At 34.4% G+C, this 72,089-nt stretch overlaps 1 protein-coding gene across 1 annotated transcript; it reads right to left on the reverse strand.

The window, feature by feature from the left end:
- Window positions 1-24,044: 24,044 nt before the first annotated feature.
- LOC143236223 (nuclear receptor subfamily 2 group E member 1-like) lies at window positions 24,045-53,783 on the reverse strand. Its single transcript, XM_076474501.1, has 7 exons — window positions 53,747-53,783; window positions 53,268-53,408; window positions 47,188-47,283; window positions 39,968-40,318; window positions 32,643-32,866; window positions 27,739-27,853; window positions 24,045-26,112 (listed from the first exon to the last, which is right to left on the reverse strand). Exons 1-7 carry the CDS (start codon window positions 53,781-53,783, stop codon window positions 25,880-25,882), a joined length of 1,197 nt encoding a protein of 398 aa, XP_076330616.1. The 3' UTR covers window positions 24,045-25,879.
- Between the last annotated feature and the right edge of the window lie 18,306 nt (window positions 53,784-72,089).

Consider the following 72,089-nt stretch of genomic DNA (forward strand, 5'->3'; position numbering starts at 1 on the left):
AAAATGCCACCACATTCTTTTAAATCAAGATTTCAGGAAGGTAGGTTGTGTCTTTAGTATGCTCAGAGTTTCATATTTTTCTAAATCTAAATGCATCTTAGATACTAGGCATAAGAAATTATAATGGAAGTTTATGGTATAATTATTTATGATTTTTTTGGGTTATTCAGCTGTATATATAAAAACCTTAAACATTTTTGTTTGATATGCTCCATGTGCTAAATTCATTAAAAACAATGCATAGCAACCTATGTCCAGCAGCAACCAATGTCAAAAGTTGTAGTGAGAAGAGATAATTGTTTGCTTTACTTCTTGATTTGTTGTTTTATATTCTAAGAAAAATAAGTTAACTAATTTATTTCTAAATAGTAATAATCTACATACATATGTAATGTATAATAATTGAAATGTAGCTGTATATAAAAAAACACTAGTCCACTAAATCACAGCCATGATAGTGAAGATTAAAGTCAGTTTTATGTTATTGGATATGTAACATGAGTGGAGGTGCACCATCTCAATGCAAGTTAAGTAATGTTAGCTATGCATGGCTGGAAGATCAATAAAATAAAAAATAATAATGTATACATATACAGCATTATGAGACTGAAGCAACTTAGACAAAACATTTGCGTTTTCATGTTATAATATATAGTTATTCTAGTATGAAAAAGCATAATTTATATGTATTTTCTAATTTTTTATGATGGTTATGATTTTGATCAAGTGACAGACTTCTTTTAGTTATAGTATAGAAAATAACACAAAATATAAAGTGTTACTGAAAACAAATGTTTCAAATGTATTGAGGAGGTTTTAGTAATTAAGCAAATGATATTTGATAATTTGGGGACAGAGAATAGTTTTTTCATAACATGAAATCACTTTGCACTCAGACAGGTAATGAAATGGGCTCGATATTTGCACAAACAAATCTTTAGAAAACCAGTGGAGACCGAAGTTTCAACCTGATTAACAGAGAGTATTTGCAACTGACCGTTGCTGGACACTTGTCTCAGAAATGAGAGTATAAACAAATACAGCATTGTAGGGGGGCATTGAAATTGGATGTTAGGTTATTAATTAGTACAGGAATAAAGATATTCCTTCATATTGGTTTAATTATGGCTTTAATAGTTGTATAAGTAAGGCTTCTTTAATTTTGCATTTGTTTACATGTAAACAAAGAAGCTCTACTCCCTTCTAGTCCCTAAGAATCTTAAAAAGAATGCACCTGTCCTTGGAGAGAAAAAGATTTATATTGGTCAACTGTGTTTTTTATGATTAATGCCATACAAGTTGAGAATAAAATGGTATTAAATATTTAAGCATGAAAATAACCTGTAAATTTGCTGTACATTATTCAAAACCAAAGGTAGAAGCCAATATTAATAAAGGTGCTTACCTCTTCATGTATAGCTTTCATCTTGTTTTCTAAGAGCCTGTCTACTGTATCTTCCAACCAGCTTGCTCTGTTGCTAGAGTCACTAGGAGCATCCAGCTCTGTGGACTTTATGTAAATTCAAGTAAACACAATTTTTTTATTTTTTTAGTTCTTTTCCTATAAGCTGTATTTATGAAGTTTAATATATTCAGTAAGAAATATTTTATACTAAATTATGTTCTAGTGCATATTGAACATTATGTTGTCAACTACAGGAACTGTTTAATGAAAACCTTTTTTGTTCTTAATATCATTCAAAACTAATTCTCTTATTTGTTAGTTATTCATGTACTGCCATTTCTGAAAACATAATAGATATTCTGTGGTGTAATATAATTCTTTCCAAGGTCTACCAGTTATTCTCCAACCCAGTAGTTTCATATATACGTTTACAATAATTTTTCAAACAACTGATACAAATTGAAACAAGTGATGGTTCTTCTGTCTAAAATGGATGATTAAAATATTCTTCCATATCTGCTTGCCATTTTATTTAAGACTTGTATTTTTCGAAATTGTTTAAATTTACCTGCTCAAAGCTTAAGTTTCCTTCTGAGTCAGGAATTTTAACTTTCTCAGAGAAATGAACCTAAAATTCAAAACACATTAAACACCTTTATTGGAAAAACAGTGCATTCAAGCTCACTTCTAAGAGCGTGTCGACTGTATCTTCTGACATAAATCTAAAATTGTCTGGGGCATTGCAGTCTGATGTTACGTTATTAATTAGTATAGGTATAAAGGTATTCCTTTACATTGGTTTAATTTTGGCTTTAGTTGTTGTAAAAAAAAGACTTCTTTAATTTTGCATTTGTTTACACATAAACAAAAAAGCTCTACTTGTACAGGTTTATCTTCTCCCTTCTAGTCCCTAAGAATTTTAAAGAGGATGTGCTTGTCCCTGGAGAGTTAAAGATTTCTGTTGATCAACTGTGTTTTCTTTAATTAATGCCATACAAGTGGAGAATAAAATGGCATTAAATTTTTAAGCATGAAAACCTGTAAATTTGCTGTACATTACTCTAAACTTTCTTCTACCTAAAATGGATGATTAAAATATTCTTCCATATCTGCTTTCCATTTTAATTAAGACTTGTATTTTTCGAAATTGTTAAAATTTACCTGCTCAAAGCTTAAGAGAAATGAACCTAAAATTCAAAACACATTAAACACCTTTATTGGAAAACAATGCATTCAAGCTCACTTTTCAACAAGTATAACAGGTTGTGTAGCTGTCATAGTGTACCAGTTTCTCCAACAAGTTAAGCTAATATTTACAAATACAGTAGTTTAAGAAAAAAACAATCAAAATAAATAAAGATCTAACTTAACACTTCTGCTCCAACAAAATGTTCAGAGAAAATTATTTTCAAGTTATTTTAAAACCATTTTTACATTAAAATACTTTTCATACAAAATAAACCAATAAAAAAAGACATCTACCCATTCTTCCAAGATTAATAGTTCCACATATGGTTATTGTATTTAGAAATGTCTGTATACATTCTTAATTCATAGTAATTTGGTTAAACTTTCGTTTAAATTAGTGTAATTCAGCATAACTCATGATAATGCTTGAAATAAAAAAACAGGTAGGGATATAATTGGTCAATAAACTTGTGTGTGTGTGTGTGTGTGTGTATACATATATGAGATTTGCAACTCTCTTACTGTGCTGCCATCTATATATGAACTGTTTCTTTACTTATGCTACAAACCTTCAGCTCCTCCCTGCTGGAGTTACTATATTACAACATGTCTCTTAAATAATTCATCATTCACCATCTCTTAACTAATAGCGGCAATATTAACTTACAATATTAACCAGAATCCTACACTGAGAAAGAGAGTCTGGGGTAAGGGAACAAAAGAAGTAGCCCTGAAGGTGTCCAAAGGGATACCCTTGATAATGAGATATAGATCTGCACAACTTCTCTTCATACATATGTGTAATGTGTAAAACATAAGTGCAAAAACAGAGAGGGGTATATCAGAGTGGGAAAGAGCATGATAGGAAAGTGGTCCTAACCAGAGTAAGCAAAGGTAACTCAGTCCCAAAAGAGTAAAGTGGGTAAACAAGGATGTGCCCTTGAGTTTAGAGAAGATAAGGCAAGCCAGACCATACTTGGTAAGTAAATTACATCCAAAACCTTCTCATGGGGCACTGTCATTCTGTCTTCACTTCAAATCCAAGAATCCACCGATCTAGAAATTAACACCTAGTATTGAACAGACGTCTATCACATGGAATCAACTCCCCAAATGTGGCACTGACCAGCACCATCCAAAGGCAATAACAATCCCATAAGAAGAGAAGGAGGGATAGTCAAGGATGTAACTGTAACAATGGTACATACTACCACTATGACTCACAACACACACAGAGTAATCGGGAGAGAATGATAGACAACCCAAGCTTCCATGAGTACTTATGATGATTGGTTCGTTCTGGTTTCAAACCTTTTTGTGTGTACTGACATATATACTCTTCAAAAAAAGAAATGCAAAAGGGATATTTTTTTTTATTTTAAAGAGAAATATATGTAATAACATTACAAGCTCAGATTATGTGATGTTACACGTGTTAAAGCACTGATTGTCAGACCAAAATGTCAATAAAAGGTGTGCACTTTGAAAACGAAGGAAAACAACAGAGTTTTCGCCAAAACGCATTCGTGTCCAATAAATTTGTTTGAGAGATCTGCATGTTCTGCAAGTACAACATGTGCAAAATCCCTATAAAAGTGACGGGTTCTCGGTTTCCATAGCTCAGTGTTAAGCCACCGACATGCAATACAGTTACGCCAAGACTGACTGAAGCACAACGCAACAACGCCATTGGTCGTTTGGAAGCAGGCAAATCTCGATCAAATGTTGCCAGAGCTGTGAATGTCCACCCAAGCACCATCACAAGGCTATGGAATCGTCACCAACAACATGGATCAACTCGTGACCGTCCACGATCTGGCAGACCTCGTGTGACCACGCCCGCACAAGATCGCTACATCCGGTTACGTCATCTTCGGGATAGGACCACCACTGCGATGTCTACTGCCTCAACCATACCAGGGCTGCGTAGGATTTTCGATCAGACCGTACGCAACCGTCGACGAGATTCTTAGGCCCCATGTGCAACCCATCATGGTGAACGTCAACGACGTTTTTCAACATGACAACGCCTGTCCTCACACAGCCCGACTCACCACTGTCTTCTTGAGACACCACAACATCAACGTTCTTCCCTGGCCCTCCAGATCACCAGATTTAAACCCCATCGAACATCTTTGGGATGAGTTGGACCGACATATGTGACGGCCAGATCAGGAGGCCATTTTATATAGTAAGGTGATGGGTTCAACTCCAGTGGTCATGTAAAATGGTACCAAAATGCCACATCTCATCTACACGAGCAGAACACCGCTGATCTACTCAAGACTGAATGGTTGTAGCCATTTTTTTTATGGAACCTCTTCAGGTGAGTGCCCTTCAGAGTCAACCTTCCCCAGAAGCTTGACACTGGAAAGTGGTAAGAACTCCCATACTCTACTTGAGGAAAGGAGAGTGGCAATACAGTGAAGAGTCTGAAAAAATGATGACACCATTTAAGGCAGTTAAATGGGCGACTATGAAATCTTACCTTGAAAAGAAAACCGTATCAAATGGTTCACATGAGGCATGGCAGAGATGGGCAACAATTCCTTTCTGCCTTACCTACACAGTCCATGGATGGGACAGTCCAGAAAAGGCCTGTTTGTGAAGCAAAATATCACCATGTTATTTGCTGTCAAGCAATCTTGTGGAACAACCCATCGGAACTTCGACTGTGTGAAGCCATGGAAGATAAAATGGAGATTTACAGTTAAAGAATACTTTGTCAGATATCACTCACCCTTGATGAGATTCATGAGAAAGTGGTAAAAAATTTCCTGAATGAAAGAAAATATAATTAAAAACTTACTAGTTACAGTCACACCGAAGTCTGAAAAATGACCACAGGTGGTAAATGAAGTGTAAATCGTCATATGATGAAGATGGGAGTGGTCTACGTGCCAGACAGTAGAATCTTCTCCATTGGATGAAGAAGACAAGAAGCGAAAAAGGAAGGTGTTGAATGTGATGAAAGGAAGCCTGGAGGAAGAATGTAGGGAAGAATAGATCAATTGAACTAAAAGGCAGGTACAACTAGTGAGGGTAGAAGGTGAAAGAACATGATGGGAGGTGGACTGCCAGGGAATATAAAGTCAGGAACATGTATTCTGAAAGGTAGCAATACAAGCTATATAACAACGAAGAGCCTTGACTTGACACAGATCCAGCCTATCCACATCCAGTAGAGTATATTCTCTTCATCATGTATGTAAGTAATATGCCACTAAAAGACCCAAATCATGGATACGAGTCTCGGTTCGCTGATGATGTAGCAATTTGGAAAAGTGCCCCTACACCAGAAATAGCAGCCACTAACTTACAACCACAACTAAATAGATTATGTGAATATTGTGAAAAATATATAATCAAAATAAATACAGCGAAGACGCAACTAGTAATATTTTCAAAATCTACGAAATATCAAAAAGTTCAACCCCAAATCTACATGAATGGGGAACTCCTCCAGACTGCTACATCTGCAAAAGTTTTAGGATTAACATATGATTCGAAGCTTACATGGATAAAACATGTGAATAACATAAAAACTAATATTTGGCGAAGAATAAACCACGGAACAACACCAGAAAACATCATTAAAATATACAAGTCATACATTAGACCTGTAATAGACTATGCAGCTCCTGCATGGATCATTGTAAGTGTAAAACAAATTCAAACCAAACTTCAAACATTACAGAATACACCAATTACATCAGCATACAGAGTATCTACAGAATACACTAATTGCATCAGCATACAGAGTACCTAAAACCACTTCATCAAAGTTGATGCATAATTACTCAAACACACAAACAATACCAGATAGACTTCTACAGAGTACAATAAAATATTTTGATAAAAATTGGCGAAAAAGTTAGTTGCTATGCAAATTAGACAGGTATTGCATATATGATGAAGAGTGACCTAAACACCTTTCCCCGTTAAATCTATACATTAGATCATTAAGGCAAAATCATTTAAAATAATAATAATAGTATTAGAATATAGATAAAATAAAACAGGCCACCTACGTTCTTGTCTTATTAAATAATAATAATAAAAAAATCAAGAACAATATAAATGGACATTGCCCTGAAAAGGATTAGACTAAATTTATGATATCACTCCAGCCATTCTGTATTTAAATCGAAATATATATTAATCTGGCCACTCCAATAAAGTCATGGAAGGAGGAAGAGGTCGAGTGTACCTGACCCTCTTGGGTATACACATAAATACACCCAAACACCAGAGAGACTAAGACTTTATTTGGAGTTCAAGTACAAAGCTACACATTTGGCACATACAAGTAAAATACATAACTTAGAAATTAAAAACAATTATCAAGAGCTAGATATCCTAAAATATGATTGACCTGCAAGTTTATAGCCCACTCCCTAAGTGGGAAGCAGGTTGTTGTGGAAATAAATCATGAATAACAAGTTTTAGAATTCGTATACCGGACATGAGAACCCTTATCTCACGATCAGCCATTGATATTAACATATGAAGTATCAACCAAATATAGATGACCAGGGGCGTGTCTAGCACTATAAGACATATTCTCTTAGATAGGAGGAGATTAACCTGTGAAAATGATTTTCAAATTATACTTACCATAATTTTTGCTGGCGATATCTTAAATTTTAGTGTGATTTTTTTACTGACGATAATTGTTTAAGGTAAAAGGAAAATTACACATGAATAGTTGTAATTAAATAATTTTAATTTTTGTTTTACTGTAAAATCAAGTGACTTATAAAACTTTAAGCCAAATTACTTGTGTGGGTGTGTGTGGAAGGGACTGGATTTATGATCTGCTACAGCCAAATCCATTCTAGGGTCCTCATAGGAATCCAGTGGATGTAACTCGAGTGATAGACAAGAAATAAAGTAATGGGAGATAAATATGCAGAGGGAAGTGGGAAGAATAGTAACTATAATAACGAAAATCATAACGTACATAAAAAGAAGGATAATGGGCTGTAAAAGGCAGATGTGCACAATAAATAAGTAATGGTTTGTTAAATGGTTGAATAGGACAAAGGTGAATTGCAAAGTGGTAAAAGAAGATGAGACTATCTCTTTCTGGATAGTCTTACTGTTACAACTTGGTCCATATTTCTTTGGTTTCATATGGCGTTACATAAAAGAGATATTACTGTTTCAGGAATTTCAAATCTTCAATCTGAACACATCTTTATTAGCTGAGTGTTTAGATATTCTGTAGAAAGAGTTGCTTTATGCTCTTCATAAAAGCGATCAGTCTTCGATGGCATCACGTTACCTGTGTAACACTAGACAATATCAGAATGTAGTTCTGATACATCCCGTTGCTCCATGACTTTATATCGGTTATGTTTAGCGAGTAACATGCTGACTTGCATATTCAAAGTCGTTTTAATTTAATGCACTCAATCCTTTGTAATTGTTGAACTGTCTCATAAAAGTCATTATCACTTTAAAAATAGATAAAATCAATTTATACTAGCTATAAATCTGTTTTTATCAAAGATTTAGGTATAATTGCTTTCTTATAAACGAATTCTGTTACTTACCAATGAGATCCACATATGACAAGTGATAAAAAAAAATCCCGTTTTCCTAACTACAGGGTTAACTAAAAAATAACAAAAACACGTTAAGGTCTTGTTGAAAACGCTCTTATTAACTTCTGACATCAGCTTCTATTGTTCTAGATATTGACATAAAATAATAAACAGTTCAGTTATACTCGTAAAGACGGGAATTATTTCTGGTTTCCTATTGAGCCTATAAAAGCACTTTCTATTACAATCACGTATATGTTTATGATATTTTTTTTGTGAAAAATGTTGTGATTTAAATAATTTCCGTTCCAAAATTATTAACCGTTTTACAAAAGTGGTCTGTTTGAGTGTTTGAAATAAACCACAAAGTTACATAATCGGCTATCTGTGCTCTGCAACTAACGAATATCTAAACGCAGTTTTTATCGTTGTAAATCTGCAGACAAACCACTGTGCCACGATAAAGATATGAAAGATATTTTGAGTTCACCTGTGAATGCACTTCATAGCGTTTGCAAACGGAATAAAAATGTCAGTTTCTTACAGCTTCTCAAACATACAACTGAGACACACTTATTGACATTTACTGTTATTCTTTATCCAACATACGAATCTGCATAAACACTATAAGTCAAAATAATAATTTGTAAAATTAACTCCAAATCACTTACTTACTCTAACCATGGTATTTTATGAAGAATCTTTCTGTATGTTAATTTTATCAACACTTGTTTTCCTATAATTCTTTTTCTTGCGTTTTGTATGACTGAGTTTTGCATTTTTCACTTTAACCTGTTCAGTGCCATAGACAAGATAACTCGTCCAAGCCGATCGGTAACACAGTGCCACGGACGAGTTAATTCGTTCTCAATAATACCTAACTTCAACGCTAGACATCAGCACCATACATGCATTTGACCTACTTACACATTGTTTCACTTTCGATCCAAAATGGCGTCACGAAAAAGTTACAAAATGAAGAAGCATTAGAGTTGTATTTTGAAATTAGTTCGGAGTTTGAAGATAGCAGTGGCGATTCAGAAGATTCAGATTTTGAAGGTTCTTTGAAAAATACGGAAATACAAGGCTCAGATGTTAGTGAAGATGATGGGAAACAACCTGTCTCTCCTGGAGTTTGTACTCGGTGTCATCCGTACCCTGATTGAAGATTATCATACCCAGCGCCCAAAATCTGCCGGAGGCCGGCCTTCCTTGGAAAACCCCCTTCGCCTCACAGAACGTCACTTCCCAACACTTATTCCCCAAAAAGAAAAGAAAAAGTACCCCACTAGAAAGTGTAAAGTGTGCTCTGACAAATCCACGAGGAGAGACAGCAGATATGAATGTACTGATTGCAAAGTAACTCTTTGTGTTGACCCCTGCTTTAAAACATTTCACACGAAAGTGAATTATTAAATGTGTCATGTATTTCAATACCCAAAATGACATTTTGTGTATTATTGTTTTATGTTTTGTACATATTTCTTCATTTTGTGCACTACTGTAAGTTTGGCTTAGAGAACAAATGGTATTTGTTGCTTATTTTCTTTGTTTTAAAAATTACTCAGTTTTGCTGAAAAAAAACCGGCATAGGAGCTTCCGTAGCAGCTGAAATACTTGGCAGTCAACAGGTTAATACTGTTTAAATATGTACGTTTTTAAAATGTTTGTAAGTTCTAAACCAAGTAACAAAACTCATTAGTTAATATTTATGTTCGTCGTGAACTTAAACCTATTAAACCAACTCAGATGTTAATAAATCAAGACTTGTTATACCCTACTAGATCTATACGCTGCATGAAACAAATGTTTAAATTTAATATGATATTTATAAATGTTTACATCTTTCATTGGGTCCATTCTACAGAGACAGGTAATAAATCATTCTCTCAGTAAACACCCATACCAGTTAGTTTTCATTTCTTCTCTTTCTATAGTATATTAAATATAAATATGATTACAAACAAATTTGTTCTAAATCATTTGACGGAACTTTCAAATTAAATCCCTAGAAAATCTAGATTCACAATTCTGTGTAATGGTCTTATTATTTTCTAATGTCTCCCGTTGATACATCGGTAAGTCTACGGATTTACAACGCTAAAATCAGGGGTTCGATTCAGGGTCACAGCAGATAGACCGATGTGGCTTTGCTATAAGAAAACATACACATCATTTTTTCCATATGTTAATATGTGATATCCAACAAACAAGATATATATTCTCAATTCAGTGGAATACTGTGTTACACTGGTAACGGAAGGTGTAATTTAATCACCACTATTGTTGTGATGTTGTGTTACACAAATACTTGTATAACTATTTAATAAAACGTATTTTCCTGAACGCTTCAAGCATAGTCTTAATTTATTGGTGTTTAAAATCCATTTTATCCATACATTTATGGAAGATTCGGTTTAGTACATTATTACAGAAAAGCAACTCCTTATAGTGAATAGTTTTTAATCAAAATGGTCATACAGTTAATTATCTTTTACCTAATTCTTTACTTTTGTTTAACACAAAATCAACTTTTACTACAGGTAAAAGTTTAAAGTGTGGATAAATAATTTATCTTATAAAGATAATATCACAAACTAATTCATAAAAAATATCACTGTAAATCTGTTATCTATTATATATTTTTAATCATATGTTTGTTCATTTTTAAGTAAAGCTATTCTGGGAGCAATCTGCGGTAATCGCCCTAAATATGAAATAATAGACAAGAGTGAAAGAAACTAGTCAACACCTATTCTTGTCAGTCCAAATGGAGGGGGGAGAGATTTGATTATCATGCACCCACGGCCCCAATGTGAAGAATGCACTTTTCCTTTATTTTTTCGCGGTAAGGGGGCGAAATTCACATCTCTACAATTTGTCACACTAACATTTCATCGTGGTCGGACTTACATTTTTGATAAAATAGACGCTTCTTTAAGCGAAAATAAGTTTTGTTTCTAGTCAAATAAAAGCATTAACCAAGGGGTGTAGCTTACGATGTAAAAGCCTGAATCTTTAAATTGTCTAATTAATGAGCTAATTTATTATGGCGTTAAAGTTTGCTTATAATCTAATGCTAAGATGTGTTTATAAATACTATTGTATCGGTTTCAAAGTTGAAAATTCGAAACATTTAAGTAGTTTGTTTACGAATTTCGCCCACAGCTACACGAGGGCTATCTGTACTAGCCGTTCCTAATTTTGCAGTATAAGACTAGAGGGGAGGCAGCTAGTCATCATAATGCCCCCATGGCTGAAAGAACGGGTATGTTTGGTGTGACTGGGATTCAAACCCGTGACCCTCGGATTACGAGTCGAGTGCCTTAACCACCTGGCCATGTCGGGCCTTTAGGTAGTTTCAGTTTATGTTAACTACTACATTAAAAACTTTAACTGAGAAAAAAACAAGTGGTGAAGATTTACAAAACTGTCTAAGATTCGTTTATTTGTTTCCTTTAATCCATAAAATAACATGGAGAAATGAGAAAAGTGTCTTCGACAGCAACCACGGTAATACGATACCATTGTCTTCACGTTAAACTGTACGTGTTTACTTACTCCTCTGAAAAAAGCCCTAATGCCATGTAACCTTTCGATATCCAAATATAAAAACAGATCGAACAAAAGATATTGTCTCCTTTAACTAAAAAATTATAATAAATGGTTTAATGTGTAGTACTTGTGTTGAATTACCCCGGACAACCTTACTGCTGCACAACATTTCTGTCTGCATTAATAAAATCAGGTGAAAGTTTAAAAAAGATTAAATAAATGTTATCCTTTTTAGCTAAAGGATCGTGATAAATGTTTGAGTTCGTTTGTAGCTAAGAGTAAAACTACACAAGGTGTTATCTGTGCTCCGTGCCCCTGAGTATCAAACTAAGTTTCTAGCTGTATAAGTCCGCAGACATGCTGCTGTGTCAATAGGAGGTTAATTTTGCAAGTCAGTAGTACTTGGGTTAAATTATTATGAATCAAAACTTGCATTTATTGTTGGTATGAATTTTTTTATAAAGGGCATCAAGAATGATCGTTGCTTTTAATAGTCTCTTTACATGTGATTGTTTGTTGTCTCCGATTTTCTGTTCACTAACACTACAACGTCTGTTATATCACCTAACATATAAACAGTAATATTTATTGTTGTTGTTCAGTATGTAATCAGATAATCGTCTTTTCAACAGTTTTTCTTTATTTCTAAGTTTAAAATTTTAATTGCATTAAAGTGATGGATCATTGCAAACAATTTTAGCGAATACAGACTATACCTAACCTATTAATTTCAGTCAAAACATCTAAACTTGAGGTTATCTTTCCATTTGGAACAGTTTTTTTGCAGACTCGAAACGTGGCTGCCATGGTTTGATTGTAATGACGTTGCTTCTCCTGGAAGAAGACTTAGAACATTCAAGTATAGTCTCGTTAGACTTCAGTAAAGCTTTCTCATTGGTCAATTTAAAATGACAAATTTAAATCATACAAAAGACATCCGTGTTTATAAAGTTAATACAGGTTAATTAAATGGTACGATAATAAATACTGACACTTTTAAGCTATTAAATCTCGGAGACAACAACTTTTAACTATAGAGTCGAGATCCAATGGACGCTAGGAGCTGTACTTTAAAGTCTTGATTACTTGTGCACTAAACTAATGACACATTTTTTTCTAATCTGTTTTAAATCCCTTTAAACTCAGAAATAGTCCACGTGAAACTTGTAGTTACTTGAGAAAGGAGAACATTGCAATGTTCAAAACATAGTTGCTAAATATAAATAAGTAAACTGGAGTTTGCATAAGAACACGAGTTAACACAAATATATATATATATATTATTCCCTTTATTTTTCCTAATTACAATTGTGTAATCAGAGCAATTACTGTTAGAAGAAATGTTATACTAAGCTGATTAAAAATGTTATGATTAATTATTACAAATTTGTGAGACCATTCACTGTTGCAATATATGCTATTATAATCTTCCGTTTCATGTTGAACACAAAACTGTCGACAGAGCCTGACTCTACCATGATATTGCGGCCCCCGGCATGGACAGGTGGTTAGGGCGCTCGAATAGTTTACCACTATTCGTTGGTAAAAGAGTAGTCCAAGAATTGGCGGTGGGTGGTGATGACTAGTTGCCTTTCCTCTAGTTTTACACTGCTAAATTAGGAACGGCTAGCGCAGATAGTCCTCCTATATCTTTGCGTGAAATTCAAAACAAACAAACAAACTATTGCAGATTAGAACATACGTTCTTGAGACTTGCAATCTGCCAAGCGTTCTCGAAGTTGTATAAAATATGTATTGTATTACTTCTGGTTTATCCTTGCTCGATGAGTGTAGCTGAGAGGTTGCGAAATATTCATATGCACAAAAAAATTCCAAACTGTAGATTTTTGATGTTCCATATACATATTGTAAAGGCTTATAGCTTTAGTAGAGCTTCGTCTCTTATACGAAAAAAATTCTATCAGTGTAAATATGGTAACTGCGTATTTCTTTCCACTCGATTTTTACACTTACTCATACATGAACCTAGAGATTGTGTTTCGTGTTTAGAATTATGACACATATTCTTATAACATTTTGATCGCGTTACTAAATTAATTTCATAGCTGTGCTTTTGAAAACTGAATCTATATGCTTAGAAAGTCAGGTACATAAAACTATTCAGCTACGTGTATAGGAATAGCATGGTAATTTTCTGCTTTCTTCAGGAAGTCTTTCATTTTTATATTGTGATTTCACATATTTTAGCAAGAAGAAAAATGGTCATAGTTACCACAGTGTATGATAGATTGTTATGATATTTAATTGTCTTGAAGCAAAGAAGTTACTAAGTTTCAAGAGGTTTTGTTTATTGAAAACACGTTTCACCTATTAGGAAACCCAATATCTGTATATAATACTGGTATTTCTGATACAAACAGTACCTCATGCGACGCAGGGGCTAAGCAGCTAGATCATAGTCCTCCAAGATTCGGGCACAGCTAGCCTCAATTTAGAAATGTCCGCCAAAAGGAGGGAAACCAGTCAGCAGCATCCACCGCCTATGAATCTATTTTTAACTCGAACAACGAGACTCGCTATCACAGTAATAAATAGGCTGGGCGAGGCTTAGTGATTAACCTGCCAGACTACAAATCTGTGAGTTCATAATTCGAAACCTATTGTAACAAAATCACTCTTCGCACTATAAATCCCACCTCTTGGTTAGAATAGTCCAAGAACTGCCTGCGTGTCTTGTTGACTGTCTTTCATCTAGTTTATCAGTTAAACATAAGGAATGGGTAGCCCTTGTATTGTTTTTGCGCAAATATAAGAAATAAAAATCTCTCTTCATCAAGAGATATGTTTGGAACAAATAAAAGAATTTGTTGAATACCAAAAAAAGTATCCTAAAAACGCATCAATGTAGATAGATTTATGAAGTTGCTGAGAATTGAAATCATACTTTTAAATAGAGAATTGCATCATAAATACAAACTACTAACAATCCAAAGGCTTCTTACGATGTAATCTCTCAACACATACGTTATCCTCGTAATAACCAAATACTTCACAAATGCAAATACTGGTGGCAGCTATATCCGTAGCAGCCTTCATTCTCTCGAAATGACTCAACGTCCAGTTGTGGCTGGGAACATGATTCAATCTCGAAGCAGGTAAACAGCAATTATAAAGAGAAGAGGTAAACAGTTAGTGTTAACCTGCTTGAGTTGAAGATGATATTCTCTCGTCAAATTATTTAGAGGTGAGGATACATTTTTCTGACCACACTGTGAGGCACTTGAAGCCAAATAGCAACAGTATGCTGCCACAGGGCGACTTCCATTCGGATGGTGCTATACATGAGTGAAACATACGGATATCATTTTTGAAATTTACCAATGACGCATTAACAATGTGAAGTACTCTAAACTCTATGGTTCACGCTAAAGCGCCAAATGAAGTGTAAACTGACCGACGTATCACTTGCGTTTCATATCACATCACTAATGATCAGAAGCTTGATTTGTATATCTGAGATGTAAGTGACGTTAATTTACAACCATGGTTTTGTTTTTTCACAGCTACAAGACTGCACATTTTGACGTCATTTATAGTTTTGTACTGTATAGTAAAATACTTATAACTGTAATACAAATTTTTATTATAAATGCATACAACTGGATAACTCCGTAATAACAAATAAGATTGATATAATAATTTAATGAACTACAGCGAATAAAATAATATTATTATTGGCAGAAACCAGTTTAAATAATATTATCATAAAGATGTGTTTGAAGTTAAGTGTTGTTTATTTGTTTGTTTGTTTGTTTATGAATTTCGCGCAAGTTTACTCGAGGGCTATTTGCGCTGACCGTCCCTAATTTAGCAGTGTAAGACTAGAGGGAAGGCAGCTACTCATCACAACCCACCGCCAACTCTTGGGTTATTCTTTTACCAACGAATAGTGGGATTGATTGTCACATTATAACGCCCTCACGGCTGAAAGGGCGAGTATATTTGGTGTGATAGGGATTTGCACCTGCGAACCTCGGATTACGAGCCGAGCACCCCAACCACCTGGCCATGCCGGGCCTGTCGTAAGTAAATTAGCACTATAATTTATTTTGCTATTAAAGTAGAAAGTACTGACAAAAAGCATTAAACTTGCAAGTATTAAAACAGTTATAACATTTTAATTATGTGTATTGCAATGACAGAATGATATTAATAATTTTGTTGTTGGTATCTGGTTAGAAAAATAAACTTAATTAATCTGAGTCTTTTGTTTCTTTACAAATGGTCAGAAAAAAAAAGTGTACTTTCAAATAATAAGTACTCGATACATTATTGGAAAGCACATATCTATTTGCCTAGTAATCTTAGCAGTGTTGTAAAAGTTTAAAGCAACTATATTCAAGAAATATTTCATATTGTTAGTATTAAACTTGAAGTTTTGTATTTGATTAAACGATGCATAACAACTAAAACTGTCTTGCAATTCTATATCTACGTCTTGTTTAGTCTTCGACTGTTGTGTTTCTGTTGGTTAAAAGTTTGTTCGTATCTAAACACAATATTTGTATTGTTTCTCGTTACACTGTTTACATTTCTCATAAGCTTACACAGGGACCTTGGAAACACATACTTGGTTATGGAGAGATAGATTAAAAACTTGCGACGTCTAAAGACATGACAGTTATATCTTTGAAAAAAATATTTATGTTCTTATACATTTAGATACTTCTTCAAAATTTCTGTAGTTTAATATTTGTATTACAAATTTACGTTTTTAGTTGTTTTCATTTTAAATCTTAATTACAATTAATTCTCTACACACTTATTTTCGTTATTTTAGATATAGACCAATCATGTTTTACTGTATATCTGGTACATTAACTGTGATATTATTCTCTTATCTGTCATTCGATAAATCATTTACATTTGGTTTCAACTGAAAATGTCCTTCTTTTCCAGCTTTACTTGAAAAGAAAGAAAGAAGAAAAAAGAATATTCTGTGGCAGGTATCTAGTTTTTAAAGGAAGATAAACTATCCGACTGGGGTGTTCAGGGATATTTATATCCCTCTTCGCTCCGCTCGCGATCGAATTTTAATGCCATAAGAGATTGTATTTAGTTTCTCTTAATGTTGTAGTATTTCGGATTTTTATGAAGATGACATATTGAAAGTGGTTTCAGAGAAAAGCAATGAAAAGGCCGGTCGAATGAAGGCAGCAGAGCGGGAGCAATCTAGGCTGACTCGTAGAAGAACGAAAAGAAGCAGCAAACCAACAACACATCAAACGTCCCCTGTTCAGGGCCACAAGGTGGCTGGGATTTATAAATCCAAATGCCTCAGAATTTGCTGTGGGGGAAAACGGGAGTACCCCGTGAAAACCCACTTTCACAAGAGAGGCGCCCAATAATCTACCTGTCTTATGCCTCGTGCTGGAATTAACAAGAAGACATCAAATTATAATTAGAAAATCAATTTAAATATTGTATTCAGCGTAACTGTTTGAGGTCTTGAAGGCTAATCTTCCTGTCTTGTGACCAGAGCTGAAATAAAGAAGAAGAAAAAAATCGAGTTATGATTCGTCAATCAATTTAAATATTGTGATAAGTTTTACTTTTTTGGGGTCTTGGAAGCTAGATATGCGTTATATAGGGATATTATTTTGTGTGGGGCGCATGTCATGGTATGTAATTTGGCAGTTAGGGAATTAGCTTTACTCATTGCACTGTGTTAGTTTGATGCACAATTATATTGGTCTGAAATACAATTCTTTTTTTTTTTGGCTATCGTTTTTTATTGAGGCTGCTTCGTACTAATTAGTATCTATTACAGCAGGTCATTGAAGTATCTCTACTGGAGTGTCGTGTATCAAGTACAGAAAGAGTTTAGGCTTTCTACCTTAACCGCTTCCATTTATCTTAAATGGCAGCTTGCAGCTATAAAACGCATCACGAGATGACAGCACTTTCTAAAAGTCAACTGTTTTTCGCCTCAGTCAAAATGGGTTGAGTAATTCAACTTTAATAAAAGGGTTAAGTCGCACTCTATCATGTAAATATATATAAATATTTATCACAGCAAAACACTTAATAACAACAAGAGAAGAAATATCATCAGAATATGTCAGCAGGAAGAGAAAGGAGAAGAAATTATCAGTACAAAGTGCATAAAAAGGCAAAAGCATACGCTTACATGATGATATAGTTTAAACGCTCATCCGTTAGTTACACACTCGCTGGCGGTTAGAGAAAGTGGTAGGACTAGAACACGTGCATCAGAAATTCCAGAGGCACTCAAAATATATATGTGAGTGACCCTAAAATACACAAGATAAAAAAGAATAAAAAGCAATCAAAGAGCTATATCGTCATGAACCATCGTGTGGTAACAATTTGTACTCATACAACAGACGGGATGAAATTCCACAATGTTAACATTATATATATATATATACGGTTTGTTCTGTGTATCCATGAACATTACCAACGTAGCAATATTATATGGATTCGTACACATATTACAAAGATTAGCATGGCTATTCAAATGTTTGTTTTAGAAATGTATCTCAGAACGGCTAGTATGGTTATTAACACTTTTGTTGATAAGCAGAGAACAACGTATCGACCTTCCTAGGTCATCTTCGGCTTAAAAAAATGTTGCTCTCTGCTTATCAATAATTGTGTAAATAATCATACCAGCCGTTCTGAGATGCATTTTTATTTCAAGTGGGTTTCTCATCATCGAGAAATGTTTGTTTTGTTAATTTATTTCGTGTTATACCTCTGTGTAAAGTGTTTTTTTATTATTTACACATTTCATTTTTATTCACTATCTTCTCCAATTATATACGGAAACACCATTAGTTCACACAGCACACATTTTTTCCATTATAATTTAATACGTGTATATTAGAGGAAACAAAGTTTGATTCAATTCGATCAGAAAGAAACAGGGATTGGACACCTACTGCAATTTGAAAAAAAAACTATTAACACAAAACCAGAGAATGGTGTTCGATTTGAGTCTAAGGTGTTATTATATCCTGCACAGTCAACTAAGTTTGCTTCATTTCGACTTTACGTTTACTTTACTTTGCAATATTTAACCTGTTGACTGCCAAGTATTTCAGCTGCTAAAATACAACTTTAATGCTTCTTCATTTTGTAACTTTTTTCGTGACGCCATTTTGGATCGAAAGTGAAACAATTTGTAAGTAGGTCAAATGCATGTATGGTGCTGATATCTAGCGTTGAAGTTAGGTATTATTGAGAACGAATTAACTCGTCCGTGGCACTGTGTTACAGATCGGCTTGGACGAGTTATCTCGTCTACGGCACTGAACAGGTTAACTATGGTTCGTTTCATAGACTGGTGTAAATCACTTTTAGAAACCCTTTTTATTTAGTACAGGTGTTATTCTCTATTGATGTGACTTTTTATTTCAATTATTGAAACTGTGTCGTATACTGAAGCCTCATAATTTCTTCATACGATGTACACTATTATAAATACCATTACATTAATCTATTGTTTACGTTACATGTAATTGTACTAAATACTTACATACGCGTAGCCTTATTAAATATAATTACGTTTACCCGAATTTGTTTGTCTGATCGCATAATGTTGTTGTTGTTTTTCAAATAGAGCAGGATTTTTCAATCTAATGCACAATGCTTGCAAAAGTTCGAAGTTAAATAGCATCCGTGAAAATGATAGAATAAGGAATATTCAAGAGAAGGTAATTAAAACAACCGTAAATGTTTTGGGCGTTGCGACTTGTCTAACTATAATACATTTTACGTTATTTGATAGTTTAAGGTTGGACAAAGTCGCAGGAAGATAAGAAACTTTCTAAAACTCACACTGCTTTACTGTTTATTTAACAATAGTATTGAAATTGGAAAATATTATTTGTTAATATTTATACTATTTCTGAAAACAACATTCAACAGAAGAATAATTTTACACCTAACATTTTAAATATTAATGGAGATTTTAATCAATGTATCCCAACGTTCACGACAAAACAACAACAACAAACAACCCAGTAAGAGTTTGAATGCCTGTGTAAATGCAGTACGCCTTAGTGCTATACATTTCAATATAAGCTTCATAAATATTTTCGATACAATTCCTTTATGTTTTAAAAAGTTATATTTTGAAAATCATTTGAATAGATTGTCAGTTCAAAGAATGTTTGAAATGTGTATTCTTTATTGTGTGGTACATTAATAGTAATGTTTTTAATTAATTAAATAACCAAGAGTGAATGACCTGTCGGTATTGGAAATTATTGAAGTAAAAAGTTAAATAATGAGCTTTAGATTGTTTGTTTTCCGCATAAAGCTACATGAAGGCTATCTGCGCTAGCCGTTCCTCATTTAGAAGTGTAAGACAAAAAGAAAGGCAGCTAGTCATCACCACTAACCACCAACTCTTGAGCTACTTTTTACCAACGAATAGTGGGATTGACCGTCACATTATAACGCCCCCACGGCTGAAAGGGCGAGCATCTTTGGTGCAATGGGGATTCGAACCCGCGACCCTCGGATTACGACTCGAGCACCTTAATCACCTGACCATGCTGGACCGATAAGCTTTAGAAATAAATAAATAAATCTAGTTTTATGGGTCAAGTTAATTTTATCTCAATTTGCTACATCCAAGGCCACCTTCCTAGAATTATCGGTATTAATTTATATAACAGTTAAGTATTATTTCTACACAGAAAAGACACACCGATTTTAAAGATTATCTTTACAATTTCCTAGAAAACTGATACCTTAATGCTAATGTTCCTTATATTACAAACTAATTGGGGTTGCGCAAATTCATGACTAATGAAAGGTTATCTTAGGATATGGAAAGTTGTTTCCCTTACATATACTTACAATGCTAAAATCAAGGGTTCGATTCCTCTTGGTGGACTCAGCAGATAGTCCGATGTGGCTTTGCATAAGAAAATATACACACAAACCTTATATATTATTAAAGAAAAAAAACACGCAAAATGCCCATAAAAATTCGTTAAACAGAAAAAAAGTGAAACCACGAAGTTTTATGTACCTCTGCACGGACCAAGCAAACTATCATGCCAAATTTGATGAAGATCCATCAGCAGAAGACGAAAACGCCCATAAAATCCACAAAACACAAAACTGAAAATTTGTACATACTCCCGCATGGACCCATTGAACCTCCACATTAAATCTGGTGACGATCCATCTACATCCTGTAAAGTAGTTACATGGACATACAATAGACAGTACTATTATATCTATATAGATACAGATACGTTAGTGTACTGAGTTGTGTACTCGAGTGTCCATGTATCACTCCTCATTACCGAAAACATAAATGCACTCTGCATTTTAGTGCTGTGTATGTGTTATAATAGTAATGATCAAATTTTACTTTTTAATTACTGTGGCGCAAAGGTTAAAGGTAGGTGCTATTAACTAGCAGCCTTCATTCTGGTCTAACAACTTAAAAATTAGGTATGACTAGAGCATAAAGATAAATCAAGAGGTCTAAATAGCACTTTGTCCTGCTATACCGTGCACAACACTACCGAACTCCGATTCAGAAAGACCACCTTTACCCAGAAACATTTCAAATGTTATTAGTGAAATCATTTGGGTCTGAGAAGTTGTTTATTTCATTTTTTATTATAAATTGTTTGAAACAAAAACAAACCCATTCATGTATACTGTTCTAATCAGGTTCGACTATGAATAAATATAAACTCTTTAAAAACTTATTTATTGTCGGATATACAGCGTACAATATCTGTGGTTACAGCATATTTCTAGGTTAACTTGACGTCACCTGATGAAACGTCGTAATCAAAGATATTATGCTTTGTATATCCGACAATAAACAAGTTTAAAATTTTAAGTAATAAAATACTTGCTTTAACTATTTAAATGTAACTCATACTTAACACGTTATTTACTTTTGTTACCGACTAATGTAGAATACTGATGGTATAGCATATTATTAATAACTACCCTAAATGTAATGCTCCTGTGATTTAATTAAACTTAGATGATAATTACTGTGTAGTATTCTTAAGTAAGACTGAAACCGACAAGCAAATATTAAGACTGCAAAACAAAAATTTAGAGAAAACAAAGTTTCGTTCAATGAAATTCGATCAAAAAGCGTGTGTTTTCTTATAGCAAAACCATACCGGGCTATCTGCTGCGCCCACCGACAGGAATCGAACCGGTTATTTTAGCATTGTAAATCTGAAGACATACCGCTGTGCTAGCGAGGGGGCGCGATCAAAAAGAGCTAGGGACTGTACACAGTTACTGCACTTTGAAACAAAACAATTATTAACACAAAAACAGAGAATGACGTTTGATTTCAATCTAACGTGAGCTAGGACAGGTTTTAATTTCTCGCCGAAACTGACTGTTTATGTCCTGGATAACAGTAAACCTGAAAATGACTTCACTTCACAAGTACTGAGACAGTTCATAATGCGTTATCAGCTTTAATTGGAATTTTGAAATTATGGTAATACTTCCCAGAAGACATTGCGACACACATTTCAGGAGACTAATTTGGTTACCAAGTGGAGCATTAGAAATAACCTCTCCAGAATATTTTGTTCTGCACTTGTCCAGCACATTGTGATAGAATAATTAACTACTTATGCAATGGTCACACCCAGAAACAAACAAAAACAACTGCATTTAAGTTACACAAGTAAGATCTATATAAAGCAGTAGGTACATACACAGAAAATCGACTAGTACCTAAACATTTACTCAATTGTCCAACGAAAGATGCATTCATTATGCAAATTAATTATGAAAGGCTAATAATATTGACATCAGTATATTACAACTGTACATCTCCATCTGTGTTATAATGATGATGTTTAAGTTGTTTCATCAAATACTGCAATGCTTACTATTAAGAAGAAGTAAATTTCATATATTCAGTTTGAATAACTGAGAATAAACCTTGGAAAGAAGTAAGAGAGTCACAAATAAGTTCAGAATGTTCTAAGTGTTTTTATTTTTGAAACATTTGTAGCTTCGTGTTCGACCCTTAAAACCAAAATTATTGTGTTTGATAAATCATTTCAGCAAGAATTAATTTAGAACTATAAAAGTAATAAGAAGAACTTTAACAAATGTTCATAAATATTCAATAACTCATAATTTCATATAGTAATGCATATTAGATTTATAGGTGCGCTAAGGTATTTGTAAAAGAACTTACAAAATATAAACAGTTAAATTATCTATTATAATAAAAATGTTGTCAAACACAGAATTTAAACTTTACTGAAATGAGGTCAACTTTAGGTCAACTTAAAAATTACTAACAGACTTGAGCTATAAACAAATCACGAAAATAATTGTTCACAATGAACGTAAAAAAATATTCCAAAATAAACACAAATTGTTCATGAAGAGACGCATTCTTTCTAAGCCTTGTTAGATATACAATTCTGAGTCTGTTACAGAACACATATCCAGTGTTACTAAAGAATACGAGTATACGTAATACATATTACGAGTCTTTCATGTATCATATGTATAACGCTAAGAATTATTTCATTTATCATGTTATCAAACCTAAGTGTAGTACAGTTAAAATCATAACTAGAAATCTATCTTGTAAAAGACGTACACACCGTAACAATTCTTGTATCAGACGGCTTAAGTAAATAGTGTTCCGATTATAACTGTATTTGTTGTATCCCCGCCAACCTGAAGACCTCTACATTGAGCGAAAAACGTCGTTGGTAATGTTGTTGGGTTTCAGTTACTAAATTAAAACGTAGTGTTTAAAAATGTAATAAGCCTAACATTGATATCCTATGACAAGGTAATTTTAAAAATTTATCTTGGCAAAGATATCTAGCTATTAGTTTTTGTGCTCGTCAATTATGTAAATGTTAGCTGTAAAACTTCTTAGGTCTAACAACAATTTCAGGATTTAAATTGTCTTATTGTATCTAGTATCATATTAAAACTTTCCCTGTTCTTTTTTTTTTTTCTGTTTACCAGAAACGCAGTGTTAGAAGTATTAAACATTGTTTATTGTATTTTCATAACAAATCAAGTTTAATCAAAGATAAAGCAACAATAAAAGATTTGTTATGAAAATACAATACAACAATATAACAAATCAAGTTTAATCAAAGATAAAGCAACAATAAAAGATTTTGATAATTTCTGTTTATTGAAGAGTTTGAGTTAACAATAATGTACACAACCAACTAAACCTAAGATTTTATAGCTATTTAAACAATGCATGCTATACGGAAACACCAATCATTCATAAAATACTCATTTTTTCCATTATAATTTACTATCTAAATTGAAATCAATAAAATTAGCATTGCACTAGAATAGTACGGTGTGACAGAAAAAACACAGCTCTGCACTTGTTACTTGATATACAGCTCCTTATATGATCTAACACTAATTAATCTAACATTAAAAGTGTTAATTGTCTACAAATGTTCTGATAAACAATTAAGCAGAAATGTATCTAAAATATTTGCATTGTAAGCTTACAGAAATCGATTAATCTAATATTAAAAGTGTTAACTGTCTACAAATATTCTGATAAACAATTAAACAGAATGCATCTAAAATATTTGCATTGTAAGCTTACGGAAATCAGCTAATCTAACATTAACAGTATTAACTGTCTACAAATGTTCTGATAAACAGTTAAACAGAAATGTCTGTGAAATATTTGCATTGTAAGCTTACGGGAATCAATTTAATAGATAAACATAATTGAGTTTTATTATTGAAAAGTGCTTATATTAAAAAAATCAATTTAAAAAAAACCGGTTTGTAACAACGATATATTAAAAAAGCAAACTCATCTATCACAAAGTAAAGCATAATTATTTATAATTAAACAGCAAATATTTCCCTTCTTTTGCCAAACTAATACCCCTTGCTCCCCCCTTCCAATAGCATATCTGCGAACTTACAATGCTAGAACTGGATTTTGATAATCGTGGTGGGAAGAGTACAGGGAGCTGTACAGTTTTATGTTAACTACAAACAAACCAACAAATAAATACTCCTCGATATTTCAGCAGTACATCTTTAGGATTTAATACACTAGAAATCATGTTTTAGTACTTACGAGCAAAGCTTATGAACAAACAAACAAAACCATACTTGCAATTTGTTTCACTGCGTATTGACGTAGTATATTTTTTAAAGAAATCCTTCAACCTCCATGAAATGTGAATGTCTGTACTATTTTACTGACTTTTTAATTTATCTTAACATAAAATAAATATATGCGATTCATTATAAATAATTTTTACACCTGTTGTTCAACATTATTCTGCTGCTGACACTCTTTATTGGTAAAGAAGAAGATTGTTCGTTTTTTTTTAATTTTGCACAAGCTACTCGAGGGCTATCTGTGCTAGCCATCCCTAATTCAGCAGTGTAAGACTAGAGGGAAGGCTGCTAGTCATCAGCACCCACCGCCAACTCTTGGGCTACTCTTTTACCAACGAATAGTGGGATTGACCGTCACATTGTAACGCCCCCACGGCTGAAAGGGCGAGCATGTTTGGCGCGACGGGGATGCGAACCCGCGACCCTCATATTACGAGTCGCACGCCTTAACACGCTTGGCCATGCCGGGCCTGAGAAAAAGAAAGGTGAAGTTAAGAAGTTATTTTAGGTTACTTTGTTACATTGTTTTTTAATAATTACACGCCGTCCTTATAAAATGCACTTGGTTTGTTTAATCGGTTAAATATCTTGAAGTGAAAGTTTTGGATTGGACAAAGATTATAAGAACATACAAAATAAAATACAACTTACAACTTAATGGAATAAAAATAAAGTTTACCGAAAGTGAGAGGCGTAAATATCAAAGATATACTAATATGATAAATGCAAGTTTCACACGTTATAAGAAACAACAAAAACATTAAATGAACTATAACTATAAAATGATTAATTGAATTCTTAGGGCAAATATCAATAACGTAATTTGCATTAAATATTTTTAAGAATTTGGGATGTACTTTTTTAAGTAATAATAAAATTAATATTTACAATTCAGTGTGTCTTGAGAAGTTAGGATTAACAAAAACACGAATTTTACTTAAATAAGTTAATGGCATGTTTTAATCGTTTTAAAGTCGCATGTTTAGATTTTTAGCAAAGAAGTCTCGACTTCCTAGCAAGAGTGATGAAACGAGAAACATCACAGGCTGTTCAGGAGCTGAGCCACGGACACGTTTCCCAAAGTACTTCTGAAAAATGCTTCCTCCACAGCAGAAGCCGGAACACTACGGAGGATGGGCAGAACCAGCAGAGACTTCCCGAACTTCCCCTGGTTCTGGGGGTAAGAATGCATCATGTAACGTCCAAGTGCTGCCTGTGTTTGTTCTAACATACTCTCAACTTGGGGAGCTGCAACCAAGTCACGTGTACAGTCTGAAATTGGACAGGAGAGAAGGCTGATATAATCGATAGATACGACTCAAACATTATAGCGCAAGTTATCTATATATGCTTTTCTACATATACTGTCTGCCGCTAAGAAAAGTAAAATTTAAGCACAAAGAAGAAATAAAAAAAGCCTATATAGAATCGACAGACATGAATTAAACATTGTTACACAAACTCTCCATATACTTTTGTATATGTACTTTGCTGTGGCAAAAAAAAAAATTAAATTTAAACAGAGAGAAGAAAAAACATTGCGGCAAAAATTGTCTGTATATAGTTCTGTACATATGCTTTGTTCTCACTTAAAAAAAAAAAAAGAGTTAAATTTAAACACCGATGCAATTTAATAATAAACTTAAAATTACGACATTTGAAAGAATTGGAAATGTCTCATTGGCTCCGTATTACAATTAGAATATTTTGCATCCAACTAAGTATTGTGTATTTTATGAAGTTTACGAGTGCAACTGCATTTGTGGCCAGTTTGAGTTTGAAAGCAATGTTACTAACTTTAGTTTATATTGAAATTATTTAAAACAAATATGTGGTCGTGCATATTTGTTCAAACTGAATTGCCTTTAGCTTGTTTCTTGTGATTCTTTAAATCTTCTTTTTACATGTTGTCATATTTTTTCCTTTGAGGACAGAAACTGCAAATGTGGAAGTCAGGACTGCATAAGTGCAATTTATATAGGCAGTCTACTGTTTTTATGTTTGTTTTAAAGCAAAACCACATTGGGCTACCTGCTGTATCTACTAAGGAATATCGAATTATAGCCTTGTAACGCTGTCCTTCTGGGAGACACCATCAGCAGGGGCGTAGATTTTTTATACCCGATGGGGAGTGGGATGATTTTTGCAACCACTTAAGTGGACTGTTCAATTTGCAAATTGGTAATCTCTGATTACGTGAACCTGAAAGCTGTAAACATGCAGTCACAGAGTAATCTTGTTGCCACCATACTTGCATGTATACTTAGGCCTACTGACTGATACTTACGAACTATCGCTTAGATCGAAAAGCTTAGAAGCACGCCTATATTAAAGATGTACATTTCGGCTACTGAAAAAGCCTACGTCTAGGCCTAATTATGTAATTCGATTGGTAAGAACACGATAACCACAAGAACAAACACACAATTTATAGGCCTGTGATGCAATATAACAATTAAACAGACCAAACTGTAGGGGGGATGATTGTATGCACCATAACCCCCACCTAAAATGAAGGGGGGATGTATACCCTCATCCCACCCCTGACCATCAGGTAATTGCATGTTTAATAATAACATACACTAATGTTACCGTTGAGTTTCAGCTTCGAAACCAGAAGTATCTTAACAGAACTGAGCGTTTGTATCACAGTATTTAAATCCAGAATGTAGTAGAGCTTTGATGCAGTCCCATTACGAACTGCTTTAATAATTTACGTTTAAAATTTGATATTCCTCATAATATAAAAGTGCATTATAAGACTGGTTCGGAAACTTTATAAAATTATATTATACCTAGTACACTTGCGTCAGTATAATTCTATTAAACTTTTATTTGTAATTGCTCGGTACAAGACAATTTTGAAAAAAGAAAATATAAATAAATACTTCTTCACACCTTTTCGACAAAGAATAATGGTTTCTAATAGCGCCCTCTCTATATGATCCAGTTGCAGATTTTGACACTGTGTCACTGCAACTTTGATTCTTCGAAGCAGCACCTGCTGGTCGACCTAAATAAAACAAATTTTAATTTTTTATTGTATTTTACTAAACTAAAACATCGACATAGCATTTGTTCAGCGTATGATTGTTTATCACTTTTTTCTTTATTGGAATTTACGATTTATGGTAGTGCACCCTGGAAAGCTGCATTTCCTGTTAAAAATATAAATAAAATATGATCTAGTAATTTAGGAAACATAAATGGTTTTATTTAAGCCAACATTTCTTCAATACAGCTTTATCGGAGTAAAGAAGATATTTGCTTATAGGTTTTGGCTTATACAAAAGATTTTAAAATGATTAGAAGCTTTATAATAATGTGAACTTCACGCTAAAATATACCATGAAACAAAATGGCGGACAAAAATTCGTCTGTTTAAAACCACCTTTAAAATATCTGAATACTGGCAATGACTATTTCACAATATTGGTTGAGTAAAACTAAAGATTATTGTGTTGCCTAAATCGTTATGTACATGTTTATGGAATCAAAATTTCATTATTTCAACTTAAGTGTGTAAGTGGCTTTTCCAGACAAGCGTACAGAAAAAAATGACGAACATTATTTTCAGAGAATTTTTCCGTTTGGGGTTCCGATAGTTTCTTTCTTGTACCGAAAGGAAAGTAGAATATTTCTATAAAACGAGCGATTCGCTGCTTTGGACATATAATTAGGTTTGAGGGTAGGTCGTTAGAGGTCCTAATGAGTAATAAAATCGAATCTGGTATACGCGCTCCCCACAATAATATTGTTGGCGCGCTAAAATATCGATATATATGTAATCCACGTATCTACAGTAATTATTGAAACAAGTAAACTGAAACTACAAAAAACTTAGTTACCTAAAATTAATATATATACATATGTATATTCCTACTTTGGTTCAGACTAACATAATTACAGTGATTTTCTAAAATAAGGATACATTTCATGTAGCATGTTCCACCATCAATAAAACTTATGCTTATAAATTATTGCTTGCCTATCTATTAGTATTATTATATTAACATAATACAATACGTTTCCTTACTCACGTATAAAGGCCCGGCATGGCCAAGCGTGTTAAGGCGTGCGACTCGTAATCTGAGGGTCGCGGGTTCGCATCCGCGTCGCGCCAAACATGCTCGCCCTCCCAGCCGTGGGGGCGTTATAATGTGACGGTCAATCCCACTATTCGTTGGTAAAAGAGTAGCCCAAGAGTTGGCGGTGGGTGGTGATGACTAGCTGCCTTCCCTCTAGTCTTACACTGCTAAATTAGGGATGGCTAGCACAGATAGCTCTCGAGTAGCTTTGTGCGAAATTCCAAAACAAACAAACATACTCAAGTATAAACAGTAATACTTAAACTGTAACTTATTCTTTGAAATTAACAGAGCCTCTTTTCATTTTCTGTTAATAAAACTGTGGCGGTAAGTGAGGTTGTTTGCCACTCGTAATCTGAGAGTTGTGGGTTCGAATCCCTGTCGCACCAAACATGCTCACCCTTTCAGCCGTGGGGGCTTTATAATGTGACGGTTAATCCCACTATTCGTTGGTAAAAAGAGTAGCCGAAGAGTTGGTGGTAGGTGGTGATGACTAGCTGTTTTCCCTCTAGTCTTACACTGCTAAAGTAGGGACAGCTAGCGCAGATAGCTTTCGTGCACGAAATTTAAAACAAACCAAATCAGTTTGCGAAAGAGCAGGAGAAAGTCGGCGTATACGAGCAAGGTTATATTCAGTTTTCAAATGAGCGTGATATTATATGGCTTGGCTACTGAGAAAGTCATTATCGAAGATCGTTTGTTTTGTTTTTTTCAACACTGAGAGACATCTATAAAGAGAATATATTAATAGCGGTAATCGAAAGGAAATTTCTGTGCCATGAGTCACTAACGTAGTTACTCATCGCTCGCGGAAAACTAAACTGTAAAATATACGATTGATCAAGTTTATATACACGTCCAGCTTTATCTTAATAATACCAACATTTCTCTATCTTGTACCTTACTATGCAAAAGTATTTTACAAAAGATTGTCAAATGACAATCAGTAGTTTATCTAAAATGTATTTACCTGGGACGCGATTAAGAAAGAAAAGAGCAAATTGCGGATAGTGATTGACTCAAGCTATATCTGATGAGACTAACTAAAACTATATCTGATAAGACTGACTGAGACCATATCTAATGAGACTGACTGAGACTATCTCTGATGAGACTGACTAAAACCATATCTGATGAGACTGACTGAAACTATATCTGATGAGACTAACTGAGACAATATCTGGTGAGACTGACTAAAACCATATCTGATGAAAGTGACTAAAACTATATCTGATGAGACTGACTGAGACCATATCTGATGAGACTGACTAAAACCATATCTGATGAGACTGACTGAAACCATATCTGATGACACTGACTAAAACCATAACTGATGAGACTGACAGAAACCATATCTGATGAGACTGACTAAAACCATATCTGATGAGATTGACTGAAAGCGTGTCCGATGAGCTACGTTTCATTATTTTCTGTTTTCTGTACCAACAAATAACATAAAATATAGCACTGGAAATTAGTTTGGAAATCTGAACAGCATTTCGTGCACATATGAACGAAATGGCAAGGTCAAAGACCCCATAGGTTTCAATTCTTGACAACCAACCGACAGTACTAGCCATCATACAGATTGTCTCTTTGAGCATATTAGAATATTTGCTATCACTTTTAGTACGAGTCCAAAATTAAATATGCGAAGAGTGTTCCAAAACCACACAAGACACTTGACTCATTTTATGTTATTTTCACAAAGCAATTTGCTAGAAGTAGTACAGTAGTATGGAAAACGTTTTGAATCATATGTGTAAGGGTAAGACTATGTGTAAGAAAGATGCCGCCAACCATTGCCCCTCTCCCTTACACACACACATACAACCCTAAATATCAGCTCCGATCAAAGAAGGTTCTTCCAAGAAGATAATAATATCCATACTATTAGGTAATAACTTGTCTGCGAGCTCCTCCCACACTTCTGGAGCTAGTAGGACCAATTTTTTCAACTGACATTAACAAAACAATAAAGGATGACATACCAAAGATCAATGATGTAGAAATATGGATTTAAATTAAACTCATCTGATAGTCGTAGAAGCGTTCTTCTCTCTCCGTTGTTTATTTATCAAAATGACCTCCAGTGGCACAGCGGTATGTCTGTGGACTCACAACACTAGAATCCGGGTTTTGATACCTATGATGGGCATTAAGCACAGCTTTGTGCTTAATTACAGGCAAACAAACAAATTTATTAAAATTCAACGAATCAGAGAAGGCAGTTCCAGGAGTTGGCCAATGATCAAAATGTTCAGAAAAGTGGCTGCGCAACTATGAAATTTAAGTTTTTGTTAAGCCTTGTTCTAAAGTCAAAATGATGGTAATAAAATCATCCAACATGTTTGGACAAACAGGTCAGGACTTGTTCTAGTGACAGAACCTAAGTACCTGATGAAATTTTAACATTTTATATGATTATTAATACGAAGAATTAATAAACATAATACTAATTATGAATGCGGAATATACATGGCATCATCAAAGATGGCTGCGCCCAGTGAAGGCCGCCATTTTCCACATCCGAAATATTATCCTCCAGCGGTGAGCAGAGGTGAGGACCTTTAACTCAATCTAGACATATTTTCCCAGATTTAGTACTGTTACACATTGTAATTCTTATCACATCTTTGAGTGTTTTTCAAATAACGATTAAAATGTTAGTATACATATAATCTTACACACGTTAGCAAAACTCTAGTAAGTCTGTTAGTTTCAGCAAATATAAGAACTTTAATGAAAATATTTTTCAATCACGGTAAAACAAAACAACAACAAAAGAAATATATATTATTAAAATGAAACAGGATAAAATAGAATACTAATTTTTAGCATAAATTACAACCATTATATTTATTTATTTCGCCAACACCTTTGGCATAGCTTAATAAATTTAAATTATTCAAATGCAAGTGGTATAAAGTTATTCACTTTTGACTTGGTTTGTATGAAATTGAACATGAAGTAGCTTTTTGTATATAATATTAGACTTACAATTTTGCTGAGTTTTACTTATAACTATAATGTTGACAAAACTGGCTAATTCATTGTTAATAAAAGCGTCATTCTACATCACTCAGACAAGAAATTAATTGAATCTGAGAAATTTCATCCAATTATAAAAAGCAATCCATATATTATACTGAATCTGACAAGACATTGTATAATTACAAAACATATATATGCTATGGAATCTGATAACATTGTCGAAACTCATAACTTAAGATAGGGGAGAAAAATCAAAATAAAATAATTTTTTAATATTACCACAGAATTTGACAACAAAAGCAAAAATACTTCGGATTTCAGTCAATATCTGTGTAAGTAAAATTATTACATAAAACTTAAAACTTATAAATGTGCACAATTTGAAATGTGAGTTGTAATCGCCTATATATAGCAATACTAGCTTATTTTATAGACCTAAGAAAATGAAATAATGAAGTTTTTCAGAGAACACTATAAGGAAATTGTCTTACTTCATTTCTATATATATATTTTTAACCAGCATCATCATCTGACAATAACATCTGACAATTATCGTATTATAGATTTCTCTATATCTCTTACGAATCTACGTAGTCAGTTACACGAATATATATTTTTTTCCTTTTATGGAAAAAGATAATTCTACAAGAACGTTAAGGTTTGAAAACTTAAGTATGAAATAAACTTAGACTAAAATTTATATTTAAAGAAGACGTCCACCTTAAAATCGTGACCCAAGTGCTTAACCACTGCAATAATATCCACTGGCCAATAAGCAGCTTGCAGTAGAAATAGCTCCGCCCATACTTCCTCTAAGATGGCTGAACGATCCTGCGCCGGTAAAAGGCGAAATAGTTCGTTGGCACGTGCACGTCGCATCGTGACAAAGAGGACACGAGCCGCAGTTTCGTGAAATAAATCTCCACCATTAAAAAATGATTCGCCTGAAAAAGGAAAAAAAAGTTTCTAATTTTTGTGGTAATTACGATTGACTGAATATATATTTTATATAAATCATTGTCATAGGAATAATAAAACTTTAACAGTGTTAAAAGTCTCTTCCAACTTTATTGTTGGTACAACCTACTAGAAACTTTTAACGACAGCCTCATTCCTATTAGCATATTAAATAATCTTAAAAGTTATACAAAAAATGCAAGAAACATACAAGAATGTCACTCAATTTGGCTTTGAAAGGTTGGCTATTACCACAATGACCAACGTACCAGAATTTAACCAGCAGATAAGGATAAGGTAAAGTGAAATGAAATACTATGATAAAAATGATGACGTGTAACGTGTTAAAATAAAATGAAAAAAAAGACACTCGAAATTTCCGTGTTTATGGAAACTACTTAAACAATACATTATTCTATATACAAATGTATTCATTTAAAAGGATCTGTTTGTACTTTTAGGATGTTCTCGCAAAGCAAAACTGTTGTCTGTAATTCCGAGTTTATAGCCAACGGGTAAATTAACAGAATCTAGGTCTTAAAGTAATGAAATCGAATAGTGGGAATTGACCGTCACTCTTATTACACACACCCAGTTCCAAAGTGCGTAATGTGTTTCTTAACAACAGGACAAGGACATAAACCATGGATCCTTGGTTTCACAGTCACGTATGCTAGCAGTAGGCCATACTTACTCATCGGCTATGTCTTTCGTTCAACACACTAACATAAACAAACAGATTAAAGCTGTCAGAAACATGTAACAACGATATTTCAAGATACTAGTTTGAAACGGTCAATAATGAGGTAGCTAAAGTCTAGGATTATGTCCAAATTTATTACAGTAGAATTAAAGTTATAGACGGGAAGGTTCTGGTGTTACCGTTATTTCCGCTTCATCTTGTATGGAGCGACTGTAAAATTAAAATCAATTACCAAATTACAATTTTCGTTTATCCAACATGAACGACTGAATCAGAACCTTAAGCTGCATAAAACGTGGTAACATACAACTCGCGACTGTTGCTCAATGTACACAAAAATCGCAAAATAGAAAAACAAAACTATTTGCACTGCCACAACACTATAATGAGTAATGAAACAAATCCTAATAACATAGAATCTCAGCCAGTAATTTGCAGTAGGAAAAAAGATAAAATATGAACTACCAATACTGTTTTATTGCTATAAACTCAGTCCAATGGTCGTATTACTAGTGATTCCTATAATCCAACTGCAGAACTCCATCTATATCGCGAATTTTGGCCACGGAAACTTTTACGGAGCTGAGCATTAACGTTACTTTTAACGACACTAATTAATTATTGTTTATTAATCGCATAAATGGGATTCAATACAATGATATGTATATCTCAAATTTCTAAACTTCCAACAAACTGTGTGCACAAATGAAATCCCTGTAGAGTGAGTTCCTGAAAATCCATTGTCATAATACTGTTCTCTGATAAAATGAGCAACAAGTGCTACCTACCCCAGTCTTCCTTCTGATGCTCAAGTCATACAACAGAACAATGATATCAGTGCTGTTCTCTGACAAAATGAGCAACAAATGCTACCTAACCTCAGTCTTCCTTCTGATACTCACATCATACAACTAAATTCCTCAACTTCATGAACAACTTACTGAAATAACTAGTAATATTAATAAAGTAACGTACGGTTGTGTCAATTTGAGCTTGTCTTCTGACATCCACAATCATTTTCGATATATTAGGCCTAACTAGAGGTAAAAGAAGCGTTGTTACTCAATTATTATAATCCACAGTCACATTGGACAAAACAAAGGATTAAATTAAAAGTGGTGCAAAGTTCCAGCCAATTGTGTTCACTCGTCTTATTATTGAATGTAAAAACCTTGTGTCAGAGAATCGTAGAAATGTTTGCTTTTGAATTTCGCCCAAAGCTACTCAAGAGCTGCCTGCACTAGCCGTCCCTAATTTAGCAGTGTAAGACTAGAAGGAGGGCAATTAGTCATCCCCACCCACCGCCAACTCTTTGGCTATTCCTTTACAAACGAATAGTGGAATTGACCGTCACATTGTAACGCCTCCACGGCTGAAAGGGCGAGTATATTTGGTGTGACAGGGATTTGCACCTGCGAACCTCGGATTACGAGTCGAGCACCCCAACCACCTGGCCATGCCGAGCCTGTCGTAAGTAAATTAGCACTATCACTTATTTTGCTATTAAAGTATAAAGGCAAAAGCCAACGCATCACTGAGTTAAAATTAAACAAATATATAACACGTCTATAGTGAAGTATAATTAATTAAAAAGAACGGTTGTATATGTATTTAAAACCAACGAGCCAACACATGATTAGGTTAAGAATAAACAAATAGGTGTCACGTGTGTCTCACACAGTCGGGTGACACTGCAGAGGGATTTTAAGGATATCATACAGATTCTAATACCGTTGTTGTAGCATGTTGCCTCCCGAGGTTCTAGTATAACCTGGTGCCTAAATTGTTGTGCGCATCGTGAAAAGCCTTGACAGTTTCATATCCCAAGGATTCGATTGTCTGGGGGTGGTCAGCACGCGAGATGATATAATGAGTTACTGTGATTGATCAGGCATCAGGTCATATTGGAACTTCTGGTGGAAAAGTGCGACAACTGCGGTATTAGAATCTGTATGAAAGTAACATAAAATAATTTTTGTGTTGAAAGTGTTCCAACGAGATGTGTTCTACATGGTTAGCAATATGTAAAAAGAAACCATTCTGAGTATAAACAGCAGGACCTTATCACCACAGTAAAATTATGTTACTACAGAAGAGGAATTACATAGTACCGTGCAACATTTACTGTGCTGGGCAATGGGCTTATAATTCTTGGAAAAAAGCGAAGTCATTGGTGAACTCACATCATTAAGGTGTGTATGAACTGTTAAAATGTAAATTAGTTTCTGACGAGATAATGCATTTGCTTGTGTTGACACTGCAGAAAGAATCAAGCGTGTTTTATCAATCCTTAATGCATTGGGCATCGATTTTTAGTCCTGCCAAAATATGCAATACAAAATCAACATATCGAATCAAATCCATCTTCTTTAGTGTTTGAACATGATGCAGCTTGTAAGGAAACATCGCAATGTTGAGCAGTATGCTGGCTTATTTTGTTTGGGTGTGGCTGACCTTAGTAATCGTTTCAGTGGTCTGTATGGACGTGGCTTTCTTCTCTTTATCATATTCTTTATCATACTGCAACAATAAAACAAGACCCTCTGTGGATTTTATGCACTTTACAGAATACTCTTGGAGTTGCCTCAATATTGCATCTTTGATGTAATAGCATTACACGGTTTCACCTATCAACACATTTGCTGGTTTCATGGTTGTTGAATATGCTGCATTGCAATCGACAGGACCATTTATACCCGAAAAAATATGCGAAATAAACTATACTAGCGCTCCTGGTGGCAACATGTGAAATTTATGGCAGTTGCATCTACATGATACCATCAATATCCTGTTTCTATGAGATATGACTTGCTGAACTGCAGAACTCCTGTATAATAACCCTGTACCTGAAGAAAAGTTCAACACATGGTTAAGTTCAGATTAGATAACTATCATGCCTATAGTGGAATGTAATTAATTATAAATACAGTTGCATATACACATAGAAAAACACTATATGAAATATAACTAATTTAAGACCATAAAAAAGAAATAACAATTCCACACATCTCTTATAATTACAATCTATTTTCTATAAACTTCCACTAACGGCAAAGCTAGTCGAAACCAATGAAAAAACGCCTTATAGCTCTTCTCTTATGAGAAACATAATGTTTCTGAATCAAAAATCCAACTCTATCTAACTTGTAAATAGTTGTAACCAAACATGTAGAAATAGAGGTATATATATATATATGTGTGTGTGTGTGTGTGTGTGTATGTGTGTGTATACCTAAAGTCACCTGTTTACAATCAAAAATAATAATAATAATTGGAAAGTACTAGAATTTCAAAACCTGTGAGAATAATAGTCGACACTAAAGAAACAACAACATCACATCATAATGAAATTTTAATAACAAAACTGTGAACTAAAATGCCTAAAAATTCTATAAAGTACTTTTAAAATTTTCAGTTAAGGAAATTATCAGAAAAATCCAGCCGAGAAATTGAGATATCCAAACAATAGGTATTATGCTTTCTATGTTCAACCTCTGACCTCCTTTCAAACTTTGGATGACATAGAAGTCTTAACCAGCTATCCGTTCCATTTTAGTTGCACTAGTGACTTATTATTCTACTCCAAATTATTGCAGTTTAGTTCTTCTGCCTGGGTATAGAGTTCATCCTCTTCTGGCTGCTTATGAGTAGCCGAAGAGCCATATTCTCAATATGAGGCTTCTGACCAGCAAGTCCATCCAAGATATAAGTCCACATCAGTATAAAGCCTCAGCTTGTTCAAATGTTTGACATTTATACTTTAATCACACATGAACCAAATGGTCGACAACAAACAACTTGGTTATATCACAGCTAGACAAATTCTCTTCTATTGATCCAAACAAGCTTCCATTTCAGTATGGTTATGTTCATTTTTATGTAGTTTAGCAGGCTCTCTTTGCTGGCAATGTTGGAACGCGTTTTCCCACAATGGTTGTCACAACCTTTCCACATATTTTTGTAAACACTACTCGTAGTGTTAAGTTTTAACAAAGATCTTCACGTTTAAGTTCAACAAAGAACTTGTAGACTGTTATTTATTAATTCAATTAACAAAAATCATCCAGATTAGTCCAATGAAAAATTTGATAAGCACGAGCTAAACATATTTCATTTGCCTTTTTTTTAGCAAGGCCACAAAACTAGGAATGGCATGATGAAGTTACATATCCATCATTCATTTTTAATGTTGAACTGCCGATGACATGGGAGATAAATGGCCGGCAGCACCCACCGCCAACTTTTGGGCTACTCTTTTACCAATAAATACTGAGATTGACTGTCATATTATATCGTTCCCACGGCTGAGAGGGCGATCAATTTAGACGCAGGATTTCGATCTCTCGGCTGGCAGGTTGAAAGTCGATCACTTTCAATATGTTCCGATATTGAACAAAGAACACTATGGGACTTTGTATGAAACCAAACGATAGATTTCGAATGCTATTTTTTTCTCACCACCAAGCCATGCAATATTTCGAAATTATTTCAATGCATTGTCTTGAGACTGCCATACACTACTCCGATACTTTTACACTGGACTGTTGTACTTTCGTCTACAGAACATTTCTTATTGGTGGCTGAACGAAGTGTCACTTTTCAAGGCTGTAAAACAATGAAATTCTTCTAGTGTTTCCAGAGCAGCACTATGGATGTGAATCCATGCAGTAAACTTGGAGCTGAACAAATAATTGTATAGAAATATTAAAACAAACGTAAAGCTAATCACACACAAAAAAGTTAATTGGAGGAATCTAATATAAGCTTAAGAGCCAGCAACAAAAAAAACAAACAAACAAACCTAGAAGTGCATAAAGTTCAGACATTCAGTGAACTACATAGAAATGTTCAGCTGCAGACCCAAACATTTTTCCAAACACATGCAACATCATTAATACGGATCAAGCTCATCTTGTTGTAATCTACATCTGGCTTGGTTCGTGCGCCTTTTGAGAGAGCTATCACATTATAGAGCTTGAATTGTATTACTTGGAATTTATATATATATATATACAATGACAAGCTGATAACATAGTTTCTGGTTGTCTACGCTTGTCGAGTTTAAGCTGCCAGTAGCTTGGAGACTTGGTTGTTTGTAATTCAGCACAAGGCTGCACAATGGGCTACCTGTGCTGTGGTACAAGGTTTTAGTATTATATGCCTTCTGATTTACCTCTGTGCCATTAATAATCTAATGTGGGGTGGTCCTTCTAATAATATAATTGACCTCTGTAACAATAATAATCTAATGTGGGGCGGTCCTTCTAATAATATAATTGATCACAGTACCAAGCAGGAATCTAATATGTGACGGTTCTTGTGATAATATAATTGATCACAGTACCAAACAGGAATCTAATATATGATGGTCCTTGTAATAATATAATTGATCACAGTGCAGTTCAAAACCTCCTTGTCTCTTTTCTTACCTCAGTCATCGTATACCTGAAGCCAGTGTGATTCTCATGCTTTAGGCATTGAAATCCGTATTAAACATAACACTTTAACTACATATATAAATATACACAGGACGTACTTTTTATTTCATCATTCCAGCTGATATGTTCCGATATTGAACAAAGAACACTATGGGACTTTGTGTGAAACCAAACGATAGATTTCGAATGCTATTTTTTTCACACCTCTGAACCGAAATCCGTTAGATAACAACTTAAAAGAAGTGCGAAATAAAACTTTTGTTTATTAGTGTTAGATCTTATAGAGACCGTTCGTTCAAATCTCATAGAAGAATGCAAAATTGTAAATCTTGTGTATCTGGTGAAAACTACGGTTTCATTAATCCTTGTTACACTCATCAAATAGCCAGTCCAGTCTGGAACTGGTCCAGTTCGAGTGTATAAAATTTATTACTAACACTGCAGGTAGAAGTGTATTAACACTGTTGGTAGAAGTGTATTAACACTGTAGGTAGAAGTGTATTAACACTGTTGGTAGAAGTGTATTGACACTGTTGGTAGAAGTGTATTAACACCGTTGGTAGAAGTGTATTAACACTGTTGGTAGAAGTGTATTAACACTGTAGGTAGAAGTGTATTAACACTGTAGGTAGATGCTAATATTTATTCACATTAATCCCAACACTATATCTCCTTAGAAGGATTGATTATACTGCTCTGTATGTTGGAAGACTCGTATCTCAGGTTTAAGGGTCACTACCAAATTAAACAGTTGCTTGACGAGATTAACTACAGTAAACAAGGGCAATTATTTTCTAATAATTAAAATTAAGTAAAACTGTAGTGAAAATGAGTAACTGAAACAAAAGGTAATGCTTGAAAGATTACACATTTTCTGTGGGTTTTATGATATAGGTAACTGTTATTATTAAAATACTGAGAGACACCTATACTCTGTTCAGACGTACGAGATGATGTTGGTTCCTGGGTAGGTTGAGCGGTAGCCAACGCTGTGTGTCTACGAGAAGTATCGATAGCCCTGAGAGGAATAACAGTTCTGAAAGCACTGCTGCTAGCTTCATAAAAGGATGCCAAAGGCAGCAAACAGGGAGTGAACGGTAAGGGCAGACTTGAGTGATGAGGAAAACTATACGGAGTATTGATGACGCTACTGCCACAAGGTGTCGCGCAAGAAAGGAAAGGAGGTTCTGGACGTGCTGGTGACCTTATCCGGATCTTGGATCTGGAACCTGTCTTGTTGCTGCATGAACTGGTTCTCGCATTTTTAGTCTTCCTTGGTCCTCTTTCTTCCTGCACAGCTGTGACAAAAATATTGTCATTTTTAAACATTTTATTTTGCACAAAAGCTGCAAAGATATATATATATGTCATATTAATCAGTTATTTAAACTGAAAAATAAGAAATAAAAATGTGAAATTCCTCGACATCTTCCAGGGCAGTACTATGAATTTGACTTTATTCAGTAAATTCAAAAACAAAAATATTTTCATTGACACAGCACAATAATACGGTACGAAATACAGTCATGTGAAAAAGTTAGAACACACTATGAAAGCCTGTGTATTTTGTAACATTTTTGGATAAATAGATATTTAATCTCAATTTTAACAATACTGAGAGATTATAGAAATATAACCAACAATTAAAACTGAAGAAAGGACTTTTCAAGACCTTCTGTAAATGTAATTCTTCAAAAATGCATATTTTAACAGAGGAAAATGGTAGGACACCCCCACATTTATTCACACTTAAAATGACTCAACTCACACACAGGTGTATCACACTAGGTGCACATGATTAGAAGATCGTTACTCAGCATTTTGAATGAGGCTTGCCCTATTTAAACCTCAGACATTTAGTTTGGTGTGATCCTGACTCTTTAAGTGAGAGTGAGCACCATGGTGAGAGCAAATGAGCTGTCTGAGGCCTTCAGAAAGAAAATTGTAGCAGCTTATGAGTCTGATAAGGGATATAAAAAAGTTCCCAAAAGATTTTGAAATTAGCCATTCCACTGTCCGGAAAATAATCAACAAGTGGAGGGCTTTCAAAACAACTGCCAACATGCCCAGGTCTGGTCGTCCAAGCAAGTTCACCGCGAGAGCAGACCGCAAGTTGCTAAAAGAGGTCACAAAACACCCTAACATGTCATCACGAGACCTACAGCAGGCTCTGGCTACTATTGATGTGAAAGTGCATGCCTCTACAATCAGAAAGAGACTGCACAAGTTTAACTTACATGGGAGGTGTGCAAGGAGGAAACCTTTGCTCTCTAAGAGAAACATCAAGGCCAGACTGAAGTTTGCCAGAGAGAATGTAGACAAAGACCAGGACTTCTGGAATAATGTTTTTGGACAAATGAGTCCAAAATTGAATTATTTGGACACCAGAACAGAGGACATGTTTGGCGTAAACCAAATACAGCATTCCAGGAAAAGAACCTCATACCAACTGAGATGCTGTGGGATGACTTGAAACGGGCTGTACATGCAAGAAACCCCTCAAACATCTCACGGCTGAAAGAATTCTGCACTGAGGATTAGGGCAAACTTTCTTCAGACCGATGCCAGAGTTTGGTAGATGGCTACAAGAAGCGTCTCACTGCAGTTATTTCAGCCAAAGGGGTAACACTAGCTATTAGGGGGTAGGGAGTCTTGACTTTTTCCTCAGTTAGAATATGCATTTTTTGTAGAATTACATTTAGAGAAGATCTTGAAAAGTCTTTTCTTCAGTTTTAATTGTTTAGTTATATTCCTATAATCTCTCAGTATTGTTAAAGTTGAAATTAAATATCTATATATCCAAAAATGTTACACAAATACACAGGCTTTCATAGGGTATCCTAACTTTTTCACATGACTGTACGTCATGAGTGTAACTGACTGTTACACTATAAAGCCCCTACGTCTGCAAGGGCGAGCATGTTTGGTGCGAAGGGAATTCGAACTCGCGACCCTCAGATTACGAGTCGAAAGTCCTAACCGACCTGGCCATGCCGGGCCCGAAATACGTCAAAACGGGGGATTTGTAGTTTGAGTAAATAGTGCCTACAGTATCTTCAACTTTGATTCCTCACTATTTTCACTATCCTTACTTGCAGATTTTTAAATCTTCAATCTTTTATTTATTTTATTTGCTAGATTTTTTATGCTAGACTATGAGCAAAGGATTACTTAATGAATTAGCTACCTTTATACCTTGTAATGAGAATAGTGATAGCTAGCTGATACGGTTAATCATGATGTACTATAACTATTGACTATTTTATCGCATTAGTTGAGAGATGTAAAATGTTAAGCTACATATGGATATTGTCATGATTTTTTTTTCTCGAATATCGTGAGCATTTATTGTTTCTGCCTAACTAGATTATCTGTATACAATGCATAAACAAATGTATGCCTAGACGGATACTAGCTGTCTTCTCTCTGGTCTTACACTGCTAAATTAGGGACGCTTAGCGCAGATAGTCTTCGAGTAGCTTTGCGCGAAATTCAAAAATATAAAAAAACAATTTGTGAAAAAAAAGCTAGCTTCAAAGGGTAACTAGAATTATAATGTTTTAACTTATAAATAACATAGAAGGAACAAATCGACTTTGTAATTCCCTTACAATCTTCTCAGTACCTTATTTAGTGTCTTACAAAATGTTTGGATGCAATGTACCAAACTGTTTTTAATAATTACAAAATGACCGATTTCAGCGGATTTTCTTTTTCTTGTAAGTCTAACACGTCTTTTTTGTGTATTTTTATGTGTGTACAGTCTTAGCAGTCAATAGCAAAAGCTTTAAAGTGTTGTTTTAACTGAATCCTTACTGTTTACGGTGCTTTTGCCCAATGTTCTATCAGGGTTTTGTACAATTCCTTACGATCGCTATTATGAACTACCTTTACATATATCTTTGCAGGAGTTACCCTTAATCACATCTTTATATGGCTAACTTCTTTATTCTAAGTTGTCTGTTTTTGTACACATTACATGTTTTGATCAGATAGTGTAGTTAATCAAGATATATCTGGTCAGATATGTTTGTAGGTTGTCACAGTTCAATTCAACCAAGACTTACAAAGCGAGATTTGAATAATCGAAACTTAAGTAAGTTTTCCTAGAGATCCCTAATTCTGATCCGGTAGGCTGGAGGGAAAGCAGCTAATCAACAGTACCCACCTTCACCTCTTGGACAATTCTAATCGAAAAAAAGGATTTGTTCTAACGTTCTCATGGCACTACAGTGCATAACTCCGTTCTGAGGCAACAGGACACAAATCATGGACCTTTGGATTCACAAGTGTTATATTCGGCACAATAACTACTTGGCTACGCCCAGCCCTTATTCCAATGAAATGTTGTTAACCTGCGTATACTCTTGCAGTTATGTCTTCTGACTGAGAGTTCATACAGACGTTATACAATGCAGGTAGAACTGGGCTAGTGGTGTAAATGGAAAACCCACGGTTCGAGCCATGATATGACGCTGAATACAACCTACACATTCGTACCTGTGACAGTCTATCTTGGTAATCAGTTAAGAGTTGCCGCGTAGGCGGTGGGTGCTACTGACTGATTTCTCCCTTTCTAGTCAATACTTCTAACAAAGGGAGGGCTATGCCTGAACATCAAGGGACTCTGACCTGTCCATGTGTCACATAAGGTGCTAGTTAGGTTTAAGATATTGAAATACTAAATCCTAAGTTCATTTCTACGGTGCTGGTGGGTGCTACTAACTGATTTCTCTCTTTCTAGTCAATACTTCTTGCAAAGGAAGGGCTATGACGGATTATTAACGGACTCTAACTTGTCCATTTGATCCATGTGTCACATAAGGTGATAGTCAGGTTTAAGATACCAAAGTACTAAATTCTGGGTCAGTTAAATATTTTGTCATTTCTATCGTCATTCTATAAAAGCGTATGATGAATAAGCAATATATTTCAGCGTATTAACATTCTCAACAATAAATTTAGACGTATTACCTGAACTAAATACTCTTCAAATATTAAATCTTTAATGGGAAGATCGGAGATAGATTTCTTTCAACGATTAATACTAAACAGTATTATAAGTGTTCTTGTGCATTCAGAACTTGGGTTAATTCTTTACGCTATATACGTGATATCGAAGTGTTAACTATATGTAGCTTACAGGATTTTCTAAGCTTTGTATATAGGCATAGTTTTCGTGTGGGTTTTTTTTTCTAAACTTTCTTTCGTGGTTTCGATAGTATTAAGAGGTACATTACGTATATTACCGACACAGTTTTTACAATAAATAACACACCTGTTTGTATGTATAGATGTAATATACATGTTAACTAAGTTGTAAGAGTTTTCTCTGTCTAGTTGAAAAGTTCGTAATAAAACATATAATAAAAGTGACTGTTATCGACTGGCACTAAAATTTGGGCTATTCTTCTAGTCTCTCTGTTACCAATTATTTGTATTGGTCTGTTGGCGTGATGTTTGGATTAATCTAAATATTTTGTATTACTCTAAAGCTCGCGCATTGCCTTTAGTTGAGAAGCACGCTCCGCCTTCTGCGCGTGCTTGAGAACTTTACCTGCCAATCATCTCTCTTAAAACACGTGCAGTACCAACCTTCGGTGTGTGCGCCTGTTATTGTTAGCGCCGGTGGCGGAAAATGATCAAATAATGGTTATTGACGTTTTCTTATTCACGTGCAGGTGGAAGGCTCGCCACATGAGGTAGCAGTCTTTAAGGCTGAGATTTGGAGGGCCGATAACTGCGCGTTTAGAGGTGGCAAGGAATCGGGAAAATGTCGAAAAGGACAAAAGAAGACATCATCAACTATTCCCAGTACTAGAGCCGTGAAAACAGTGCAAGTACAGTTTCGATGAGACACCTACTGACAGATTGTCACGTATTTAAAAAGCTTGGCAAGTAACACACAACTAAAACTCTTATTTGTAGCTCAATTGAGTCACATAATGTGATGAAAACACACGGGAAAAGCTTTTTTTTTTCCTTAACGTCATCGCTCTGAACAATCGACTTACTTATCATATTTTACCACACAACAATGCGTTTAGAAGATATTTATGTGTATATATATATATATATATATATATATATATATACATATAATAAGCAAATGCATTAACAGGCAAATCTAAGCATTGCCGATGACAAGCCATTACCTTAATAATTAGAGGTTCTTTTGCTTTATTCGACACAATCAGCCTACATTAAAAATGATTTATTACTTTATTTTGTACGAAAACAAAACCCACACAGGTGTGCTTCTACAATTTAGTTCTATGTGTTAATATCGCATCCTTTATGAGCACTCTTGTAAGTTTTCTGATATATTAACAATTAATTCACGGTACTCTCATTCAAGAGAGCACACCGTAAAACGCGGTTTGACAGATTAATAAGAAACTAAGGCAACTAATATAGCACACACACACACACCTATCTGCTGCTTTTCCCCCTTAAATTTTGATTTAAGAAGTTTTCAGAATGTTTTGTTTCAAACTATAGCACATCAGTAACTTCAATGAATTATATTATGTTTTAGAATAAACAAGGGTTTGAATTTCTGTTCAAGATTACCATAACAACCGAATGTTTCTTGAAAACGGAGGTTATCAAATATGTGACAAAAATATCCATAAAACTAAACTATTAAGAAATGAAACTGTCGGTCAAATTTCATACTTTTGGAAAGCTATTAAAATTATTTGATGATAATTGTATTCAAACATTTCCTAAACAGGGTAAGCCTTCTTTCTTATGATTGACGTAGATATAGTATTATTAATCGGTGTCTCTGAGTCAATCACAAGAAAGAAGGCTTACCCGCTTTAGGAAATGTTTGAATACAGTTATTATCAAATAATTTTAATAGGTTTCCAAAAGTATGAAACGACTTAATTCAACACAGAATACTGAAGAACAACAAATTTTCAAACTCTTCCACACCTTTTTTTATTTCGCACAAAATAATGTTGATTTTATTTGTTACGAATCTTATGAGTTAATAGCATACGTGAACCATATATATAGATAAATATAATTATCATTGGTTTCTGATCAAACCAAGCTACTTACGTATGATGAATACAGCTATTTCAATACACCGTTATTAGCTGTAGTTAAAGCGTATTGATCCTTTAGTGAGATATGTCTCTGTTAAGAAATATTTTCAGTCGTAATCCCAATAAAATCTCACGGGATCCGGTCAGCTTTGAATATTTAGCTTAGTTCTAAATCCATGTACTAGGCTAACAATTAAAAATAATCCTCGTAATAAATATCTAATAAACAGCAAAAATCAGTAAAAAGAATGTATCTGTTTTGTATATTTAACCGGTTTGATATTGATGAAGAATAGAATATTAGTTATTTTGTTTGTAGTTAAGCCTTGGGCTCTCTGTGCTTCGCCCACCAATGTATTGAAAAACAGCTTCTTTGTTTGTTTGTTTTTTTTTTTTTTTTAATTTCGCGCAAAGCTACTCGGGGCTACCTGCGCTAGCCGTCCCTAATTTAACAGTGTAAGACTAGAGGGAAGGCAGCTAGCCATCACCACCCACCGCCAACTCTTGGGCTACTCTTTTACCAACGAATAGTGGGATTGATCGTCACATTATAACGCCCCCACGGTTGAAAAGGCGAGCATGTTTGGTGCGACGGGGATTCGAACCCGCGACCCTCAGATTACGAGTCGAAGGCCTTAACCTACCTGGCCATGCTGGGCCTAAACCAGTTTCTAGCGTTGTGAGTTGCAGGCATCCCATTGTGCTACTGAAGGGGAGATATTAGTTATTTAGAAAAACATAAGCACTATCATCGTGATACGAGTATGTACAACACAGTACACCTTTGGAGTACTTAACATGGGAGATAAACACATGTTACAGTTAAGCTCTAGAGATAAGTAGAGAATGGTACAACAAAACTAATGTTAATGAAGGTTAAAAAATACACACTAAATGAATATCAAAATATCTCAATATATAGTAACATGTAACAGAGTAATTAAAATAATCAATTTAAATGTAATAATATATATTTATAATTGTTTAACTGTAGGTGAGCAGTGCAGTTCAAGGAATCGACTTACACCAGTAACAATGTTATCTTATCAACTGTAATGTGTAACGAAGTTACGAAGCTATGACGTTTTCATATCTGTAGTGTTACTTACCGTCTTTGTTCATATTTACAGCAAAACATCTCTGCAGTCTGCAGTGTGGGCACCAGTTTCTCCTGGCTTTATCAACAACGCAGTTTCCCGTTCCGGCTGGAAGAGGAAGATAAAAAATAACAAATTTAAAACACTGCACGAGTTATATGCTTTTATATCAAATTTGTTGTATTCAGTGTAAGTGAAAACAACTATTATAATTAAGGGTTGTTAATAAAATAATAATAATATCCAAACCAAATATAAAGATAATATTTATTTATCAAATAAATTCAGAAACGCCATGAATTAAACTGTAGAAAGTCACAAGATACAGACAATATAGGTCGCGATGAAACGGTCTATGTGAAAACTGCATCTTAAAATTGTCGTTTTGTAGGTAACGTGTTACCACTGTATATTAATTGCTTTTGGGAGGTTATGTAACAACCCTTTTCGATGGAAAATATTTATACGTTCAGATAATAAAGATGTATTTAAACTGGGAATTCGGAATTTCCAAAACAAAAATATACATTTTACTATGTATCAACTTGGGGTATCAGGACCACCCAGAAAGAGGCCTTTAACATGCTATATCATAGTCATGACAAGGAAAGACTAGCGTCTTGCAAAATATTTATACATTCAGGTCATAAAGATGTGTTCAGATCAGGATTTTACAAATCCCAAGACAAGAATATTTCTTATATTTAAAGTTATTAAAAGCAAAGATTATGGATAAACATCTGGTGCCAGGACTATCAGGAAGGAAACTTTCAAAAGACCATTCCAATGGTAAGCAAAGTATAGCTTCTTGTAACAGGTAAGAATCCGCAAACACAGAGGTTAGAGGCAAAAGCCGTTACATGCTACAGGCAATAGTATATAACATAAGCACGAAGGATATTCGTCTGAAAATAAGGTTAACAAAGTATGGATTCACTAAGAATGAGCTCCCAATCATACCTCCTGTTAAACTGTCAGATATTTCAAGCAGTTAGAAAGAAATATGTATTCATGATAATCTAAATGAAAACATGCCAGTCAAGACGTCGGTTGCATCGCCTGTGGATTTCTGTGTAATAGTACTGTTGAAATTGGCAATAGAAAAACCATCTATCTCATACACTAGCTGGAATATTGAAAGCAACCACAGACGAGTGGTATGATTTGGATATGTTGGACGTACGATAGAACTTTTTCCAGTGGAAACTACGTTCCAAGACTATTGCCAAAATACACGGACTTTACATAGAGCATGACTGTGCTTAATGGCATATACTGTGACGGTTTGGTAAGGCTCTAAAACTGCTTTAATATAACATACTCAGCTTTTCTTTACGTACGAGAGTACCACATAGCGAGAAAAATATAGATAATTTACGCATACATGTACATGAGTATTTCCTAGTCTAACAAAATATAAATACTATACACGTTCATGTACGAAAATAATGCAACGGTAAAACAATTTGTTAATATGCATGTATATTGACCATATTTTATTATTAAAATGGTGAATATCCTCACAAACAAATCGCACGAATTACATGACCTTTTAACCCTAACCTAATTTTATGTTCTTATTTACGTGACCCGTGATGATACTTACATGCATTATTCAAAATGTACACGCAATGCATAACAACAAGTAACTATATCATACATTTCTTCTTTTTTTTCTTCAATACTCTAATAAACAATGATACATAATAAGAGATGTGCTTCTGTAGAGTTACTAAAACTGTTCCGTTTCACGTGCAAATAACCCAAAATTAAAAGTAAAAAATATTTTTATTTATTTCTTTTGATGTGCACATGTCATGCTATGTTGTAGTCTACAAAGTGAATAATTATTCCCGTGATTCATGGCATACGCACAAATTGCAATGTTAATCATCTCTTGAGTGATGTCATTGTAGCGTATTCTGGTTGACTAACAGACAAGGCACTACTGTAGTGGTGCGAGTGGTTAAAACAGGTGATCTCCCCTCCCCTAGAGGAATGTATAAAGCGACATCATCCGTTAAAACATATACCACGAGCTCTGGCAAAATAACTATTACTCACATTCACTAATAACTAAAAGGTTTGAGAAAATTACATTTACTAACATATGTCTGTAAAGGTTCATGCAACACTACAAATTGCAGACACTAACCTACGTAAATATAGGATACTTCAGTAGAGAACCACTTAACCATTACAGATTGTACAAAGTTTTATTGTGCTAATACATGCCTATACATCTATATAGCATACATAGTTGTTAATATACTAAAGTGAATTATTTCAACAGTGTGACACATATCTACAAGTTTGTTATATAATACTCCAGTTTATCAACGGTATTTACGTACACATACATAGATAGATGAGTTATCTGTACTTAAATATGGCGGTATATAACTACACTATTTGTTTATAATGTTATTCTACACTAAATGTGTTTACATAAGTATGTAGGGTAATGTCAAACATCGCCAACTTTCTGTAAAGTCCTAAACTATTCTTCTTCTTACTAGACTACACTGTACTGTATTATACAATAGTGTACTACACTACACTGTAGTATGCCTGACTATTCTACACTCTACTATACTAAACTACAGTACTCTACTTTACATTTATAAAAAGTGTAAACGGTACCTCGATAATATTTATATCTAATTATTAATATTGATAGATTATTCACATTTATCAATACTTTTACTTAATAACAATGCTCTTCATAAGTTTAAACAACAATTTATTACAGCACCACTTAACTGAGCGGATATATGCAGTACTTTGCAATCCTCATGTTATTCGAGGTTAGTAAAATTTCTCACAGGCAAATTACAGTAGCAGGAAGATTGAAAAATTTAGTATACAGTATCATAAAGGTTGAAGAATTTATTATACAGTAACAGGAAGGTTGAAGGATTTAGTATACAGTAACAGGAAGGTTGAAGGATTTAGTATAAAGCAACAGGAAGGTCGAAGGATTTGGTATAATGTAGCAGAAAGGTTGAAGGATTTAATATACAGTAACAGGAAGGTTGAAGGATTTAATATACAGTAACAGGAAGGTTGAAGGATTTAATAAACAAGAACAGGAAGGTTGAAGGATTTAGTATAAAGCAACAGGAAGGTCGAAGGATTTGGTATAATGTAGCAGGAAGGTTGAAGGATTTCGTTAAGATATAAGTAACAAATGAAATGAATGTTGCGATGAAAAATTAATATTATGTTAAACATTAAATCAAAAGACAAAAGGCAATTAATTATTTTATATTTACAAAAATAACAAACAAGCTATCCTTACGTCGGTTGTTTGGCCAGTTAAATTTAATCACATTTAACAATACATTGTGGGTTTAAAATAAACAAATCTATAAGTCCTGAACCACAGGACTTGACCTCTCACTACTGCAGCAGAACAGATGAATTTATGAAAGAAGGACAGGACAATCACTTGAATTCAAAACTTGGACAAATTGAAACTACACAAATAAATACGATTTTTGAGCCTCATCACGTCATTGCAGTCTACGTCGCAACGTCCAGTCATGCTCTATCTGACATCCGTGCATTCTGATAATAGTCTAATGATATGGTATTAATTGGAAGAGGCTCCCTAGTAATAATGCTATGTATGACGACGGTTGAACGGATATGTCGTAGAAGCAATTTGTATACATGTAACTTGTGTCGCTTTTCCAGAGGAACAGCATTTTTGGTCATGTTGCGTACTACTCTTAGATACATGAATGGTCGTTTCCACCGATCTTCGTGTTCATACCTGATACAAGACAACACAGATTGCTAATCGTGGCTAAGAAACAATTTGTTGCAGGTCTTTCTTTTTTCTGGATGTGGCCAGGCTGATTCATATTCATTTGTTTTCGAATTCCCTTTAGTACTTCTGTAAAATTCTCAACCTGAAATTTTCTTCATTATCTGAATGTATGAATATTTCGCGTCTGAACTGGCTGTTAATGCATTTCCCAAAAGGGGTTAATTTTTGGTGTCATCACATTACAGTCAAAATGCGCCAAACATTGTTAGAATGTAGTTCTGATACAACCCGTTTCACCGCGTTTTTTTTTCTTAATCGGCAGTGATTGTCACGTGGCTCGCTGATTTGAATATTCAAAACTATTTTCATATAACAGACTCAACCATCTTTACAACACTTACGTATAAAATTGTATACTATATGTTAATACGATATCTGGCAATAATGGCACAACTAACAATGTAAAAATGGAAAGACTAGCACAATTATCAATGGAAAAACTAGCACAATAGTCAATGGAACTAATAAAACTGGCACCAGTAATAATAAAAAGTGTGAAACATTTTATTACGTGAAAATCATACTGCACTTTTGGAGCGAGGAAAGAGAAGAAACTTAGATACCTTTGTTTACTTTGTACAATTACACGTCAGTTACTGCATTAGTAAGTTAATATTTTTAACAGTTTCCTTTTTATCTCTAATTCTTTTAACATTCCTTAATTTATCGAAAGAAGTCCAACCAATCAACACAAGTTGATGCAGTTTTTGTATGACTGTTTCTTTACGCTACAGATGTATGCATTTATACAAAACGATTTTACCTATTCAAGTGTATAACCAGTAGAGAAAAATCTCTCTATACGGTTTTTCGCAAGAAAACCCAACACAGTTTGTGTTAAAAAACAAATAAATTCGAATTAGGTAATAAATAATGTACAGTGAATAAAGAAGGCTAGGAAACTTTATTGCAAGAAATCCACTACCAAGATAGCACAGAAGTACAGTTTCAAATGACAACAGCAATCATCAGCCCAGCTAAGTTGATAGTATAAATTGTTCTTTAGTGTAACACTATATGGGTTTATAGTCGTACGAAACAACTTATTGTGATGTTAGGTTTATCTCAACCAAACTTTAGAAGGGCATAAAGTTGTGATAAATAGCTTAGTTTTGTTCATACTCTTTTTATTCGGAAAAACAGTTTGAAATTTATTTGCGTTGTTACGGCATTAAACATGAAAATCCTTAAGTTTCTTTAACAAAGTGTGACGTATGAAACGCTACAGAATTTTCTAGCTTATCAGTACTTAATTACACACATATACAAGTACGTTAATGTCTTGTCTCTATATTCACGTTAAAAACAAAACTAAAAACAACTTTAATAAAGTTTCGCTTATTTTTAGAAATTTGTACAATACTTATATAGGTAAGCATTAGTAAGTTGAAGTAACCAGTACTATTCTGAAATTCAGTCCACCGACACATTTCTATACAGGTTATTGCGATACTCTGTTTTGTATCTGCACATTTTTATAGAATATTTGAACGTACTGACACATCATATACATGAGTATACTAATACTCAGGTTTTTTGTTGTTGTTTTTTACAAAATCAAGCGTATGCTACGCTTCATTATAGCACCATCTATCAAGTTTGCATAATACTTTGTCATATCGGCACTTCCCTTAACATCTACATAACAAAACGTATAGACATCTTCTTACCTATAAACAGCTTCACGTCCACTTATCTGTAAAGTTCAACACACCGAAACTTATCTAAACACTTATAATCAGTATAGCTCATTACAGTTTCACTTATCTAAACATATTAACGAAATAAATACTTGAGCTGACTAACGCGTGCCGAAGAAAAGGAAAATCGTAAAAATAGATACATTGATCTACTGTATTTATCTGAAGTATTTACACATGCCTGCAGATATGCATTGTTAATTTAATACAACACTCCGTCTTAACTGCGCACATATCCATTGTTACTTCAACACAACACTACTTTTAAACTATACAGATTTACATTGTTATTTCAATACAACACTAATTCTTAACTGTACAGATATGCATTTACTCAATACAACACTACTTCTTAACAATACAGATATGTTTTGTTACTTCAATGCAACACTACTTCTTAAATATACATTGTTATTTCAATACAATATTACTTCTTAACTATAGCGATATGCACTTTTACTTCCACACAACACTACTACTAAACTATAATGAATTATACTATATTACAGTCTAATGAACGAAAATACATTTATACGTGACGAACAACCAACACTTACCAATACAAGTATATACGATTCCACGACGTATGCTTCTCTTGAAGAAACAGCTGCAACCGTCACAACAGTACACTCCATAATGCTTTCCATAAGACTTGTCCCCACATACTGTACACGGCACCGGCACAGGTAAAGTACGGCCTGCAAAATGAATGATAGTGCCATTTTATTTGTATTTAATAAGAAACGTTATTTCTAGTAATGTAATTATACTTTATTTATACTAGTTGTCAGGAAAGGCTATTTTTTATATCGAATGTATGTTATGTTTTTTAATAAGCTTACGGAAAACGTAGAGGTCGCATAAGACGGATGGAAGGAAGGTGTTTTATACGCAGCTCACCTCATAACGTATATTTTTGTTAAGCAATATTTTTTAATATTGTTATTGAATAAGCTTTATATTAGCTATTCTTTAAAGGCTTATGTAAATATTGCTTTTACTTGTCCATATATACATATATAACTGAACACATTACCCTGCCAACTGTATTCCTGCACCTCTTGTTTACCCATGTAAAGAAACTTACATACAATGCCTTCAAAATGAGAACAGAAAAATAACATGTAAATGGTTTAGTGATGTCAAAGTGTATGCCAGAAGCTAACACATTGTGAATTACTTTCATTTCAGAGACGGACTGTATGCTGTTGAAAATGTAGAAAATCGATACGTGAAATAATTCCACTATCTCTCTGTTCAGTCGCTATTTACTGTACATGACAGCATTTAATATGGTACACTATTAAAAAAACACACCAAAAAACACATTACATTGAACAAAATGTATTGTAAGAACGCGGCTAAAAGCACACTATTTAAAAAAGCGTTGAAGTGACCTAAACGTGTTGTCAGAACGTGACAAAAACGTTCATCTATCAACAATATGAAAAACTACTACAATTGCTTTTCAAAAGGGCGAATGGCAACTGTATGTGATGTTCGTTCAGTGCACTATTTGATAGGCTGAATTAATAATTCACACACACACACTCAAGACTGTTGATCATTGTTTTGCGAAACTTAATGGAATCCGGAACAGTCGGGCACTCATCTTCATCACATTATGAAATCCACTTCATGAAAATAAATAAATATTCACAAGTACTGTTATAATCATATATACAGAGGTGTAGAGGGATGGGAACTCGTGGACACGGTGTCCACGTACTTACACGGTTATGTAGTAGGTCTCACACTCCAGTATTTCTTTATTAATTACTACACCACTGTAAATATCTACCAGTTATTTAATTATGTAATCATTAATATTCTGAAACGCCCTAACAAACTGTGTGACAGCAGATAGCCTGGTGTGGCTTTGCTATAAGAAACACACACTCAAACTGTTTGTACGGAATTGCTCTCTCAAGTATATAGTAGTTAATAATCACACTCAGCAGAGGTTGAAACGATCTTTATAATATAGATGTCATATATATATATATTCATTAATGTTTTATATATATTTAAAACACACAAAACTTGGACAGATGTCTTTATGTGAACACGAACCAAAATATGGTCACATGCAGGCAGTTTGTAAATAAAAGTTAGACTACGTAAGGCATAGGGCTATAGTTTTTGTACTAATGTAATGACTCTTGCAGTAACCATGTAAAAAATATATAAAAGTTGGTATCAGTCGCGAACATTTAATCGCACTTAATAGTATCACGTTACATGTTTTGTGTCACTTTTGGAGTTACTTACCGCTTCGTCTATTTTGCTCCTAGACGGTAACCCTTACACACTACTACCGGATATTTAAACTTATATTGGAACAAGCTATGTATAAAAAAACAAAGAAGTCTTGACGAACTTTTCACATACTCCACATTTCACGGTTTCAACACCACGCTTCAGCAAATCAAAAGCACAAAAGTCCATTGTAAATGCATGCATTCACAAATTTCACAGATTGGTGGTCGATTGAATTTGCTGTGATTCCAGTTTTTCACCTGAACTCTCATAAAAATAGTCGATCATTTCAAGTTGTAGCTGGAAGATTGGTAACTTTTGACCTACCATAAACCTTCATCACAACCAAAAAGCTTGTCGATTGTTTTGTTAATGACACCACGAAATGCATCCTATATTATTACTATGTCTTTTTGAACTTACGTGTTGTTTTTCACAGCTATAACCACCTTCACTTTGCACATCAGGGTGTTGGTGTGGCTTCGCAGGATTTTACAATTATAAACGTTGTGTAAGTATTTCTCTACTACTCTTACCGATGAAGAACAATGAAAACCCCTTTCCTCAAAATATTGCGTCCTCCATTTGTACATTGGTTAACAATTTTGCTGTACGAATATTCAGCCTTCAAAAAATACTTTTATTTAATTCCAATCATAGGTCTGGCACATGTAGGTGGTTAGGGTGCTCGGCTCGCAATCTGAGGGTCGCGGGTTTGAACTCCCGTCACACGAAACATCCTCACCCTTTCAGCCGTAGGTTCGTTATAATGTGACAGTCAATCCAACTATTCATTGGTAAAAGAGTAGCCCAAGAGTTGGCGATGGGTGGTGAAGACTAGCTGCCTTCTTACACTGCTAAATTAGGGACGTTTAGTGCAGATAGCTCCAGTGTAGCTTTGCGCGAAATTCACAAAACAAACAGACAATTACAATCATAATTCTACCTGTTGAAATGGCCCGCACATGTGGAAACAGGTCACGCAAATTTCTGCACAACATGTAACTCTCCGAACTTACTAAATTGATTTTAATAAATATTACTATCAATCATTCTTACTTGATATATCACAATAGTTAAATGTAAGCTTAATAGCTTTAACACGAGAATGTGGGGTTCGATTCTCTTTGCGGACAACAACGAAGACAAGACATTATGCAGGTTTGTATTAGAACAAATAAAGCTTATTTGGTGGTATAAAACACTCATTGAAACAAATGAAGTTTAATTAGTGGTATAAAACATTAATTAGAACAAATACTAAAAATCTTACTTCGAGATATATAACGCTCATTTGAAGAAATACGGCTTACTAACGAGTAATGCCCCCGCTAGCACAGCGGTAAATCTGCGAATTTACAACGCTAAGATCAGGAGTTCGATTCCCATCGGTGGGCTCAGCAGATAGCCCGATGTAGCTTGGCACTAAGAAAACACACATACTCAGTAGTTTAAAGCACTTATTGGATTTCGTTAATGACCAAAGTGAACTAATGATCACATTACGTAATTGACCTCCAGCTGTAAAGCGAAATGTCGGGGAACTTACAACGCTAGTGTAACGGATTTGTTGTTATACATTTATTTTAATATCTACTTTTGTTTCAGTTTAATGCATGTAACGTAAATTGTCAAATGTGTATTGCAAAAGTCCCGCCTGTTCTCTAAATCTGTAGAAAATTCTCGAGCGTAAGGAATTAACAATTTATGCTGTGTGTAAAATGCTAGTGATTGTCAGTATTGCTGCCATTTGAACTTTCTAGAACCTCACCTTGAAGATTATAAATCGCAACACACGTTAGTAGTGTTGATTCGCTATAGTCAGTATACTATAAACTTCGGAAGCTATAACTGTTATAAACGCTTATTAATCGGAAAACTACAAATATTTGACTAGGAACGTTTATAGATATTGAACATTACAAACCGTTTAACTTCAGAGAATTAACTTCGGACGTCAGTATTTCTACAAAAACAGTACGTATTTTTATCGGTAAAAAACTTACTTGTGCCCATTGAAGCAGATAGCTAGCTTCTCCATTAAGTGACGTGTACCTTGTATCAACGTAGAATTACTTCGCTCTCCATGAACCTCCGATAAAAGATTCAGTTCCAGACCAAATAGAAGACTGAGTATCGTTTGCAAATTTGTCAAATTCGTGTATATAAACCATTTTTCGTAGTAGTCATTATTATAAATTATTTTGTTGTTTTTATATTAAGATATGTCTGTGTTAAGAAATAAAATTATGTGTATCAATATTGTTGACAAATATGATAAATTTAATACATATCGACAGTCATTTAACTTCTAAATTTAAATTAAAATTTCCGGCTATTTGAAATCGTGATATCTAACGTACGTGAGACAATAAATCGGAGACTTGTCCGAGATAATTTATAACACGTAACACTAGAAACGGGGTTTCGATGCCTTTAGTGGGCAGAACTCAGATGGCCTATTGTGTTGCTTTGTTCTTATCTGCAAACAAACAAACATTACGCAATAGAGTAACTAAAAGTAGTAGAATTAAAGTGTGAGTGAGTGTTGGTTTTTTGAACTAGAAGCATAAATATGAGAAAACATTTGAATTTGTTAGATATAACACTTCAGCAGAACAATGGTAAAAAGTCTATGTTTGTAAAAATAGCATAAGATTATAAAATTATATGTGAAAGATTGTTTTTTTATTTGAATTATCTGCTCTAGCCGTCCCTAATTTAGCAGTGTAATACTAGAGAGAAGGCAGCTAGTTATCACCACTCACTGCCAATTCTTGGACGACTCTTTTATCAACGAAAAGTGGGATTGACCATCACATTTTAACACCCCCACAGCTAAAAGGGAAAGCACGTTTGGTGTGACGGGGATTCGGACCCGCAACCTTCAGATTACGACTCAAGCACCTTAACCACCTGGCCATGCCGGGCCTATGTCGAAGAAAAGCTTTACCAGAACTGTTTGAGCATGGTAAGGAAAATATATCCAAAGCAAGGAAACAAGGGCTTAGACAACTATAAACCAACACTCAGAAAACAGAAAGAGGAGTCTTTTGAGAAATCACTTGGTTCGACCTAGTTTTGAGAATGGTGTAGGAAGCTGTTAAAAGTCAAAGAAATATGTATTTGTGGACTATAGGTATTATATACGAGTCTGTGGTATTATTGTGTGTTGTTTGTTTCTTTCGGGTATTTTCACAAGTCTACCAAGTGTTGTTACACTAATTATCCTTGATTTGAACAGATTGACAGATTAGTGTATCTATCGCTGACTCTTTGAGTTACTCTGATCGAATACTTAGTGAGGTTTGGAAGGTTACTTTTATATAAGGCCACAAAACACGTATTGTTTCTGCAGGGGAACACGAACAATAGCCATAGGATCCAACGTCGAACACCCTAAATACTGGGTCACACGTGGCTCATTTTTGTGTATGCCCGGCATGGCTAGGTGGTTAAAGGCACTTGACTCGTAATCAAACATGTTCGTCCTTTCAGCCGTGGGGGCATTATAAGTTATGGTCAATTCCACTATTCGTTGGTAAAATACTAGTCCAAGAGTTGGCGGTGGGTGGTGCTGATTAGCTACCTTCCCTCTAGTCTTAGACTGATAGGGACTGTTAGCGCAGATAGCCCTCGTGTATCTTTGCGCGAAATTCAAAACAAACCAAATCCAAACATTTTTGTGTTTGGAAGTGCCGACTAAAATACTAAAACTCAATAATTAAAATAGTGCACGATTTAATTCAGAAATTACATATTGATTATAAAAGAGGAATACGTGAATTAGATTACTAATATGTAGCAGGACATTGTTGAACTTTGAGCTGTGTAAATAAGAAAGATCACAAATTTCGCTGACAACATTGAAACAAGAAAACATATTTATTCACCACAGTACTATTACCTGTCTTCTTTTCATTTACTTAAACTTCTGATAATGTAACATATAAGTTAACTAGAACTGAACTGTTCTGACTTTACTTTCATAAAAGACGGATCATTGACGCAGACACAAAAACAACCAACTTCATTACTGCATAATGGCACTAATATTTTTCATTTAACTAGATTAAAACTCCTTAATAAAGTTAAATTTGATGGTTCATAAAGAGATAAATCCACTTTTACCAAACGTTTATTCACAAACGAAAGTTGAATAACAAACCATTTAAACTTCACATCACTATAGGCTATTATGTTCAAACGAACTAAGGGAAAATTAACTTTATTTTAAAACAGCAGTTTTTACTTGTCGAACTTTTCCTTTAATTCGCTGGTATGTAAACATGCAAAATGAAAAAGTAAGTGATAGTTTGACTATAGGAAACCATAGATATATATTATTATATTTTGAAATCCATTATTACATATTCGGAATTTTTTTCATAATATGCTCCTCAGTGTTGATGCCCGGATGGCCAAGTGGTTAAGGCGTGCGACTCGTAATCCGAGGGTCGCGGGTTCGTATCCCCGTTGCGCCAAACATGCTCACCCTTTTAGCCATAGGGACTTTATTATGTGACGGTCAATCCTACTATTCGTTGGTAAAAGAGTAGCCCAAGAGTTGGCGGTGGGTGGTGATGACTAGCTGCCTTCCCTCTAGTCTTACACTGCTACAGTAGGGACGGCTAGCGCAGATAGCCCTCGGGTAGCTTTGCGCGAAATTAAAAAAAAAAAACCTTTTAGTGTTGAAACAGCGACATCTAACGAATGGTTAAACGTTTTATGTTTTTTTTTATTTGAGTAACGGATCAAGCGTGTCTTAGCCAACAATGTGTTTGGAAATGTGAATCCGGAGATGCAAAGTTTACACCCCATTACCACAAAAACGCGTTCAACACTTTGGGGTCTTGTTGGGAGTACTCTAAGAGCGATAGTAAAGTCCCACTATTCTTTTATAGAAGAGTAGGTGCACCCCCAAAATTGAGGGTGGAAGTTTTTGACTTGCTGCCTTTCCTTAAGTTTATCAGTTCAAAATTAGCGATGAATATGCGTAGATAGCCCTTTGTGTATCTTTTCTGCAAAAAAACAAAACAATATCAACCTGAAACAAATAGTCAAACTTCTGTATAAGTATATTATGTACATTGTATACAGTAAAAACATTTTTAACTTTTACGAAATTACGTATTTGAATGAGCGGAACTAGTTCTGATATTTTTACAGACTGTTTGTACCACACATAATTAGTTAAATATTTAATTAACATACCTGTAAACATTCTGTTTCAGTTGTGTCTATTTTGTGGCATATTTTGTTTAAACATTCATTATTTATTAGTGGTGATCGCCACTAGTACAAACAATAGATATAATGTAACAATGATGATGGTACCAACATTGTTTCTCATCTAATATTGTTTACGTACACCGATGTGTATTGCTTATTGTAAAGGTATTGATTGAAACTTCTGATGATACCACAGTGGCAAAATTAAACAATCCTTATCTCTTATATGAAGACAATGATTATGACATAAAGGACTTGTTAAAGTTCCGATATTCTTGCAAATTAAAACGGATGGTTTATTTTCAACTATAGTTATGTGAAACCGGAACAATGACAATGCCTTATGTTAATTAGCTACTTACGCATATTTTGTAAAGTAGTTCTAGCGTATTTTAAAGATAAATATAACAGAATAAGACGTTTCTTCTTTGCAACGAAATAGGACAGAGCTCTGGGTGAACATGAAAAGCATGGACAGTTTGTACTGAAAACCATGGAGATAAATAATTAAAACTAAAAGTTATGTGATCCCCTAATTATTTATATATTCTATTATAAAACAAACAGGTTCTCATTGTAGTGACCTCATCAGATTAGTTTGTATTATTTTATCTGACATTGTAATATCTCAACGATTTTAGAAGAGTGGCTTTAAAAATTTAATTTCGCCACAGAATATATATATATATATTCTTAATTCGTATGTCGTTTGGTTTGTTTTGAATTTTCGTCCAAATCTACACGAGGGCTATCTGCGCTAGTCGCCCTTAATTTAGCAGTGTAAAACTAGAGGGGAAGCAGCTAGTCATCACCATGAACAACTAACTCTTAAGCTACTCTTTTACCAACGAAAAGTGGGATTGACCTTCACATTATAACGCCCCCACGGCTGAAAGGGCAAGCATGTTTGGTGTGACGGGGATTCGAACCCGCGACCTAATTCTTATGTGTATATATTTTATGGTAGTCATGATTAGCCTTTCACCAAGTCAGCGTTTTCCAAATTGTTAGGCGCGGACTTTGGTCGGAAGAATCCACAAATAACGGCAGAATAAACATGAGTTAGAGGCAAAGAAAACCCAACAAAATAATCGCTTTGCTCTCACGTTTTCTCACTCCTCACAATCACGTTTCAATTAAAAGTTAGTAAAACAGGTAAAGAAAACGTTAATTTTGCTGTTATCACCCCCGAGAATTGTTTTAATGTAAAGGGTGGGAGTGGGGGAGCACAAAGGAAACTCTGTTGATCTAGGGTAGCGCACCCGTTTTAAGTTTTAAACACAATGCCCGAAGTTATCAGACTCAAATAAACAGCCGGTTGTTATCACGCTTTAATTTGTAATTGCTGGACACGTACTATTGTCATCAGAATAAATAACACAGAAAGTAGAAGAGTACAGGTTACATGTAAACACACAAAAGGACTTAATTCTCAAGCTCTAATACTCTCGATAAACACCTCTTGGTGGTCAGTTTAGTACGATTGGGGCTCGATGTCGGAGCTACTTTATGTAAACACTCCACGTCATCAAGTTAGCGACGGCCCGCACGTGCCCGGCTGTGTGAACGTGAATCACGCCACGAAACTCGCTTTTCAAACGGCTGAAATTACGTGCCGAGTCTTGTCAGATACAGATTTAACAGTTTGTTTAGACAACAGGTGCGTTATTTGAGCAATCTAGAATCACAACTGCATGGTCTTCAATATCACAAAATAACCATTTACTGCACTGTGGCGTGTACGTCTTATAGTTTTTAAGAACACTAAAACGTATTCTCTAAAGCAGTTTACGAACACGAGATTCATCACAGAGCCTGTCGCCTTCCATCTCGTTTTTACACCTGCTGAGTGTGTAAACCAACCTAAAATTAAACGCTAGTCGATCAGACTTTCAGTTTCTGGAAAACTGTTACCTTATTGACATATATTACGCATTGATTGTGCAACATATACTAATAGCATTTAATTTCATGAGGAATCTATAGATAACAGTAAAGATTATTTGGGAAGTTTGTTGATTTGCTGAAGGGTGAAACTCAGACCAAAACGATTTTAAATCACATCGCTGCTTCCAGGTGCACGTTTGATACAGTTTGAAGTTCTAAAGATATGATCATCGAATTTCGTCTGATTTGATTTTAGGCTAAAAAAATTGAAAGAACTTGTTGATATTACATGTTTTATAGAATCGAAATGTTAGCATTTCTTATCTATAACATATGCTATCTCCTATCACCGCTCTTGGTAGATTTTGTGCTTATCTATGAGAGGGTTATTATTTTTACCATTTACTTATAACCTGCTACTTTTACTAGAGACGTTTGTGATATATAATTCCCAGAAAGGCAATTATTTAAAAAGTTGTTATCTACAGGGTGGCCCGTAAGTCCCTACCCATCCATATGTTATTATGTTACATTCAATTACGCATGTATAATAAATTTGTTTCTTTTTTTCAGAGAAATATGGCCGATGTAAGCCCATGTTGAGGAAAATGTCTCACAGAACATGGCGTCGCATAATATTATGCGAGAATGAGGGACAGCACACAGATATACTGGATATATAAGATATATGGATAGGTAGGGACTTCGGGCCACCCTGTATAACGTCTATTTACCCTATTACCTCTCCCGGGTATTTGCGACATATCGAATAACAGAATTACTATTAGCAATGGTATCTAAACTTCTGAAGATACTTATAATGACCCAAGTAAAATGGTTAACACTTGTGATAATTACTATCTTTGTCTCCGCTAGTATTATGCTTTTCTGTACTCCTGGCTAAAATAAACACCAGTTGTTACTACGCTTTAACTTGTAACTACTGGATACACACGTTATTGTAATCAGACTAAATAACACAGAAAAAGGAAGAGTACTGGTTACAAAAAGTTTTGCTTTTTGCCATCAATATCATGAGTAACTGTAGCTAAATTTGATTTACATTTCTTGAGTGTTATTTGTTTATTTCTTTGATTGTTGAATTTCGCGCAAAGTTATTCGAGGACTGTTTATGGATATTGCTGAAAGAGCGACCATAAGTAAGAAATGGGTTCGAACTCGCGAGTCGAACGCGCTAATCACGAGGTTATGCTAACCCGAATGTTGTCTGATGCACCCAGGTGGATTGTCATGTTAATGATCCCCTGTCTCTATATCTTGTTGTTTTTATAAGGTTTATTTTGTTCCTCTAAAAAAAAAAAAAACGAGAAAAGATGAGAGAACTCAAGTGATATAGTGGTAGAATTTGACTAAATATCTCCAAAGAACTTTGAGTGTACAGTAGCAACGTTGGTATTATTAATTTCCATTTGTATTTGTCGTCAAATGTAATCGCTATAGCATCGGTTATATATATATTTGTTTTATGTTGTTTTGTTTGTTTGTTTGAAGTTAAGCACAAAGCAACACAATGGGATATCTGTTCTCTGTTCACCATAGGTATCGAAATTCGGTTTCTAGTGTTTAAGTCCGCGGACATACTGCTGTGCCATTGGTGGTTCGAACATGCTGCTGTACCATTGGGGGTTCGGCACGGAATACGTATAATAATCTATAAATGATTACACGTTTCATTAGATCTATAGCAATTAAAATACACTTTGAGTGTAACCAGTTTCTTATGATTAGCTAATTGTATTCCTGTAGAAGAAGAAACCGAAAAAAATAAAGCTCATTGGCTCACGGGCAGGGTTATTTATTATCCTTGACGGTTACTCCTATTCCTGTCTTTTTTTTTCTTTTTTTAACAGTAGGGACTCAACAGTAACGTTACTCCTGCTATTGCTTTTGTCTCAAACACCACTTTGAAATATATTTTAATGCCCATAATACTCAGCAGTGACTTTTTATCACTATGTATTATAGCTAGTAGTCACACTTTGTTTGGGTAGCGACATCTAATGGGTTAAATTAATTATATTTCTTACGTAAATATTATTTATTTGTTTCATGTTAAGCACAAAGCTACGCATTGGGCTATCAGTGCTCTGTTCACCATAGGTATCGAAATCTGGTTTCTAGGGTTTAAGTCCGCAGGCCACAAGGAGGTACCAAAATACTGACTGCTAATTTCCTGCTACACTCTTCTGTTGCCGGTTTCGGAACTATACAGTGGAGTTGAGGGGAGGTTATCTTGATGTCACCTCCTTCTTCGAATATACAGGGTGGCCCGTAAGTCCCTACCCATTCATATATCTTATGTATTCAGTGTATTTGTGTGCTGTTCCTCATTCTCGCTGCATAATATTATGCGACGCCATGTTCTGTAAGACATTTTCCTCAACATAGCAGGGGTTATTATTACAAATGCCGCGGTAACAGCTGCCTTCAACTCATCATTAGTATAATACATGCGTAATTGAATATAACATAATAACATATGGATGGATAGAGACTTACGGGTCACGCTGTACAGTTTATTCATGAAACTGTATTTAGATTTCATGGCTCTTTGTACCACACCTTCTTATCTCATGTGGCTAACGTTTCAAATAAATCAATCGAAACGCGTCACAGTGCTGTCTAATAGCTTATATCTATATTTGAATACTGGAATATTTAACTACTAGAACCAGCAAGTTCTCTTATCCAAATTCAGACTTCAAACGTAAACCAAAATTTAAGCTACTACTCTATCGAGTTTAATATCAACGACAATTCTGTCTCCTGTTTTCGTCCCCCGCTGGTACAGCGGTAAGCCTAGGGATTTATAACGCTAAATCAGGAGATTCGATTCCCCTCGGTGGACCAAGCAGATAGCCCGATGTGGCTTTGCTATAAGAAAACACACATTCAATGTTTTCTTTTCGCAAGGAATACTGTTGAATATTTTCATCGTCCGTAGTGTTTGTGTAAGTTTTTTTAATACCTAAAAAGAGAACCGTAGGAAATCTAAGCTTCACGGAAGGATGTGGAAACAAACTTCTATGATGGAACGTTAAGATGAATGGGTGGGTAGTGAAGCGACGTCTGCTTCCACTTATTTGCTTTACGTCGTTGAAACGCAAGTGGCAGAAATTCTGAAACAGGCCAGAAATCAGAAGTAGATTCTGACAATTTTCGCAGGTATTAATTACGATGATATATATTTATTACACTTCTTGACGACGAGAAACCCACTTGAAGTAAAATTGTGTCTTAGAAAGGCTGGTATGGGTATTAACACTTTTATTGATAAGGAGAAAACAACGTTTCGATCTTATGTTATCTTCAGGTTAACGTGAAGATGACCAAGGAAGGTCGAAACATTATTCTTTACTTTATCAGTAAAAGTGTTAATACTCATACCAGCCGTTCTGAGATACATTTATTACATTTTATAGCAAGTACCGAAACGACAATAACCGGAAATACGAACTCATATAAGAGATCGAGCGCGGATTATAAATCTGAAGATTCACGATTCCTGTCTTGTTATCTCCAAATAAATCGCGCTTCGCAGTTTAGGGTCATATTGTGTTATACGAGTAACATTCAAATCCCACTATTCGGTTGAAACAGAGTAGCACTAAAGTTGACGGTGTGTGGTGATAACTAGCTGCCTTCTCTCTAGTCTATCACTTTAAAATTAGGGATGGCTAGCACAAATATCCCTCGTGTAGTTTTGAGCGAAATTCATGAAAACTAATAAATTACGGGAAACGGCAAGGAATCTTTTTTTTCACTATTGTGATTTATGTACTTATTGTACTAATATTAGTTCATTTTTTGCTTTTATTTTTAAGAAATTGTAATATAGTCTTATATATATAAAACATTTTGAAGTTAAAGAGGTAGTTCCCATTTACTACGGTTCATAATTACGTAAAATTTGTTTGTGTATTTCGGCACAAAGTTAGCTTTACAGTAAGCAACTTACACTCTGTCCACTATAAAGAATCAAGTCTCAGATTTTAGCGTTGTAAGTCTGTAAACTCACTGTTATTTCACCGGGGAACATATTAAGAAAAAAAACCCAATAAAATCAGCATGACTAAATATGAAACTCAGTGAGAAAATTAGAAGAAAATGTTGACAAACTTTCCCAAGAAATAATTAAACCAGGGGTAGATTTTAAGTTCGTCATTACCACATTCCTAATTTATTGCATATCTCTATCACTGTTCTATTAAAGTTCTAAAATTTGGGATGAAAGAGCCAGAAAATTATTAGAGTTTAGCCCAGAAAACTTTTCTGAAACAGATCCAAGGATGGGAAAGGGAAAACGCGTAGGCTTATGAAACATTTATCATTTAATATTTTAACGATAGACAAAGTTTCACCTAAATCTTATAAGAAACAACAAAAATTATGAAGATGATTCGAGTATAGTTAGACAATCGACTGTAAGTGGGAACTTCAAACCGTACAACAACATAATTGTGCTTTTCATTCTACCTCATTTGTGTAAATCAAAGCTTTCAGAATGATAGACGTCAGAGACAAATATCTTAAACAGTTTAACTGAGAATACGTTAATTTCGAACTTAACAGATTTCACGAAAACAACAGATGTGCTTATCTAATTAGGGTTTTAAATGCAATATAATTATAAATGAGAAGGAAGGAAAACTCGCGAGTAAGGAGTCACCGTGATCACGTTTAATATATCAAGAAATAAATTAACATGTATACATTTAGGATTAGATTTGGCTTGATTTAACCCCCAAATTACTGACTTAGTTGCACCACGTCTCGAACTCGAGTGATTTCATCCAGTTTCCTGGTCATTACATTACACTGAGAGCTGTTACTAAACACGCTTCGCACCTTAATCAGTGAATACGTTATAAGAGTGACAGTAAATCCCATTATTCAGTTAAGTTCATTAAAGCTGCATCGGAGGACTTGAAACGTATGTGACGAATGACTTTCTATGAAACCAAGTGCGCTCTGTTGTCATAGGAACGCGCTCCTCACTTTAAGGCCATGCTTTTATTACAACTGTGACATTTAAATCCAACTATTCTATCAAACAGAAGTTTCCTAATGATTTTCAGTCGTTGTTGTCTATAAGTTTAAAATTAGAGTCTGTTAAATGAAAATAGACGTTTTTGTAACTTTGCGTAAAAACCCTAAAACTGGTATGAAAACCTGTACGCATGAACGCTTAGCTTATTACCTGAAGAACATAAGAAGAAATGCCCTGCTTCATGGCATTGATTTTATTAGGTTTAAAGTTTTCCACATGCAGACGAATGCCTTTCTCGGGAATGATTTCGGTGTCCGGTTGTTGTCCTAAATAATCTACTGTGTAACTTTATTGTGCTATTCTGGATAAAGTTGAAGGACCCCCAATTTTTCTCTCGAAATGTCAAGTCTTCTTTTGGCTTTACTTATTTTAAAAATCTTCCTTTACAGATATCTATCCGAAAATGTTTCTAAACAAACTCATCAGCAATTCCACGGTACAACGAAATGTTCGAGAATTAGCTGTGCTAAGCAAAACGCCCGCGTATCACCACTCAAATATGCGGCGATACGTCACCGTCTTATTACACGCATCTCGTTCTTAAGCACGTGAGATTAGCAGCCCTCTGTGGATTCGCAATGTTACTGGATAGAAAAATGTGTAAGTGGTTATATGTAAAAATGTGACAATACCTTAGAAGTACTTTACACATGTTGACACCCTTGTACATATGGAAGAAGTTATTATAAAGAGAAGCACTATCCACTAAGTGGATAAAACATGTAATCATACACATAGTGTGTGGATATTGTAAAATGTGTTACGAAGAAAACTTTTAATCATAAAATTAACTATTTTTTTTAGATTACATTTTGAGCTGGTGATTAGTGTTTAGTAACTAAGATATTATAAGCTTGTAAAATACGCTTTCAGAAGAAAACATCTTAAAATATAGTTGTCATGTTATATCCTACTGAAGAACTACCTTCTACGTATTTACCCTTAGTTGAATGAATATGACCTAATGCACATGAAAAAGTTTTTCTAGTTAACGTTAAACGGGAGTTGTTTGTGAAAATGTACGAGACTTCACTTCTGTGTTAATTTATATTTTGAATCCAAATGCAAATAAAGACAAACAAACTCAGGTAGAATATTTTTGTCATTTCTAATCCTAGTTGCTTTAAAATAATCAAAATACGATTAACTTATGTCTTTATTTCAAGTAAAGTTGAGAAAAGAGTCGAACACTTGGCAGAAAGGTATTTCGGATGATTTTCAAACATGAATATAGATTTCTAGAAAATAATAAACATTTTATTAATTAATAAGTATTTTACGTCGTACACATGTCTTCACTGTGTAATTAATAAGGTAACTAATTTGTTTACGTAATTTACTTTCTAGGTTTCTAAGTATTATAATTTTTCTAATACCGGAAAGTTCATAATATACACCATCCAAATGAAATTAGGTAAATGCAATAAACATGGTCATCGAAAGTGAAGCTGTGTATAGGACCAATTTTTAACCTCAAATAACTTGTGACCTTTTATTTTAAAATAGAGAGCGTAAAGTTACAGGTATAACTTAAAATAATCCTTTACATAAGAAAATGCCATTTATACAGATGCAAAATTAAGTTCAAAATATAAACTTATTAGATATACGAACATGTTTTTGTTAGTACGTTTCTTCCTTACTTAATACCATTAAGATTACTTGTCTTTTTTGAAACATGGCTGACTGAAACCACTTAAAACTGTATCATCCAGAAATCCAGTCAAGTTTTATTCATAGGATATTCCGATATTTTAAACAAACTTCTTTATTTTTTCAGGATGATAGAGCAAGATAGAAAAATATTTTACTTTTAAAATATCGCGTTGCCGGATAAATACTTCTATTTTAAAATGTTAGACTGCAGAGAAGAAAACGTTTATTTCAGACTGATAGAAAGAAGTTTTTACGTATTCAGCTAAGACACATTATCATTCTAGATTATAAAAAAGTCTAATAAGAAACAGAATGGTGTTAAGATATCCCATTATTTCAAATAAATTCTAATTCAATTTATTCTAACACCTGGTCCAAATTGCTCTTGGCATTAGAATATTTCATATTAATAATGATTTATTCTACATTGTCATTGCGTGGTGTGTGTGTGTTTGTGTTTTCTGATAGCAAAGCCACATCGGGCTATCTGCTAAGCCCACCGAGGGGAATCGAACGCCTGATTTTAGCGTTGTAAATCCGTGGACATACTGGTGTACTAGCGGGGAGCTCATTGCGTGGAACAGACACTGTAAATCTTTTCGTAGGTGTGATATAAAAATATACGCCAGCATATCTGCTTTCTAGCAGTACTGTAAAATACGTCCATAAGCTACCTTCCTAATAAGAACCAAGCAAATGTGGGAAGTGTACAAATATTTTGTTCAATGAAACTACTTCTTTGCCGCGTGTAATATAACGGAAATTGAATAATAAATTATTATTACATAAGTCTAATTTAATGCTATGAAATAAATTAAATAGGTTTAATAATTTCCATTCCATGCAAGCGCCACGCATGAGATCGAACGTTGTTTTCACTCGCAGATGGTAAATCTAACTATAACAGGATCTAATCTTGAAAACAAACAATAGAATATTTTATAAATTGTTTTAAAACAGTTGCTTTACTTACCCATTACGAGAATTAGATATGTTGAGATATCTTCTTGTATAATCTCTCTGTGAGCGCGGATGAAACGCTTGGTAGCAGATGAACCTTGAATTATGAACCAGGAATTTTAGCTTGGAATCTCGTGCTACTACCTGTCATTTGGCAAATCGCAAAAACCAAAAGGGCACTCTCATTGGCTGGAAGTCAGTTTCAAATAGCTCAAATCCTCTGTCGTTGCCCACGAAAGGCGTGGCAACGAGAAGGTAACCGCATTTGATTTGTGGAAAGTGTCTTGATGCTTGCACGCTTCTATTGATAACTAAATGTCGCAGCTCGTGACATGAACATTACGTGAACGGTGCTTGCAAGGCATATGTTTTGGTACTTGTGCATCGTACGTTCAAATCAGTAGGTTTCAGAGTTTCAAAAGCTCTGCCCAAGGACAAAGAACCATATCATTTGCCACTGACCAACGTAAATTAGGCAACATAGTGGACTGAGGGTAATTAAGTTAATAGATAATCAATAAATCGGGACAAATGACGTAAATCTGTTACAGTTTCCGGTCTCACTTATCTGCCATTGTGGTCTTTGATTTCTTTCTCATAAGCTTCAAATGAGTCCACTATTATTACGTATCTGTAGGCTTCTTTCACTTACCTTTATGATAGCTAAGACTAAATGCACTTAACATTAATTCATTGTATATTCTCATTCAACTATATAGTCATTTATTAATAACGACATCAAGTGAGAGGTATAATTTTCAAATGGCTATGTTCATTATTTAGAAACAATAAAGTCTGGTTTGTACTAGGAAATAGCTAAGAGAAGACAATTAACCAGATAATTATCCTCTTTATTACAGCTTTGATGTTGGTATTACTAGTTATAATGTGTTATGGTTGGTGCATGAGTAACAATTGGATTAGTGTATTTCCAAACTATTATGATACTGTCTTATTAATCTTTTATTCCAAATAAAAATACCTCACAGTACAAATTCTGAATTGATGGACGAGAAAATGACAGTGACTTTTATATTTATATAAAATTGACTGGAATCATAAAACATGAAGATAATTGATTTTAAAAAGTTAACAATTATTAGCCAGAAAGCCTGAAATTACACCAGTTAGGTACGGCAAGAAAGACAGAATCAGACCCAACAATTGTCAGCAATGTTATAAAAAAAAACCCATCGTAGTTGCAAGTTTCAGTTGAGCATTACTACGCGAGCTATGTAAAAGTTAATATTTAACATCTGTCAGGAATAGGTCATAACTTTTTATTGTCTTTCAAAAGTTATATTGCATACTGGAGTAATTTACATATTTTGATAAAACAGTTTAGAAAAAACGACATTTACACTCCAGATATATGAGCACATATATATTAATCAACGTTTCGCCTTTGAGGTTTCCTCAGAGTTAATATACACAACTGTTTGATATTAGAATAGTCGTTAAATTAAAAACGTTTTTATCAAAATATGTTATAACTGCCATAGATAAAACATTCAAGTTTGTTTTCACGAAGTTATAAAAGTTGAATTTTTTTAGTAACTGTCCATTGTACGCTAACTAACTAAACTAAACTGACGTGGCAGGGGTTCAGTTTAGAGAGAGAGAAATCAGAAGAGTTCTCTCTCCAACTGGGGTGTTCAGGAACCTTGTGGTTCCTCTTCGTCCCCTTTCGTGGATTGTTATTAAGATTAAGAGGTAGTTTTTATTTTATTTTTTTTTATTTTATTTTATTTGATAAATTAATTATTGTTATTGTTCTTGACTTTTTGGGTGGAGTATGTCTCTCTAAATGCTGTTTTGGGTGGAGGCAAAGGCAGCAGTGGAAAGAAAGGCCGGGACTTGTCCCGAAAGGAAGAAGTTGGGCAGATGTGAATATGAATATAATTCATTCAAATCCAGATCAAATCAAACGGCACGATTCAGGGTCTGGCAAAAGAGTTGCCTGGGCTGGGATCTAGAAATCCAATGCCTAAAGATTTTGATGTGGGGGGAAACGGGAGTGCCCCAAGAAAACCCACTTTCACACGACAGGCGCCGAAAGTTTTGTCTGTCGTGTGCCCTGTACCTGAAAAAAAGGAATACATATTAATAACATGGATTTTATTTATTTAGATTCTTTGTTGAGTGGATTGTGATTCTTGAAATATGTTGTAAGGTGATATGTATTTTGTTGGTGCACTTGATAATTTGTGTAGTGATGCCGTTAGTTTGTTTCTATTTTCTGCTTTTAGATAATATTTGAGAGAAAGTTCTGTCATTCTATCTCTTATAGTTGGTAAATTACTGATTTGGTGTA

Source organism: Tachypleus tridentatus, chromosome 13 (genome assembly GCF_004210375.1).
Source record: "Tachypleus tridentatus isolate NWPU-2018 chromosome 13, ASM421037v1, whole genome shotgun sequence".
NCBI classification, from domain to species: Eukaryota; Metazoa; Arthropoda; class Merostomata; order Xiphosura; family Limulidae; genus Tachypleus; species Tachypleus tridentatus.

Bases quoted from the DNA above. Each gene is read 5' to 3' on its own strand.
- LOC143236223 (XM_076474501.1), bottom strand. From the start codon at position 53,783: ATGGGTAAACAAGAGGTGCAGGAATACAGTTGGCAGG. The intron at 47,284-53,267 runs GTAAGTGTTGGT...TTCCTCTTCCAG, and splicing joins AATCGTATATACTTGTATTG to CCGGAACGGGAAACTGCGTT. The intron at 32,867-39,967 runs GTACGTCTGAAC...TTCCTTTTTCAG, and splicing joins CCAGGAACCAACATCATCTC to GCGAATCATTTTTTAATGGT.